This window comes from Amblyomma americanum, chromosome 3, assembly GCF_052857255.1.
Source record: "Amblyomma americanum isolate KBUSLIRL-KWMA chromosome 3, ASM5285725v1, whole genome shotgun sequence".
NCBI lineage: Eukaryota > Metazoa > Arthropoda > Arachnida > Ixodida > Ixodidae > Amblyomma > Amblyomma americanum.
The window spans coordinates 74,197,457-74,269,545 of record NC_135499.1 but is presented as its reverse complement, the minus strand read 5'-3'; the positions used below and the strand labels follow the sequence as shown (position 1 = coordinate 74,269,545).

At 44.0% G+C, this 72,089-nt stretch overlaps 2 long non-coding RNA genes and 1 pseudogene across 2 annotated transcripts; all 3 read left to right on the top strand.

Moving 5' to 3' along the window:
* Positions 1-32,522: 32,522 nt before the first annotated feature.
* On the top strand, positions 32,523-35,773 carry LOC144124672 (uncharacterized). Its single transcript, XR_013313249.1, has 2 exons — positions 32,523-32,653; positions 35,655-35,773. It is a non-coding gene; the product is annotated as an uncharacterized LOC144124672 (long non-coding RNA).
* LOC144124671 (uncharacterized) lies at positions 32,660-34,885 on the top strand (annotated as a pseudogene).
* An 8,648-nt stretch (positions 35,774-44,421) lies between the features above and the next one.
* On the top strand, positions 44,422-52,986 carry LOC144123068 (uncharacterized). The gene is made up of 3 exons (XR_013312995.1): positions 44,422-44,513; positions 50,740-50,799; positions 52,945-52,986. It is a non-coding gene; the product is annotated as an uncharacterized LOC144123068 (long non-coding RNA).
* Positions 52,987-72,089: the final 19,103 nt, after the last annotated feature.

Genomic DNA, 72,089 nt, shown 5'->3' with positions numbered 1-72,089 from the left:
TTTTTACTCATACTTTTGTTTTCGATTGCCAGAAGCGGTTTGTGGCACGAAATCGTTCTCAAGCGGAAACACCAGGGCATTGGCGCATCGCTTATATATATACATACATACATATATATATATATATATATATATATATATATATATATATATATATATATTATATATATATATATTTATGAAGGGGGCCAACAGTCACCGAAACCAAGGTGCATAGGGGAACGTTAATTTTTTTTTTTTTTAATGTGTTATGCTTATCAGTGGGATAATAATACTTAGATTAATAAATCGCTTAAAAAAATTACTTATAAAGCAGCAGAAAAGACAACCATGCCGCCGGTGGGATCCGAACCCACGACCTCCGAATATCGCGTCCGGTGCTCTTACCAACTGAGCTACGGCGACGGCTGTCCAATCTGCTGCTCTCGTGGGTATTTATGTTTACTGGGTGTAAGCGAGCCTTGGATGGATGGATGGATGGATGGATGGATGGATGGATACGGCTGAACCCTTTACATCGGGCGGTGGCTCAAGCCACCTAGCCATGTCTTGTGAAATTTTACTCCTGTCTTGCTTTTAGCCACCAATCAGATAACCTTCGCTTGGTTACTTCTAACCTCTTAAAATCCACTTTCCCTTCACTATCCCTAAACCCCAATGCCTTGGGTAAGTCAGCCCCGCTGCCTTCCACTGTAGGGTGAAGCCCTTTACAGAAAAGTATCAAGTGTTCAGCCGTTTCCTCCTCCTCTCCGCACGCAATGCACAAAGTGTCAATCCCCTGGTACCTGACTCTATACTTCTTAGTCCGCAAAACTCCAGTCCTGGCCTCAAACAACAAAGAACTTCCCCTACAATTATCATAGATATTTTCTTTGACAATTTCCTGTTTAAAGGTCCGGTATGTTTCTAGTGCCGATTTCGTCAGCATCCCTGTTTTCCACAAAGCTCTCTCTGTTCCTTTAACCTTTTTCTTAACCGATAATTGCTGATTTGCCCCCTTACTGCTGTCCAGATATTTGCTTGTCAATTTTCTAGTTCGCTTTCTCCATTTCGTGTCAACATTCTTTATATACAGGTATCTGAAAACTTTCCTAGCCCACCGCTTTTCCTCCATCCTTCTCAATCGTTCCTCAAATGCTATCTAACTGCTAGCCTCTCTGCTCTCGAAAGACGCCCATCCCATATCACCCTGTACCCCCTGATTTGGTGTATTGCCATGTGCTCCCAAAGCTAACCTCCCTACTCCCCGTTGCCTAATTTCCAGCCTTGCTTGAACATCTGGCCTCATACACAGGACCGCATTCCCGAAGGTCAGGCTAGGGACCATCACCCCTTTCCAGATCCCTCTTACCACCTCATACCTATTGTAATTCCACAGTGCCCTATTTTTCATGACAGCTGCATTCCTACTAGCTTTATTCATTACCTATTTTTCATGCTCTGTCAGATACTCAACACTGTTATTTATCCATACCCCATACTTGACAGTTCACCAGCGCCACCCTCGACCATAGCGGCGGACGTAGCACGTCCTGTAATACCGCGAGCGTGACGTAGAACGTCATCTAACGGCGAGGGCGGAAACTGTACGAGAGCCCTCTTATGCTACCTATGACATCAAGACTGCCAGAACCGAGACGCTCGTTAAACTATTAGCAGACAAGTTAGAGGAATAGAGGGGCCCGCTTGACAAATTTATGACGGGAGCCAACAGTCACCGAAACAAAGGTGCATAGGGGAACGTTAACTTTTTTTTTAATGTGTTAAAAACGCAGCCGCCGTGGTCGGGTTCGAACCCGGGAACTCCGAATCAGTAGTCGAGCGCCCTAACCAAGGAGCCAACGCGGCGGGTGACACTGTAATTATCACACATATTTCGGTGGACCCCTGAACCTGCCGTAATAGAGGGAATAAAGAAGGGTGTGAAAGAAGAAAGGTAGAAAGATGGTGGCGGTGTGCTCCGGAATAATTCCGAGCTCCTGGAGACCTTTAACGTGCGCTGACATCGTACAGCACACGGGTGCTTTACGGTTTCTCCTCTATCGACACGCGGCCGCCGCGGTCTTGTTCGAACACGGGAACTCCGGATCGGTAGTTGAACGCTCTAACCACTGAGCCACCGCGGCGGGAACGTTAAAGATCCGCAGGTGGGGGAAATTAAACGGAGCCCTCCACTAAGGCACCTTTTTTCTTCCTAAATTTCTTCTCTCAGTTCCTTCTATCATAATAATAGACTTAAATACCCATCCCATCATAATAATACCGTAATAGCAGACCTAAATACCCCCAACCCCAATAAGTCTTTGACCAAACCTCAGCATGTCGCCTGGAGACAACTCCAGACAAACACTTTCTCAACCCATATAAAAACTCCATTATGTATAAGGGAGTATTCTCGCCCCAGAGCAAGCGTTGTGGTCAAGATAGGGCCGACTTAGCTCAAATACTGCATGAATGTCTACGGGACACACTGCCGATGGACCTGCATGTTTCGAACCGCGAAGAGTGGGAGGCTGCGGTGCTCAGCTCCGACCCGAAGACCCAATTCCGGACCGTGAGCCGAGCTTTGGGAGTCGCTGAGCGCCAAGGGCTCCTGCCCACATTACGCGATCAGCAGTGAAGCAGGGAAAGAAAAAAGCGCAATGGAGGCCCCACTCGATCTACGAAAGAGCACCTTGCAATGAATTTTGATGAAAATAAAGTTGTTACCACCACCACCACCTGTCCCTTCTATATCCCTTCCCTTACGGCGTTCATTTGTACGCCGAATTTTGAGACATACTGCGCCATTTCCCTTCCCTAACAACCACTTATTATTTTTGTTAAGAAGCGAAATGGCACCGTAACTGCTTCACGTATCTCGGTGGACACCCGAACCACAATGTAAGGAAGGAATGAATGATGAAGTCAAAGAAGGAAGGAAGAAAGAGGTGTCGTAGTGGAGGACTCCGGCAATTCATTTTGAGCATCTGACGGTCTTTAATATGAGCATATATAGGACACCACACGGGTATCTGGTGGACCCGTCACGGTGGCTCCGCGACTATTAACGCGACAGCTTTAAGGAGGTCGTTTCACAAAAAAGCAGGTGTCGTCGGCTTCGACCGTGGACGAAAAATCCCTCCTCTTAATAATAATATTAATAATAATAATTGGTTTTTGGGGAAATGATTTGGCGCAGTATCTGTCTCGTATATCGTTGGACACCTGAACCGCGCCGTAAGGGAAGGGATAAAGGAGGGAGTGAAAGAAGAAAGGAAGAAAGAGGTGCCGTAGTGGAGGGCTCCGCAATAATCTCGACCACCTGGGGTTCTTTAACATGCACTGACATCACACAGCACACGGGCGCCTTAGTGTTTTTCCTCCATAAAAACGCAGCCTCCGTGGTCGGGTTCGAGTCCGGGAATTCCGGATCAGTAGCCGAGTGCCCTGACTACTGAGGCACCGCGGCGGGTACCCTCCTCCCAGTGAGCGGTAAATCCCTCCTCCTCCTCCTCCTCCTCCTCGGAGTGTACGCCAGTGCCCCAAAAAATAGCGCGCGACGGCAGCGGAAGGAAATAATGTTAATAATAATCGACCAAAATGCGACCATAAGGCGACCAAAACAATGAGAAAGCCATGGATATCACGCGAACTGTATACGCGTATTAAAGAAAAGCACAAACTATATCAGCTATTTATTCACATCAAAGATCTCCTTATTCTTGACCGCTTCAAGAAGTATAGAAATAAATTAAACTCTGACATACGAGTGGCAAAATTGAAGTATTACGAGAACTACTTCGCAGATACAGCTAATCGCCCTGATAAACTCTGGCATAAAATCCGCCCACATGACTCTGACGTTTCACAGGCTGGTAATCGCGATAAAATTACTAACAACGGCATAGAATACACAGGTAACCGTCTCGCAGAAGAGTTTAATAAGCATTTTACTCCTGCGTTGAACCCCTCTGCTGGTATATCTCACATATCCATTGACAGGCGCCCACCTTCTTTGTACCTTGAACCTGTCCCTACCAGAGAAATTTTGTCAACTTTTAGTGACCTAAAGAACAGTACCTCATGTGATGCGGATAATATTCAGATTCGTCCAGTTAAATAAGTCATCGACATCATCGCTGCGCCATTGGAGTACATATACAACCTATGCATAGAAACTTCCACCTTCCCTGCAAGAATGCAGATTGCTAGAGTAGCAGTCATATACAAAAAGAAAACAAAAACAGCTTTGGAAACTATCGACCAATTAGTATTTTGCCCGTCTTCTCTAAAGCGTTCGAGAAACTGATTCTTAAACGAGTGTAAAGCTTTTTAAATAAACACGCCATAATTACCGACTGCCAGTATGGCTTCAGAAAAAACCGGTCAACCGAACTTGCTCTTCTGCACCAGAAGGAATATATATTGAGGAATTTTGAAAATAGGAACCTGGTCTTGGGAATTTTCTTAGATTACAGCAAAGCATTTGACTGCATAAACCATAGCATTTTGTAGAAAAAACTTGAATGGTATGGAATTAGAGGAACAGCGTTACTCTTACTTAATTCCTCTAAAATGAACTAATCACGCGCACAACCTGGACACATTTCTTATTGTGTAAATAGTTTCTACATATTACTTCTCCCCCTGTCCTCTATTCCTGTCCCCTCACGTCTTTCATTTCATTTCTCCATTCTGCCTGCTGTCCTTTATTTCCGCTGCCCCAGCTCAGGTGCTTCAGTATCGATGGCAGATGCCGGGGCTAGCAAAAATCTTTTCCTTCCTTTTTACTATTATTTTAATAAAACCACTACCACCACCACCAATAGAAAACAGTATGTCCAAATAAATGAAAACAAGTCAACTCTTCGAACAGTCACCTGCGGAGTGCCCCAAGGAAGTATTCTTGGACCATTGCTTTTCAACCTGTATATTAACGACATCATTAGTGTGGATGACAACGCTCGCTTTATAATTTATGCTGATGACACCAGTTTATTTTTTTCCGATGGCTCTGGTAGTAAGTTACTTGAAAATGCAAATATACTCCTGGAAAAAATAGACATGGTTAGATAACAATCTTCTTTCAGTTAATGCAACAAACTCTAAGGCAATACTTTTATATCCAAAAAACAAAAAGTGAAGCGAATTCGGTGAAGTACGTTACAACCGAGACCAGATTGAGTTAGTAAAGTCATTTAAATCGCTTAGCGTAATATTCACTGAAGGTATGCTATGGGACGATCACATAAATCATATAGCATTAAAGACATCTCGAGCCATAGGATTTATGACGCGTTTTAAATGTTGTCTCCCACAAAAGGTAAAACTTCTATTGTATCGTGCATTATTTCGCTCACATCTAAACTACTGTTCATTAGTATGGGGCACTGCTACACGAACGAGTCTAAAAAACTTGCTGTTCTTGAAAACAGGGCCCTCAGAATTGTTCACAACCTGCCACATAGATGCTCAAATAAAAACTTATTTTCCAGGCACAAGATCAATAATGTTTTCAACTTGTATGCTTATAAACTATTGCGCACCTATAAAATAGAACAAAGAAGATGCATAACAAATATATCTGACTTAGCCCCGATTCAATTATTTCAGTGCACATACCCACGCCGTCGCAAACCACACTGTGTAGTACCTGTAGTGAGAAAAAACTATGGACACCAAATGGTAACATTTCAACTTCCCTCACTTCTGAATAGATTAATCGCTGCAAATATTGATATAGAAAACATTAGCAGCTCTGACCTCCTCGACTAATTTATTTTTGAAGCCACATTTTCCTAGTATTCATACTCTTAACATTGCTCTTTTTACAATCTTTATAACAGCGCTCTTTGGTTCTTTTTTGTTGCTTTTATTGTTATTGCTTTAACCCTTATTGATTTTCTACACCCATTGGTGATTGTGTGAAGTGCCGTCTCATTGGTGATTGTGTGAAGTGCCGTCGCATGCCATTTCCCACTTGCTGTATGGGGGTGGGGACCTTGTCAGGCGTTAACCGCTTTTGTCCCCATCCCCTCCAACACTGCATGGTGATGGAAATAAACTATTATTATTATTATTATTATTATTATTATTATATTATTATTATTATTATTATTATTATTATTATTATTATTATTATTATTATTATTATTATTATTATTATTATTGGTTTTTGAGGAAAGGAAATGGCGCAGTATCTGTCTCATGTATCGACAGACACCCGAACCGCGCCGTAAGGGGAGGGATAAAGGAGGGAGGAAAAGAAGAAAGGAAGAAAGAGGAGCCGTAGTGGAGGGCTCCGGAATAATTTCGACTACCTGGGGATCTTTAACGTGCACTGACATCGCACAGCACACGGGTGCTTTAGCGTTTTGCCTCCTTAAAAACGCAGCCACCTCGGTCGGGTTCGAAAGAAAGGAAGGGACGCCTGTCACATATTTTGGTGGACACCCGGACGGCGCCGTAAGGGAAGGAAAATAAAATGAAAATTGATTTTTAGGAAAGGAAGACACGCGTCTGACATCTCTCTTTCGTTCGAGCCCGGTAGGGCCGTGCGGGCACGCGGCGAACAACGCAGCGGACATCCAAAGCGCGTTCACCACGAAGCTTGCGGCTTGCTGCCCGTCCGTGTGGCGCGGAAGCTATGCTGGCGTTCGTGGCACCGGGTTTGTCGAGAAGGGTGTGCCGTTGAACTGCGACTGCAACTTGAGTCCCGCACGTTTCGGCAAAGCGCCTGGCAGCGCTTCTACGTGGTTTGCCGCTCCTCGTGTCCGTTTCACCGTATGTGGCAGAGAGATTTTTCTAACGGGCAAGGCGTCGCGCCGAATGGGCGATGGCGTTCCGTGGACTCCCTGGCAGTGCTGCAACACGCTGTCGCGTTCCACTCTTAAAAGCGAAGCCTAAGCATCCTCCAATTTTTTCATTCGGCTTTGTTGTGCGACACCAAGATGGTCCACAAGGTTAGGTTTGACGGTTTAGCTGTGGTGCGGCTTATAGCCATGCATGACCTCTAACTCGGTGAAGGTCAAATTTAGTGTCCCGCGATGCGCGGCTGTACCTAGCGTAGCGAAACTGTCACTTCGAAAGGAAGAGAGAATGGTGGTGGTGGCGAAAACATTTATGCACACAGGCTTCTGGGCCCCCGCACGGTCTCACTACACTCAAGCGTTCATGTTGCTACAGTCCATGACGCCGGCAGCCCAGGCTGTGGCGGTCTTCTGCCGGACCGCGTCTCCAGGGCGTAGCAGGGTCTCCCAGTTGTTCCAGCTGATGAGGTCATCGAGACCCCGCAGGAGAGCATCCGCCGGGCATCGGAATAGAATGTGGGCAAGGGTGGCGTTTTTGGAGGTTGCAGAGGGTGCAAGAGGGGTTGGTGAGCGTTTGGTGGTAGCGTGCGCTCTTATAAGGGGATGCGAGGGTTCGCGTCTGGAGGCGGCGCCATAAGGTTTGGTGGTAATTGTCGAGTGGTGTGGTGGCGGGTAGAGCTGTGTCTCGGCTCTTAGAACCTGAGAAGGCTCCGGAATAATTTTTAATCTCAAAAGTACCCTACCATTGTCCAGCATTGCCGCCGTTGCCGAGTCACACACACTCAATGCCGCAAAAAGAAAAAACGCGTTCACTTACATCCAAAGCACGCAATGGCAACACCAGACACACACATTCCCATTCATTTCGGTCGTTTCTTTCATACCACCTTCTTCCCACCCAACTGCAACACTTTAGACGCCACCCAACCTACCCTCTACCGCTATCTCTTCGAATGCCCGCATCCTCGCCGCACTCTTTCCATTCACATCTCCACGCCATCATCCTCGGAGACGCTCTTCTTATTCGACCGCGGCGGCAGCGTTTCGATGGAGGCGGAGCGATTAGGCGCCCGTGCTGTGCGATGTCACTGTAGTACGTTGAAGATCACCAGGTGGTCGAAACTATTCCGGAGCCCTCCACTACGGCACCTCTTTATTCCTTTCCTCTTTCACTCCCTCCTTTTCCTCTTACGTCGTGGTTCAGGCGTGAGCCGATATGTGAGACACACACTGCGCCATTTAGTTTCCCCAAAAAACCCAAAACCAAAACCAAACGGAGAAACCGCCGACCACCCACAACTATAATAGAGCGGACAATTCCCTGAGGCGTGCCCAGAGGATTCTTGGACTAAGGCGCCCTCCAGGGAAAGGGTAAATCAATATCTTTTACAGTATCGCTGTTCAGAAATCATTAAAGTATAAATTAGGAAATTGCTGGAAAGGAATCCACTTTAGTGTGGGCTGACACTGATACTGTCGTCGGTGGACTGCGTTGTTACAGCACATACAGAATAGCAAAATAGCGCAACAGCACAAAGCGACAAGAAGAGCACACACGAGCGCCATTGTCCCTGTGCACTATTGCATTATTTTGTATATCTCTTGGTACCAACAAGCCCAAAGTGACATATTATTAGTTCCTAAAGTAGCAAACCTTCAAAATTGATGAACGACATACAGCTGATTGCGAACAAGAATAAATAGAAGTATTTTTATTGTGATTTTTCAAATCTTAATCATACGTCCTTACCTTCTTCCCTGCTATCATGGTCATGACGAGTCGCTCATCTGTATATAACCATGTGTTAAGTATATAAGCCTGGCCACGTAAGCGAAAGCGTTTAGTTGAACCCTGTCTTTCGCTGCCCTCGTATCTGTGCTGAAGGCGTTCGGTCTAGGCCTGGTTAGGCTTACCTGGAAAGGATACGATGAGCCAGCCCACCAGCACGGCTTCCTACGGCCAGCGTCGTGGCTCCCTCTGGTAAGTGCATTATACCTTCGTTCTGCCATTGCTAGGAACCATCTCGCTGCGCTCGCTTTTTCCATGTGCATTTTCGTCCTGTGTATTCTATACTGAGTGGCGTTTCTGCTGTCTTGGGCACAGCTAGCGCACGCGGCTGTTTTCGTGTCTCTCGAGCGAATGCTCACAGCGTCCTGCCCAAAGCTCAGATGTACTAGAGACATTACCGCAGGTTTTTTGTGTTGCGCTCGTCTGGCGTTTGTGGCATTGAGATGTTCGAGACTTCGCGGGAAGTGCAACGCGTTTCGAACGCCGCCTTGTTTTCACGCTCCCGCCCTTAACCCACTCGCTCCCTTAATGGAGGACAGTGCAGATTTAACACAGAAAGTTATTGCTGACACCGGGTTACATTAAGTTCATCAGACGAAACGAAACATGCCGCGCTCGGGAAATTGGGAATTCGTTTTTTTTAGGAAAGGACATGACGCTATAACTGTCTTTCATCTCTGTAAACACTAGGAGGTGGGAGTGAAATAAGAAAGGATGGAACGCTCGGGAACCGCAAAATCTGAAATCCACTCTTTGCGTGAATCCTCTGAGAGCATCGAAAGGAAATGCGGATAACTGGCCTGCTAGAGTCAGTGAAAACCTCAATTTGGCTGTGAGCTATGTGGTGGTAGTCATATGTTAGCTGGATGCTTTGGCGTTTCAACGTTGTGGCAGAAACGCGGCTCCGGAGCAATAGGCCACAGGCGTTCACTAGGATAAATGGCGTTGCAAAAGTTGTAGCCCCGGCTGATTTTTGCAGAGGACGCTGAAAAAAAAGGGCGTTTGGCTTCCGGTCTTGAGAGGGTCGTCTTTGTTGCGGCTGCGTTCGCTAGCGTCGGTCGAAGCTAGGCCTAGCGGCCAGCCCGACACACTAACACGGCCCTCTCCACATGTTGTCGTCAGAAAAGCTTGAATTCTGGGAGACTAAGTTCCTTCAAGCTACGCCAGTAAATGTGACGCTTCTCCAGATACCCCGCCGTTTTCGACTGAGACGCAACCTCGGTTCGCCGGTTTGGTAAGCCTTGCGCCACCGCCAGCGTTCGACTTCGATGACCCGGCTTACTGGTCGTCGTGGGTGGAACAATTTTAAAGATTTTTCCGTCGGCACGGGCGCGTCTTCGCAACGAATGAAATCAAGGTTCCAACGCTTCTCTATTGTATAGGAGTTCAAGAGCGCTGTATCCTCACTTCACTTGGGCTGTCCGAGTAGGAACGCGCATCGTTTGCGCAAGCAACGCTTCACAGCCTACTCCATCCATCCAGTGAGCGAATTTGAAGAAAGTTTTTGCTTTCATAAGCGCATGCAGCAAACATCAGGGAGCGTGGACGCGTTTTACTCCGCCTAGCGTTCGATGGTAAAGAAGTGCAACGACGGGTCTTAACCATCGAGCCTAGGCTGGTACGTGACCGCTTTGTTGATGGCTTCCTAGGCGCCAAGCTTTCAGAACAGCTTTGTCACACGCCAGATTTGACTCTGACAAGGCGCTTTGCATACTTTCATGCAAGAAGACGCGCAGAAGGAAAAGAAAGGCAAGGGCGAGAGACGGCGTTCTGCCTGTGCAAGTGGACAACGTGGGTCACGCCTATTCTGAGAGAGAGACGTGAAAAAGCTTCGAAGAAAGCTTAAAACTTCTGCGGACGCTCAAGTTCGTGATGCCTGCCCTGCGCGCAACGCGGTATGCAGGCTTTGCAAAAAGAAAGGACATTTCGAGAGCGTCTGTCTAGCCAAGCAACGCTTATCGCCAACACACTCGCATGCTATTTCTGTGGATCCCATGAAGGAGAGGACGGAGAACGCAAAGTTCGTGTGCATCGAGGTCAACGGAATTCTTCTCGAAGTTAAAGTGGACTCAGGTGCAGAAGTGACTTGTTCAGGACACCTTTCCAGGCGTTCCGTCGCTCCTGAACGCGCCTGAGGGACATTTCACCGGGACGTACCAGCCGAGGGTGGCTGGTCAATTTTCTGCTATTCTCGAATGGAAGGATCGCACTTCGCAAAAGAAAATTTACGTTCTACCGTCGCAGTCGATACGACTCCTGGGTTGCCCAGCCGTCACTGCTCGTGGAGTTCATTTTGTTGATGCACTGATCAGCTCTCCTCAAGTAAGTCAGGGTTCATATCCTTCTCACTTGCAAGCGCAATGAATTTTCGATGGCCTAGGGAGTTTTACTGAGGAAACACTATCAGACTCAAGCCGAATGCCAAGCCTTTCGCACTTAGTGTACCTCGTAGGATTCCCCTACGTCTCTATAATGCGGTCAAGGAAGAACTTGACATGCTTGAAAAACAAGGAGTTATTAAGCATATCGACAATTCTACAGAATGGCGCGCTGGTTTCTTCGTGGTTCTTAAAGCTTAGGGTGGATACCGCTTGTGTGTGGATCTGACCAAACTCAAGAAGGAAGTTCATAGGGAGAGGCATGTTCTGCCTACAGTAGAATTTGGTTTATGCCAACTCGGTGATACCAAGGTTTTCTCAAAGCTGGACGCCGCAGCTGGATTTCATCAAATCTGTATTTTGGAAGATTTTCAGGAATTTGCTACATTCATCACGCCTTTTGTTTGGTTATACTGCTGTCATCTAACGTTTAGAATAACATTTACCCCAGAGTTCGTTCAAAGAGAAATGGCTAGAATTTCGGAAGGCCAATCTAACGTTCTCAATATAATGATGACATTCTTCTTTTTGGAAAGATGAAAAGAATATGACCAGAAGTTAGCTGAACTTCTGGATCGTCTGGGCAAAGCGGGTGTAAAGTTTAATAAAAACATGTTGATTTAGACAACAGCAGGTAGAATTTCCAGGCGTAGTAGTGAGTGACAAAGCTATTTCTCCGAGTCCTGACAAGCTTGAAGCTATCCGTTTATTGCGAACTCCAACAATCATTACGAACCACATTAGTAGCTTCCTTCCAAATCTGCCGCAGGTTACAGCATCAATGAGCATAGCGACTGGTATTGGGGCCCTATGCAAGAATGAGCTTTCAACCAGGTCAAGTCAGTGCTCATCTCCCCACTGTATGTAGCTAAATGTCATCCAAGGTATAACACAACTTTGTCATGCCAGTTGTTTGGCATTAGCGCGGGTTTTTTGCAAGATCATTCCACATGGAAGCTTAAGTTCTGTAGCATTCGAACCTCGTTCCCTGTAAGAGACAGAAAAGCTGTACAGACTGAAAAAGAGGCTCTAGCAGTGACATGGGCTGTTCACCGGTTTGACCAATACATCCGTGGTATTGCATTTACAGTGAAAAGCGATCGTCAGCCTCTAGTAACTCTTCTGGAAAAAATGGATCTTGACACTATGCCTCTCAGGGTTCACAGATTCGGTATTAAACTGATGCGGTATCAGTTTCCGGTTGTTTGCTTCCGGAAATTAGCTTGCTACCGCAGACGCACTGTCTCGCACTCCAGTAGCTTCACCTCCCCACCAAATGATGTGGTCGAGAAATTCTTACAGCTGCATATTTCAGCTATCACTGAAACTCGTCTAATCATTCTTGATGTTGGCCGCCATCAACACCAGGATAGAGTGCACCCTCTTAGCTCAATACTGTACTAAAGGTTGAGCACAGAAGGAGAGACTTCCGCAGTATATGAAAATGTACTGGGAGTACAGAGGAGATTTTTCTGCCATAGAACCTATCCTCTTCAAGGACCATAGATTTGTAATCCCTGCTTCACTCCAACAGGCGACATTAGAACTTTTCTATGAGGGTCACCGAGGTATAAATAGAATGCGCCAATGGGCGGAAGAAGCTGTTTGGTGGTTCTGCATGCTTCAACAAATCCGTGACACGCTACTCAACTGCCGACAATCTGCATACAATAATAATCCCTTGTTAAGAGCCACTTATGGCTACATAAACTCCTTCGATGCGATGAGGGGAAGTTAGCACCGATCGACGATATTATCAATGCCATCAAACGTATCTTTGCTCGGTTTGGTATCCCGCAGCTTGCAAGAAGCGACAATGAACCTCAGCTCGCTTAAAAGTTTTTCTCTTTTGCATGTCACTACGGCTCTGAACATAAAACTCAAGCCCTAATTACCCGAAATCAAATGGTGAAGTGTAGCGAATGCTCCGCACCATCAAGGACATCTTCACAAAGTCTTCAATTCCTTTTCTTTGACTTTTGGCTTGTCGCAATACTCCGGGCATCACAGTGTATTGCTCGGCGCAGCTGTTGTTGGGTAGAAAATTTTGAGATTGATGTCAAGGTTGCCGATGGAAAAGTGCCAGCTGAAGCTCAAATGGCCATCATCTACCACTTCCTGTCGCAAGTATCGGCAGTCACGCCAGCTTCAGAAGAGGCACGTGCATTGACAGACATTCAGCCAGTCAATAGTCCGAATGATGGAAAAGCAGGGGAAGAAGCATAGGTCAGAGATATAACTCGTGCAGTGGTAACATGTCCCGCAGTCAGACGATGCACGCTCATATGGGGTGGAAACTCCCACGAAGGTTTCAGGGCGTAACAAGATACACCTGATTACTTTTGACGACACTTCTATTCTACAGTCCACAGAAGTAATGGGATTGGCAACGGCTTGATCTAGTCTTCTGAAACACCTTCAGCACCACGGTGTTCCTCGGACACAAGCTTAACTGCTACTGAGCCTGAGGGTTCCACCATGTTTGCCACTTCGGCAAGTGCGAGTGACAGCAGCCCTTCTTCAGCACCTTAAGTGTTAGGCGGTCCCTCACCTCGTTGAGAAACGCAGCAAGCCCGGCTTCAACAGTGTTGCCAGGGTCAGTAAGGGACACACTCCCCTCTTTTTCGTCATTTCGTCACCACCTGCGCTTATTACACTGAGCTTGTGCCGCCGCCGGACAGTGTGAGGTGGTATGCAATATTGTATGTCGAGTGATGGCACTGAAAAGTGTGTTTTGAAAGTTTGTGATTTAGAGTGCGCACCACCAAATGAACTGTTATCTCGAGAAGGGGAGATGGGGAATGCGCTGCCCTGCTCTATAAGAACGCTGTCCGAAAAACCGTTCACTGCTGATCCGGAGTTCCCGGGTTCGAACCCGACCGCGGCGGCTGTGTTTTTATGGAGGAAAAACGCTAAGGCGGCCGTGTGCTGTGCGATGTCAGTGCACGTTAAAGATCCCCAGGTGGTCGAAATTATTCCGGAGCCCTCCACTACGGCACCTATTCTTCCTTTCTTCTTTCACTCCCTCCTTTATCCCTTCCCTTACGGCGCGGTTCAGGTGTCCAAAGATATATGAGACAGATACTGCGCCATTTCCTTTCCCCAAAAAACCAATTATTATTATTGTTACTGTGGCGATCCGCATTGGTAGCATGCTAAACATTGACGCCTCTTCCACACTCCTCGCATATCTTTCCTTTATTTGGGACTTTCTGCAAAACTCTCTTCGCTTCACTTGGGACTCAGTTTTCGATTTTACATCAATAAACACTTGTTAAACTGGTTTGCTCTTTTTCAACCTCTTTTTTTCGTTTTATACTCTTTCGACAAACGGGGCTCTGTTCACGTCCTCGCACTACATCGACGTCCATGGTTTTGTTTGCTCTAATTATTCCACATCAACCAAAGCATGTTGTTTGATTAATTATCGTTCATTAATCAGGTTTTTGTTTGATCAATAATCGTTCATAATCACATTAGTCACATTTTACTCTGTTTCAAACCTTCACCTTCATCCGGCTTGGTTGTGTATTTCGAAAAATTTCAACGTCCATGACTGTTTTGACTTCCACCCACTATATTGACGTCCGGGACTATTTCGACGTCTAATCAACTTTTCCACCTCTGATTACTCCACATGAAGCAAATTTGGCGCGAATCGACATTTTCTCATCCTCGCACGACACAAGGGCTGCCGACACATTTTGCGTCCTTCTGCAACCGCGAAACCGCGAACATAGACAAGTAATGTTTTAACTTTATTAAATTGTCTTTGGCTTTCCAGTCTTAAGTTTTCTTTGCTGCAGCTCCGTCTGCTAGCCTCACTCGGGGCTAGGCTAAGCGGCAGGCCCGACTCTCCAACACGGCCATCTCCAGCATAACTGGCTTCCTGGGTCAGTGGACACCTCAGTCATGAGCTACGTGGCGGTATGGATGCGTTGGCGTTGACAACGTTGTGACAGGAACGCGGTACTGGCCGCCAGCGTTCATTGGGCTAATTGGCGTTGGCAACGTTGCAGACATCGATTTTTTAGCCCAGTTTTATTTGTCTTTCTCTCTCCTTGTCGTCCTCTGATGATTTAGAGGAGAGGAAAGGCGCATAACCGGCTCCCTGCGTCGGTGGATACCTCAATACCGCTTTGAGCTACGTGGCAGTAGTGAGAGATGTGAATTATATGCGTAGTTGACAGCACTGTGGCAGAAATGCGGCACTAGAGCCGCGTTTCCGCAGCCGGCGTTCATTTGGGTCATTGGCGGTGGCCATGTTAAAGAAAAAATGAAAATTGGTTTTTGGGGAAAGAAAATGGCGCAGTATCTGTATTACATATCAGCGCACACCTGAACAGCGCCGTAAGGGAAGGGATGAAGGAGGGCGTGAAAGAAGAAAAGAAGAGGTGCCGTAGTGGAGAGCTCTGGAATAATTTCGACCACCTGGAAATCTTTAACGTGCACTGACATCGCACAGCACACGGACGCCTTTTAGCGTTTCGCGTCCATCGAAACGCAGCAGCCGCGGTCGGGTTCGATCCCGACAACTCCGGATCAGTAGCCGAGCGCCCTATTCACAGAGCCACCGCGGCAGGCGGGGGGCCTGACCGGCGAGTCGTCCGAGCCCGGGCTTAGACCCCACCAGCCCTGTGCCGCCCGCGGCAAGTGTACTGGCACCAAAGAACGTTTCTTTCGCGCCTGTTTTCCCTTCGTCTTCCTCTTTCATTCTTTGGGCCGTGCCCCATTTTATTGTATACTGTGCGTTTGTTTTCCCGCCTCGAGGAATAAAATTCGACACAACACCTGGAGGGCCAACCTAGAGTACGCTGATTTTGAGGAAAGGAAAGGCGAATAATTGGCTTCGTGGGCAGTGGGCACGTTAGCCAGCGTTTGAGGTACATAGCCGTGGTGTTCACCTAAAAAAACCATGCTTTCGCAACGTATTTCGTGCTTAGCAATGTTAAACCACCATCAAAATTTTTTTTTACTCTGCAGGTGCGGTAAGCTCTATTGCAGGATGCGTCTCTCTTAGCCCTATTTTTTTACTCTGCTGGCGCGGTAAGCTCTATTGCAGGATGCGTCTCTCTTAGCCCTATTTTTTTACTCTGCAGGCGCGGTAAGCTCTATTGCAGGATGCGTCTCTCTTAGCTCCCATATCTGTTCTGTCTCATTGTGTAGTTAGTAGCCCGCACCCCAAGTCGTGTGTTCCTCGCAGTCGCGTCAGTCTCGGTTCATATGCAGTGAATCTATTCGGCACCCTGGAAAGTTATTCTAGGTGTATGCGATACGCTGCATGCAATTATACCCAAGAATTGAGGACTAAACATTTTTTCACTGGTAAACTGTTTATGAATGCATTTTTTTTCAAAAGTCAATATGTCCGCAGATATCACCGACGGCAGTCTAGCATTATTTTCTGTTTACGTTCTTTCAATCAAAAGCGTTTGCCCGTTGGTTTTCTATGCTTAACTGTTGCATGCGATAGATAGAAACACCTTAAAGAAATTAAGCTTTTGCTAGATATCGGAATGGACAGTTACATTAAAAAAATACAAGGTGGAACTTTGTTGACATTAAATGAGTTAAGGCGAAAGCATTTACCGCGGTGTTTATGCTTGTGTCGCTGATGTGTGGTGAAGGTGTTGATTGCAGACTACAAAGAGCGTTTAGGCGGCATCCTTCCAGATCGGCGTTCAGGAGGCGTCTGGAACTTTGGCCTGGGGAGCGCTCCTCTCGAACGATGCTGACGCCATTCAATGACGTCACAAGCTCATCAGCCACGCGGCTTTACATTTTCTTGCGATGCCACCAAACTTATCTCGATTGATCGCGGCTGCGCGCAACTGCTTCCATACTGGAATACGCTTAAGCTTAGTCTTTAAGTTCGGGACGTGACGGCGTATTTCAGCGTTGCCAAGTCCACGGGACGCCATCGCTCATGTTGTTTTAAGGCATGGCATGGTTTAATAATAATATTAATTGGTTTTGGGGGAAAGGAAATGGCGCATTATCTGTCTCATATATCGGCGGACACTTGAACCACGCCGTAAGGGAAGGGATAAAGGATGGAGTGAAAGAAGATAAGAAAGAGGTGCCGTGGTGGAGAGCTCCGGAATAACTTCGACCACCTGGGGATCTTTAACGCCCACTGACATCGCACAGCACCAGACGCCTTAGCGTTTTTTCCTCTATACAATCTCAGCCGCCGCGTTCGGGTTCGAAGCCGGGAACTCCGGATCAGTAGCCGAGCGCCCTAACCACTCAGCCACCACGGCGGGTTGCATTGTTTAACGTATGCCCTAAAATGCTCGGTCGTACGGGGCTGGAACGGTCGCCGCTCTGAGATCTGTGTCAACTACGGTGGTCATTCGGTGTTCGCTGTGAAAAAGTTACGGCGGGGAGTAGAGGTCCTTACGTGCTGTGAATGCGAAATCATCCTTTGACCGAAACTTTGCCTCAAAAGACCTGTCTAACATGGCTATCTCCAGTCTTTAGATCCTTTTGGACCGAAAGCTAGGCCTTTACCTTCAAGGCATTGCACCTAAAAGCCTTCATAGTACATACCTTACACCTAAGGGTCTCTATCCCAAAGACCCTAAATGGAAAAGCCTTTATCCTAAAGCCGTTTACGAGAAAGGCCTTTGACTCTCATTCCTATACCATAAAGGCCTTTATGATTGCCATTGTCATTAATGGCCCTCATCATTATTTAGTAGCGTTCTTTAACATTTCAAAACTATCACTATCACTATAAATATCACACACTGCCGCTGTCTCACGAAGTCTCTGCTTCATTGCCTATGATCACCCTTTACTAACTTGTGCTACGCTGCCTGGTGACGTGCTAATGACGTCCCGACGTTTTTGGGCGCCACTTTTTGGTGGACATTGAGTTTCGCTGCTAATGAGCCCTACAGTACAATGTTTTCGATTTAATAACAGCTCTACAGAAACATTGTCTTCATGTGCAGTGCTCACAGTGCCCAAAGAAGTCATCGAGTCTGGTGCACCCCGGCACCACCATGGTGCTTGCGTGGCGTTCCACGACAGCTACATGGGAGCAGAACAGAGTGGTGCCGATTTTGGAGCGTTCCCTGTAAGCACCACCTTCTGTCACTCCACGGCTACTGAGGCAACGTGTCGCGCTCGAAGAGAACATTAGATTGAATAAGAGAATGATTAAATCAGCTGCTCTTTCGTGATGGCCATGTTGTGTTTTTCCATGGAGGGCCCTTAACCTGCGCAAAGAAGGGAGTGAGCCCTTAAAGCGACCCCGGCAGCCAATTGAATTGCCCTGTTTCGATAGATTAACACATTTTGATAGCACCGAGTTTTATAAAGAACGAAAATTTAGTGCAGTTGTGTTTCGCGTGCACTACTTACAATTCAATGTCAATCGAATATTAGCCGAATTCAATTTTTTGAAACTTGAAAGTATTCGAAAATCGACACTTCTTATTTTTTAAGACCTTTAGGATTATACGGACAAATATGCTTCATGTCTTTGCAAGACGTGATTAGATGCCTTGCAAGGCTTGACTACATTTCGGTGTTCAGGGTGACAGAGGGCAAGCTCGAATCAAACACTAACTGCATTGCGCCACAGGAACTAGCGGCGTCGGTGGTAATAGGGTCCCACATGGGCAGCGGTGGACGATGCATGTCAAACATTCTTGGACAAAAGTTTGTTGAAGAATTGTAAGGTACTGTAATGAATATACGAAAGTTAATGGTATGTTATTCCGGTGTGTTGCAAAACATTTTAGCCTTTTTTCTAATCCATTGGACATTTAGGACTGCCATACAAAGCCTATGGGGAACGCTTTTGACGAACGCGAAAACGTTAATGGCAGAAAAAAAATGCAAGCCCGTTGACTTGAAGTCTGCGAATTGCTGTTATAGTGAGATCTGTCAATATATAGAAAAATTTAGTTCATTTACTCTTTCCCGTTCAAAAGTGATTTTATCCAGAATCTTTAGGTGTGCTGGGCATATATGCGATTAAAATTTTCCAGAAAACTATGCGCGAACAGGCGGCTTTATGAAATGGTCCGTTACGAGGTGGAGACACAGGCAGTGGTCGGATGCATACAATGCCTCCATATGCAGTGCTCGCTCCGTGAAGTGGCCCGGAGTAGTCATCGAGTCTGGTGCGCCCCCATGACGCCGGCGTTGACCTGATTGGCCACAGCTACATTCGACCACAGTGAGTGGCGCCGCTTTCGGAGCTTGCACAAATGGCTGGTCCGCCGATGTCTTCTTGTAAGCACGGCCTTCTATCGCTCAGTGACCGCTGAATCAACATCCCAACTCAGAAGTTCCTTAGGAGCCGCTGGTATGGAATTATGGGAATACGGAGCCCATGAAGGATGAGAAAAAATATATGGAAACCCAAATCTTCTCTGTATGGAATTCAAAAACATTCCATATATTTTTATAGTTTTTCATACTGTGTACTTGACGTCATATGGAATCCGTAAATTCCTATACGTGCTTCCATAGAGCCCATACCAGCTCTGTATGCATTATACTGACTCCATAAAATTTATCACGGAAAAGTCATATGGAACTCGTCATATTTAAATTTCCAATAGAAATGGTGTGCACGAAAGCATTTTCAGTAGAGAAACTGACGCAGTGGCGTATTGATAAAATCCCGATTGATCGAAAATGTCGTGATGCACAGCCTCACCATTGGCCGCGATGTAGCGCCAACGGTGAGGTCCAGTCGCTAGTGAGAGAGTGCCGGGGCCGCCTCCCACGGACGCTTGAAAGCCACGGCTACGTTAAAGAACAGTAGTATCCAATGCGTGAAGACAGAATTAATTCAAAACTAAGAATGGGTACGAAATGGATAGACGATCATTATCGAATACGGCCCCTGCTTCAACAGACCTACCGCATTATAACGACAAGGAGGCTAACCACTCCGCCACGCCAGCTCAATGGTTTGGAGTGAACAAGGTGCAGTCTAGTGAATACGCTTGAATACGGCGTTTTTCTTCCCCTTACGGCGGCGCCGGTCTCTGTCCAGTGAGAATTGAGACAGGCGTCATTTATTTTCCTTAAAACCAATATTCATTTCATTTTCCTTACCTTAGGTTGGGTGTCCACCAAGATATGTGAGACAGGCGTGGTTTCCTTAAATTGTCCAACTGGCCAGGCGTCTACAGGATTGCACTTAAGTCTGCTGAAGAGTGGAAATGCGAAAGTCTTTTTATTTCTCCTCTTGCACTCTTAATTTTTATTTTTATTTTATTTTTTTAAAACATTTTATTTTTCTTTCATTTATTATTTTTCAGCTTCTAACCTTATTTTATACCAAGTAAGCCTTTCCGCGCATTTTCATCGTCCTATATCAAATCAGCCACACACAACCTGCTTGAAAAACAGCATTCATTTTCATTACTCAATTCAAATAATCACAATTCATGAACCGAATTTTTCCCATTTCAAGATCTACTGATGTACTACATAACACAATCAAACTTATGCACTTTTATCTCCACATAATGACATATTCATGCGGAAAAATATTGCGGACACCTCTTGCTGATGCGCCATAACCATTTAATGCTTTCGCATTTAGAAAGAAGATTATTAATGGGAGTGCTATATTCCTCATGCAAAGGAGTATGTGTCACCGAAATTTTTCCGAAAAAAGTGTCCACAGAAAGTGGTACTTCTCGCGTGACCGTAACTCGTAGAAGAGACATTCGCAGGCTTTGGGGTTCGAACCCAGACCCTCTGCATGCCAGGCAGTAAGAACGCATATGCCAGGAAAGGTCGTTGGTTCAATCATGCTAGAGGGGCACAATGTGAAAGCCTGGCAGTGTACATAATGGTCACTTTCAAGGTCATGTGATAAGTGCCACCTTGAAAAAAGATGGTAATGTTCAAGTGTAAGTGCTTTGATGCTGTGTAGCGGGCTGGAGTCAGGCAGTCTAAAAGTTATCGTATTCTTGGCACTGAAATTCAGTGAGAGGTTTCTGAAATAAACCCTTCTCGAAATGAAGCCATTCGCCCTCCTGCATTAGCGTCATCAGTCAGTATGTTTTCTAGGAGCTAAGAAGCTGCAGTCAGTACTTTTCAGAAGACGCCTCTAACTGCCGACTCTTATCTAAATTATTGAGTGTGCTAGAAATGAAAAGAACTTTCCAGCCTTAGCTCGTAAGCTTTTCTTTGGCCAAAAGAAGGCCGTCTGTGTTCGCTATAAATTTTTCACACGTGCAGTTCGTGCGATATACATTGTTTAGTGCTACATTTCCTCCTTCTTTATCAATATTCCTGCCGTACTATAGGAAATCCTAAATGCAACATAGTAAAGAGATTTCACGCGCTGTGAAGTGGTTATGCATTTAGCTTGTACTCTGACCACATCTAGATTTTTTCGCTCTCCCTGGTGCTCATCAGTGCATCGCTAAGTTATTAAAGGTTCTGTTGAAAATATGATTAGGTTTTTAAAAATCACGGGTTCTACATTTCCGTAGGTGTATGTTCAAAAATGGCAGCTTCAAATAAGACACGACTGACGTCGTTGGGCTATAAAGGATACTATGGCTATGTGTTCACACTATCAAAAGATTTGGAGACATCCAGTCCCATAATGACCCTAGTATCAAGTCTTTTTATCGATTACTTGCCCCTTCATCTGTAGCATATCTTATGCCTATTGGTTTGATCTGAAGCCTATCATGGTATCAGGATATAAAGGTTTTTGATCTTCCGTAAATCTATTCAATCTAGTTTGAATTAGATGCTACATTTAATTTTCCAACGCAAGAAATGATGGAAATGCGTCTAAGATGCTCAAAGCTGAGTTTTTTTCTGGCTTCGGAATGAAGACCAGGTTCACTGCTTTCCCATGCTTGCGGTATTTCTACCTTGTCCCAGCATTCTTGAATATATGTTGTAATATTCCGAGTGAAACTGTCGTCAAGATCCTGGGTATCCTGTTATGGATTTTGCAAGTCCGGCAGTCGTTTTGGTTCTTTGGCGGTTGAGTAAAGCCATCACTTCACCGACAGTGATGGGAGACTGTCCAATTCCGGTTTTTCCGAGCCCGCGTATTCAGGGAGACTCCCAACTACAGAACAACTGAGGCAGCGCTCCCTAACCTCGGCTATAAGCTCTTTTGTCAGACCTTCATATCTATAGACCTGCTTTTGAAGCTGGCTGTCGAGCCTCCCATTTTGTTTTCTCTGGATCTAATAGATGTCGGAGTAGCTTCCACGTTGCGGCACTGCCAATATTCTTATCCATTTGTTTACTAATATTACCCCAATTTTGCTTGGTGGGTTCCAATGCATGCTCTTCAATGTTTTTGTTCAATGCAGCAAGTTGTTTTCTGAGATTCCTGTCACCTCTTCCTCTGGTTGATCTTCTGCTCTAAATCTTCCCGTGATGTCTATCAACGACTTCCGGATCACCTTCAAGTTCTATCTCTTCGGTAGCATCCTGAGCAGATTGAATAATTCCTTTGCTCCAACCGTTAATATTGCTTATCGGGTCCTGCCCCAAGCTGATCGATATTTGTAAAGGTATCCCAACAAAGTATTTACTAAGGTAATCGCCAATAGAGTCAGGGCAACGTTAGACTTTAATCAACCAAATGATCAGGCAGGCTTTCGTAAAGGATATTCCACAATAGATCATATTCACACTATCAATCAGGTGATGGAGAAATGCGCAGAATATAACCAACCTCTATATATAGCTTTCATTGATTACGAGAAAGCATTCGACTCAGTGGAAACCTCAGCAGTCATACAGGCATTGCGTAATCAGGGGGTAGAAGAGCCTTATGTCAAAATACTGGAAGATATATATAGCAACTGCACAGCTACTATAGTCCTCCATAAAGTCAGCATAAAATTCCAATAAGGAAGGGCGTCAGGCAAGGAGACACGATATCGCCAATGCTGTTCACCGCATGTTTGCAGGAGGTATTTCGAGGCCTGAATTGGGAACAGTTGGGAATAAGAATAAATGGAGAATACCTATATAATCTGAGATTTGCTGATGACATGCCTTGCTGAGTCACTCAGGAGGTGAACTGCAAATCATGATCAACGAGTTAGACAGGCAGAGCAGATCGATGGGTCTAAAAAATTAACATGCAGAAAACCAAGGTAATGTTCAACAGTCTAGCAAGGGAACAACAGATCACATTGGCAGCGAGAGCCTAGAAATTGTGCCGGAATACGTCTACTTAGGGCAGGTAGTGACAGCTGATCCGGATCATGAGAGGGAGATAACTAGAAGGATAAGATGGGGTGGAGCGCATATGGCAAATTCTCGCAGATCATGAGTGGCAGTTTACCAATTTCCCTCAAGAGGAAAGTGTACAACAGCATAATCTTACCGGTACTCACCTACGGGGCAGAAACGTGGAGGCTAACGAAAAGAGTTCAGCTTAAGTTAAGGACAACGCAGGCGAGCCATGGAAAGAAAAATGATAGGTGTAACGTTAAGAGATCGGAAGCGGGCAGAGTGTGTGAGGGAACAAACTACGGGTTAATGACATCCTAGTCGAAATCAAGAGAAAGAAATGGGCTTGGGCAGGGCATGTGATCCGAAGGCAAGATAACCGCTGGTCTTTAAGGGTAACGGAGTGGGTTTCAAGAGAAAGTAAGCGTAGCAGGGGGCGGCAGAAGGTTAGATGGGCGGATGAGATTAAGAAGTTTGCAGGCAAAGGGTGGATGCAGCTGGCAAAGGATAGGGTTAATTGGAGAGACATGGGAGAGGCCTTGCCCTGCAGTGGGTGTAGTAAGGCTGATGATGATGATGATGATGATGATGATGATGATGATCCTAATGTATATTCTCAACTCTCCTCTTACTGATGACCGGTGGGCCATTCTCAACAATGATTCATGAATTTATATCCCCATGTCGGATGGTGCGCATTAAAATCGCCCACTATCAAGAGTGGACTTCTTTTTGAAATAACCCTGGTTTCGCCAAAAGATCGCAAGAATCACATTTGCGATGCCTGGGTGAGCTATACACGTTTCAACATGAAAAAAAATTGTTTTTACGATTACGAGGGAAGAGTTCCACCAAAACATGATCGATATGCACATTCTTTGTTTCGTGTTGCAGCGTTGAAATGTTTCTTTGTACAAAGGTATGTCACTTGGGTAGCGTTACCTGACTACGCAAAAGATTTGTAACCCTCTAATGTAGCATTTTTCCAGAACTCCTGGACCGCAATAACCTCCGGTCAATCGCCAATGGTGAGAAAGGACTGCAGAACCGCACGTTTACGCGGGAAACCTCTACAGTTACATAGGCAAACTGTGTTATTACAGTGGTGCAGAGCCATCTTGTTTGAGTATTTGAGCCTCTTGGCAGAGCCATTGGAACTTCCTGTCCTTACTAGCAAATTCAACCTCCATTTGCTCAACAGCAGTGCCGACCTGTCTCAGCTGCTCAAGTACCGTTTGAAGTATTCCATACAACGACATTGTATAATCTTGTTAGTGTTTTCATTCCCATAAAACCGCTTGCCAAGACAAAAACATGTAAAGCACATCGTATCATGGACTTCACATGTGCTGATGACGCCTCAGTTATTGAGCATCTTGAAACATGCATTGTCGAATTTGATGGAACCGACGTCTGCGCACTTTGGAATCAGTTTAAGAAAATGTGTCACTATTGCCTTATAAATTTCATACCTCTAAAATACAAAAACATTCGCAAGCAGACGCCTTGGATGACACGCAGTATCATTCATCCAGACGCCGAATCAAAAGGCTAAAAAAGCATCGTGCACAGCAGAGCACAATCAACCATTTAAGAGGAGAAACCTCGCCTTGCTGTACGGCCGTTCAAAATATTATTATTTCAAAACAACTCTGCCGAACTTCATAAAAAAACGACCCGGGTAAATTCTGGCGCCACATTAGCGATAAAAAAAGCCCCGATATCAGAAATGACTATCAACGGTACAACGGTTACCAATCAGCCTGCCATTGCTCACCATTTTAACAATTACTTTCACAGTGTTTTTTCTAAACCAAAAACCGTACGATGCACCAAGCACAACTTCAGCACATCCATCTGAAGTTAACTTCATCTCGTATGATGGTGTCGTTTCAATGTTACTAAACCTGAAAACTAAATCATCCCCTGGGCCCGACGATATTCCTAACGGCTTTCTTCGGAGGTGTGCTGAATCTCTGGCCAGGTTTTTGGTTATTATATTTCGCGCGTCATTGTTAACCGGGTGTGTAACCTGTGGACTGGAAGATAGCCCGAGTCGTACCTGTATTTAAAAAAGGCGACCGCCTTCAGGTGACCAATTATCGACCCTATATCCTTACCGTCATCTTGCTGCAAATTAATGGAACATATTGTCGCAACTAGCATTATTGAATCCTTAGATCGCAACAACATTCGGACAGATTACCAGCATGGTTTTCGCAAAGGGTTTTCCACAGTAACTCAACTACTTTCAGTTATCCATCCATTTGCGGCATCACTTGACAATAACAGCCAGATTGACGCGATCTTTCTAGATTTTCAGTAAAGCGTTTGACAAAGTTTCCAACACCACAGCCTTATTCTAAAACTAAAAACTATTGGACTTCCGCCTATATTTATTTCCTGGATAAATGATTATTTAAACTAACCGGAGTCAACATGTTTCAATCGGTCGTCACCTAGTCTGGCTGTCTCCCAGTCACATCAGGTGTGCCACAGGGAAGCGTACTGGGGGCCACTACTCTATCTAATATACATTAACGAATCATCGTGAAGTTTGTACTGGCCGTACTTATTCGATTATATGCTGATGACTGTGTTTTATTTCGCGATGTTAGCAATGAAAACGATCAGAGTGACCTACAAAATACGCTTACTAATATTGTACAGTGGTGCAAGCGCTGGGACATAGCACTGAACGCAGATAAAAGTGTTTCTCTTCGCATAACTTACAAGATAAACGCTCTAACAATATGCATATAAATTAGAATCTTCACCATTGCAACAAGTAGCGTCCTAAAGTACTTGGGTGTAACACTTACTAATAACCCTTTCCTGGAACTCTCACATAGATATACATCTGTTTCCACTCCCATTCTGTAAGCTCTGTCTATATAAGGCATAAACTTCGAAACGCCCCCGCTAACGTTAAGCTCTTAGGTTACAATACTCTAATTAGACCCAAGCGTGAATATGCTTGCATAATTTGGGGACCCTCTATACTAAGTCTAACATAAGAAAGCTCGAGAACGTTCAAAGGAAAGCAATTAGATTCATATATTCAAAATATCTACCCACTGACTCCCCCTCAGACTTGATGCATTCTAACAGTATTGAAGAACTACAGGTAAGAAGACGAAATTTTCGTTTAGATTTTCTTTCATTACTTCTTAATAATAAACTCAGACTTGACCCTTCTGCTTATCTTTCCCCAATGCCAACACGGAATACACGACACTATCACAAAGCTCTTTTAAAACCATATTTTGCCCGGACTAACTCGTTCAAGTTTTCCTTTTTCCCACGCACCTTATCTGACTGGAACTCATTAACCGAACCAAATCAACCCTGAAAAACAGACGCGTTCCTCAGCCATCTTTGATATTGCGTATTATGTATTTTTTTCTGCTTTGTCTTGCATTGCTGTATTGTTGTTTTACTACATTATCTTTGCTGTATTGTTGTATTTTTGTTGCTATACTTTAGCTTTTTGTGCACCTGCCCTTCCTGCTTGGACCTAACCATGGTCTGCAGTATGCACATAAATAAATAAATAGAGCTACAATTCTTACTCCGTGATGATCCTTGACCTCTGTTTCCTCAGCCCTCTTCTTCTTTAAGGGTGGAAAATTACCTGGCTGGGATGTTTCCAGTTCCAGTTCAGGTTTATTGGCTAGTTGCTTCTTAATGTAATCAAGTTGTTTGCATAACGTCTATGCGAAACTTCATTGCGAACGGAAGCTGCTTGCATGCCTGTCACAGCGTGATCTCTGTCTGCGTGTGTCCTATGTGTGTGGCAGGAAAGACCTGTTTTTAAAACGTTAATATGCAGAAATCTAAAGATGGAAGTGTGTGCCGAGAGAAAAAGGTGAGCAGTTAGACATCATCTATGTAAATGCATTCAGATCAAGTCAAATCGTCGTCTATGCTTAATAACACTTAGGCACATCCTTTGTACTCTCATGTCCTCTGAGATCAGGCATCTTGTATTGAAAAGGTTTACAAAATGGTAGCGTGAACTGCATTTTTAGCAAGCTGCTGCCTTCACTGAGTGCTGGTGCATTGTTCATTACATGCGTACGCACTTCATGCAGGCCTCGTACCTGGTCAGCACGGATATGCGACCGAGTCTGTGGCAGCCAGCATGCACCCCCAAGCCAGTGGCTGTATTTTTTGCCAACAAGTAAGAAGCTACTGTTTAAGGGTGACTCACTCATCATCCTTATTGAGAGAGAATAACACCGTATTGAATTTTCAGCCTCTGTCTGGGGCTTCTCTGTACTGTGGCCATCTACTAGCCCTCGCCCAAAACCTTACGGAAATGTTGGACAAACTCGTGAGGAATAGAGATGCAGTGTTTGGTTTGGGCTGCGAGCAAGTTATTGAGGGAGGTAGGATGAAGGTTTGGGTGTATTGTGCGTAGCTTATTTGTGCGGGATTCACTGAATATGGGGCATTCTGGCGGAATGTGCGTGATAGATGGGATGGCCTCGCAGTAGGGAGATGTAGGGGAGTCTGGCGGCTTGCTTGATGAAGTGGTATATCGTAAACGGGTCCGAAAGTAATATGCCTATGCCCTATGCACTACTCAGTAATTTGGATGGAAGGATCAAATTCCTCAGAGGTGGAACTCTACATATTTTGTTGTCTGTGAGCTTTGTTAGCTTAGCTTGTCTTTCTCTAGCATGCGTTTTTTGTGCTGTTGTCGTGTCCTCGATGTCTGGCTGCCGAAATGGGGTTTCAAGTAATTGCACTGGCAGGTAAGAATATATGCTCTTTTGTTCCCCGGTACATTCTCGTGGCCAGGAATGATGATGGTTTAGTAGTTAAATACTAGTGCTTGCTGGAAGGCCTGCCATGCTTCTTGACTGCCCATCCTTGCGAGGACATTGTCGTGTTTTTGCAATAATAGAGTACCGGTTCAAACGATTGGCTGCTGTTTCACCATTTGTAGTAGACCGCACGTCTAGATGTACATTTTTAATGCGCCGGTTTTCGGGTAGTGTGGCCATGAGAGTGTAGTGTGGTTTTTTGGGTGGTGTGGCCATCTCTCCTCGGCAACCCGCATCCCTGTAACAAATGCAGGCGTCGGGGTAGGAAGTTTTCAGTTAGGCGCAGTAGTAAGCCTTTCTGCGGTTTAAAGACCGAGGGGTGCTGAGTGCAAGTCTCAATCATTCCTTTTTATGGCAATGCCTCGTGAAGTGTGGAGAAAGTCGCAATATGCACAACACCCGCAGCATATGCCTTTCCATAAGTCTCGATCGAGCTTACATGTCTTAGGAAAGTCTATTGCCACCTGGGGCATTAATGCGACGCACTTGCCTAGCGAATTACCCGAGCTTGCAAGAAAGGAATGCTCTAAATTATTAATATCGAGTGATATGAACTGGCAGTTGTCGCTTGTCGCACTCAAGCCAACACATAATACGTAACATAAGGGTTGTATTTAGTAACGAATGCAACCAGTTTGGGATAGATGGTTGAGTTTGTGTTGTGGATGCGGCACTGGTCAGAACAGAGGATTTCGTTTCAGGAACAAATGATTGTGTTTCAGGGATTAATGTCCATATCAACGAATCATGTTAATAGTGGGCGTTGCTGGTAACATAACACTTACCGTACTATGATAACACTTGATCCTGTAGCTTCAAAAATAGATACATAAAAATGCTTTTAGAAGTTCATGGCTACTATGACATCTGAAATCAACTGGTAAAAAAATCTTAGCTTTTGAAATTCACCACTACCGTATGACCGTACTGAGTTAAGTGTACAAGTAATGCCCTTTAGGAGTATCTCAAACATGCACAGCAGGAAAGCAAATAGTATTTGCAGACGAAAATGCAGTAACTTAGTGTGTCTTATCCTGGACCTCACTCCTGCAAAGTGCAAATGAAGTTTCGTTTTTTTTAATGAAGCATGCTTCCACCATGCAGTGACTCCACAGCGACTCTTCACTTGTGCTTTACTGGTCTTGCATAAAATTTGAACCTGATCTAGACGTGGGCGTTACTATTTTTTTTGCTCCGTTGACAGCGATGGCTCACACTCTCGTGCACGATCATTCACGCAGCTTCTAGTATCTCCTACGTACGTTTTTTCACAGGTTATTGGTATCTCGTGGACTCTCGAAGCCTTAATATAGATTAATATAGATTTGCTTAACATAGATTTGCCAGTATTCAACCACTCTGAATTCAAGACTTGTTTATAGTGTGCATGCCTCTAATATCTATTCCACTGATGTGACCTGCCTTCTTTGGTACAGGAATGGCGGTTGCATCAACGGGGCCGTCAAGGTACGTGCTCGACAATTCATAAGAACTTTGTACTTGCCTGCCCTCTAATTTAGTTTGTGTTACAACTTTAGCGATTCTGTCATCCCCACTGGTTTCACTTCAGCTTCAGCTTTTTGTAAAGCGTTGCAGCAGTGTTTCAACCACTGCCTCCACAATGGCACAACAGAAGCCGACACAGATGAGACTCCACAGAGATCTATTACCTCGTTACTCAGTGCACTCGAAAATCGTTAGACATGCAGTTGGCGCTCTGATCCTACTGTGTGCTCTCCTGAAGATGTGTTCACAAGATTGCAGGGAAGATATATTGCCCACGTGCGCTGGCTTGTCCCTTCCGGCTTCCCCTCAGTGGTCTTGGTGGCCGGGCTGAAACTGCAGTGATAGATAAGTCAGAGCGACAAAGGGATTAAACCAATGTGAGACCGGGGGTGATGACTTATGTGCATCAATTATAAAGGATAGCAGTGCTACGCCCTGCGCTAAAGGTTGTCTAGAGCTTTCAAATACTTCACGCTTTTTTATGTGTTCCTTCTTTGCTGCAACATTTGAACTGCCTTCTGCTAACACAAAATCTAAAAGCGGTACGCATTAGTACAGCTGTGTACGGTTAATAATGCCGTAAAATTATAGGAATATATATCTTTTGCCTGTTGATAAGGGGGCACACCGGTTAAAACAGGTGGCACCAGCATGGCGCAGTGCAAGTATCTTCCCCTTTTCAAGAAGAATATCGGTTATATTTTCTGCGTACGTTCTCAAGATGGCACGTTGCATGGAAGTAATGTTCTTATTACCACAGGTGCTGCCAAGTTTCCTAATTGTAATCATATCTTTTTATCACAGCTTGGCTTGACAGTGTAATCGAGTGGTTACATAGACATAATAGTGTTAAGGGCCTCCGCCGCAGAAAAGCCAGAGCCGTCGTCAGCGTAGTTGGATGTGAGCGAAAAATATATATAAAAAAAATCTCTAAGCAACCTAGGTGGGCAAAAAGGAGGCAGATAGGCCACCTAGGTCATGTGACCTTGCGAAATCGTCGCAACGAGCTGACAGGTTTGTGTGAAAACCGTCTATTGTGACCGGTTGGAGTAAATTACTGACGAAGAGGAGGCGTTGCTCGGAAGAAGCAACCTCCCAGACAACACCAAACATCCTGAGGACGTCCTCAAATGGTCCAAACGTCCTCGGGGCCTCTAAAACATCCTCAATATGTCCTCATAATGTCCCAGGTTGGATTGTCCTCAGAACGTTCGAAGAATGATGTTCTCAGGTCATACCAGCGGCTTCGTGGTCCTCAAAATGTCATTTTGAGGACATATGTTTGTGAACACGCATGCATGAAAATTATCAGAAAAATAATGCTTGTATATATATATATATATATATATATATATGTGTGTGTGTGTGTGTGTGTGTGTGTGTGTGTGTGTGTGTGTGTGTGTGTGTGTGTGTGTGTGTGTGTGTGTGTGTGTGTGTGTGTGTGTGTGTGTGTGTGTGTGTGTGTGTGTGTGTGTGTGTGTGTGTGTGTGTGTGTGTGTGTGTGTGTGTGTGTGTGTGTGTGTGTGTGTGTGTGTGTGTGTGTGTGTGTGTGTGTGTGTGTGTGTGTGTGTGTGTGTGTGTGTGTGTGTGTGTGTGTGTGTGTGTGTGTGTGTGTGTGTGTGTGTGTGTGTGTGTGTGTGTGTGTGTGTGTGTGTGTGTGTGTGTGTGTGTGTGTGTGTGTGTGTGTGTGTGTGTGTGTGTGTGTGTGTGTGTGTGTGTGTGTGTGTGTGTGTGTGTGTGTGTGTGTGTGTGTGTGTGTGTGTGTGTGTGTGTGTGTGTGTGTGTGTGTGTGTGTGTGTGTGTGTGTGTGTGTGTGTGTGTGTGTGTGTGTGTGTGTGTGTGTGTGTGTGTGTGTGTGTGTGTGTGTGTGTGTGTGTGTGTGTGTGTGTGTGTGTGTGTGTGTGTGTGTGTGTGTGTGTGTGTGTGTGTGTGTGTGTGTGTGTGTGTGTGTGTGTGTGTGTGTGTGTGTGTGTGTGTGTGTGTGTGTGTGTGTGTGTGTGTGTGTGTGTGTGTGTGTGTGTGTGTGTGTGTGTGTGTGTGTGTGTGTGTGTGTGTGTGTGTGTGTGTGTGTGTGTGTGTGTGTGTGTGTGTGTGTGTGTGTGTGTGTGTGTGTGTGTGTGTGTGTGTGTGTGTGTGTGTGTGTGTGTGTGTGTGTGTGTGTGTGTGTGTGTGTGTGTGTGTGTGTGTGTGTGTGTGTGTGTGTGTGTGTGTGTGTGTGTGTGTGTGTGTGTGTGTGTGTGTGTGTGTGTGTGTGTGTGTGTGTGTGTGTGTGTGTGTGTGTGTGTGTGTGTGTGTGTGTGTGTGTGTGTGTGTGTGTGTGTGTGTGTGTGTGTGTGTGTGTGTGTGTGTGTGTGTGTGTGTGTGTGTGTGTGAAATTTGATTTCTAAGCATTTACTTCCATTAAGTTTTATTTGTGATGCATTACTGCGACGGCGCTCTGAAGTTTTATCCCATTCACAGTATGCATGCAGTTTTTTTCAACGACAGCGCGCTTAGACCGCAAATTGCTGCACGCGGAAACGAGAGAAACCACCGCCTTTAGGTGACTACCGCGCATGCACGATTGTTCTAACTGCAGCCCAGAGAACGCTTGCTGCGTGCCAACGACAGAGAAAAAAGCTTGAGGTGCGGTTTCGGTAAGGCTCGTGCAACGCCGTATTCAATCATCCGCATCGCTGCTGGTTCATGTCCTGAGAAAATCGATGAGTTCTGGTCTACCGTAGTTGTGATTGCCGTTTTTTCATGTGACGACGCTATCGCGCACAATTAAAGCTTCTGCAAATCGTTTTCCTTCATGCAAGGCTACGTGTTGTACGCAATGCCGCTAGCTTTTCCTTTGGCGAAGGAGCACGATTTTAGCCCGATCACGGAAGGCGGGCTTGAATCCGGGGGCCCGTCTGTGTGTTGCTGGGTAGGCAAATTACAGTGTTTTTTATTTCAGTAAAAAATGTTCTTTTTCACAAAGTCAATCGTTCCGCAATATTTATTGCCTCTTAACATCGCATCGCACGATCAACATCATCATTACCGTGTGTTGCCGCTTCTCGTTTAAGCCAAGCCAAGCCTGCATCCGCAACGTCGTGATCGATCACCGTGACGGCGAAGCACGCACGCTACTCGCACGTGCGTGTTATTCCGCGATGGATGCCTCTCAGAAAAGTGAGTGACGCCTTTTAGATTTGCACGATGTCAACGGAAAGTCGTGCGCGAAAGTTTCGCCGCACTAGGAAAAGACGGGTTGACGTTAGCCTGCAGCTCCCCGCGTGTGCCGAAGCTGGTGCTGATCCATTGTCAGAACAGTGCAGCCAGCTTCAGCGTGATGTGTGTGTGACCGAACGTTTTGTGCCCGATACTGAGGATGTGCCGACCCCAGACCCCACAAGTCAAGATGCTGAAGCTGGGACCTCATCGGTTTTTGTAGATTTAAGCTCCGATCAGGACCTTTGTCCTCAGGTTGACGGCAGGTTTGATTACGAAGCCGATCATGAACGCGCTGACGAGGACGTAGCGACTTTCCGCCACCAGCTTCAAACTTGGGCAGTGGAGTCTGGGTCATCGCATGCTGCTGTCACGTCACTTTTGAAAGTGCTCCGCAGCCACAAGTGTTTTTCTTCTCTCCCATCATCGGCGAGAGCGCTGCTACAGACACCGAAAAAATCGAATGAACTTTCCGAAATTTCGGAAGGCCAGTACCGCCACTTCGGTGTAGAAGCAGGAATACGGGAAATCCTGGGACAGTGTCGAGACCTGCCGCCGGAACTGAATATGACTTTTCATATTGATGGCCTACCATTATCGAAAAGTTCTAGAGGCCAGTTTTGGACAATTCTCGGCCGCATAAGCAACCTCAAGCATGCGGCACCATTTGTGACGAGTGTTTCTTCGGTGACAGCAAGCCGAGAGATGCAAATGAGTTCCTATACAGCTTTGTTGAAGAGCTAAATGTTCTTTTATCTACAGGAATTGCTGTTGAAGCTTTCACAATACCTGTAAAGCTAAAAGCCATTGTGTGTGATGCGCCTGCAAAGGCATTTGTTTTGTGAGTCAAAAACCACACGGGCTATTACAGCTGCACGAAGTGCACTGTTAAGGGTGCGTACATTGAAGGAAGAGTCTGTTTTCCAAACATTAGCAGTGAGCTGAGAACTGACTGCAGTTTTAGGCAGAGGTCGCAGGAGCAGTATCATACTGGAAGCAGTATTGTAGAGCAGCTGCCAATAGACATTGTGAGGGATGTCCCGCTAGATTATATGCACCTCGTTTGCCTAGGCGTGGTGCACAAATTGCTTGTATTGTGGTTCCGTGGCCCGAAAAATATAAGGCTTGGCAGCAAAGTCCGCATTGAACTGTCAGTGAGAAATGTCAAGGCCGCACCGTTTGTTCCTTGTGAACTTAACCGAAAGCCTCGTAGCCTCACAGATCTGGATCGCTGGAAGGCCACAGAGTTTCGTTTCTTTTTGCTGTATGGGGGACCCGTGCTCCTGTCATCGCTTCTTCCATCACAGATGTATGAGAATTTTCTAGCTTTGCATGTTGCTATTACCATTCTTTCAATGCCTAATGGCACAAAAAGTGAAGTGCGGTATGCAGGGCAGCTTCTGAACCATTTTGTTAAAGGCTTTACGAAGATATATGGCAAGGAGCATGCTTCGCACAATGTGCATTGACTATGCCATCTGGCATCCGATGTTGAGCACCTGGGGCCATTGGATTCATGGAGTGCGTTCCCATTTGAGAACCACATGTTTGCTCTGAAAAGACTGCTCCGAAAACCAGAGCGACCACTTGAGCAGCTCTCTAACAGACTATCACAGCAAGGAGCTGTACTGAAGGAGGCTCAGCAGATGCCAAACTTCCCACTGCTCACTGGACAACATGAGTCTGGGCCCCTTATTGCTCCATGTCAAGGGCCTCAGTTCAAAAAAGTGAAGCTGCCAGGCAGTGTAGTCCTTGCCCCTGGCAAGAGGACAGCTGCTGCATTCTGCAAGATGGATCTATAATTGTCATCGAGAACTTTGCACATCTGCCAACTGGAGCACCTTGCGTTGTAGGAAGAAAGTTCATTCAGCTCGAGGACCTGTACTCCTCTCCATGCCGATCATCAATGCTTGGCATATATAGAGCATCACAACTGTCTAGTCTGCGTGCCTGGCCACTAGAGAATGTTTCACGCAAAGCTTTGAAACTCTTTTTTAAACGCGATGCCATTATTCTTCCCCTCTTTCATTCAGAAATATCAGCATAACTGACTGTATAAACCATGAGTTTATGCCACAGTGGCAGAAGCTGAAGGCTTTTTCTATGGCGGGTGGCATGTTATCTTTTTCCAACTCCAAATGGATGCTTTCAAGCAGTATCTCTCATCATTGCATTTCAACTTGGCCAGTACTATTTATGTGTGCTACAGAATTATCGGCGGGATTTTATTAAATTTTACTGAGGCTTTTCTCAGTTTTCTGGTTCATGTCAGTGGGGCATTTGTACACAAAAGACGAGAAATTCTCTATTTACTTTAGGAAATGTGTGAAAGAGAAATGTAATGCTTGCTGAGGGGCTAGTTGGTGCATATTTTTGTTAAAGGACCTAGTGCCAAAACAGACAGCATGCAGTAAGAGAGAAGGAACAAGCGCTTGTCTTGTATTGTTTGCTGCCTGTTTTGGTGCGGAGTCCTTTTATGAAAACATAAATGTAAAGAGGAAGGAAGGGAGTGAATAGCTTAACGAAATGATCGACTGACCAGTTCACCTATGGCTGTTTTTTTTCCTTTCCTGCGCCTGCGCATTTGTCATTTTTTCCAAGTATTTATTTCGCTCTCGCACTAAATACACTCAGTTGTTAGTCAGCGCTCGAGTTTGTCTGTCTTTCTGGTCCTGTGTGTTTTCTTTTACACTGTTTTCCCTCTGAATATCTCACCAGCTTGCCCAACAACACACCTTGATATGGCTGGATGTTTGTGTGCCTTTTCTTCCCAAATATACACTTTACTTATGTGCAAGTATTTATTATTTGCATGAATTATTTCCTTTTTGGATGCACAACATGCAAAATAATAACATGATTTGCCTGTGCTCCGGTGTTCTACTATGTTTTTTTGGTTTTGTAAATGTGTGTCCTCATAAATGCATATTCCATCTCTGATTTTCCATCTCTATTTCTGTAGGCACCACAGAAGACAGTCGCAGCTCAGAAGAGCAGTAAAGGAGCCCGTGAAGCACACCGGGATAACACCAAATGGCAGCAAGCAGCTGAGGAATTTAATGAATAAATTATTTGCACAAATTTTTCGCGTTTTTTATGCAGCTTGACCAGTTATAACCTCCTCAGAATGTACTCAAAACATCAGAAATTGTCCTTTTGAGGCTATTCTGAGGATGTCCTGAGGCCGGACATGAGGACCTTTCTAGTACATTTTGAGGACCATTTGAGGATGTCCTGAGGATAAAGAATGTCCTCAAAAAAACATCCTCAGTATGTCCTCAGGATATTTCAGTGTTGTCTGGGGGGTCTCACAAGCCACATCGATGGCTGTACTTGAAGGAAAAGGAGGCACCTGCCGGGACGTATGGCTTCACCGCTTTCATCATCATCATCATAATCATCAGCCTTACTACACCCACAGCAGGGCAAAGGCCTCTCCCATGTCTCTCCAATTAACCCTATTTCACCGCTTTACCAATGCGCTTTGATAGGTATGAGGACTCGGCGATCTGTGAATAGATAGTGATACATTCTGCACATATAGGGATTACCGCAAAAGGGGTATAGCATGACGCTGTTGGGGTGGAAAATATCCCCTGCGGCTTTTCACGAAAAGTAGCCAGCGGTCGTTCTTCCGCGGTAACGTTTGGTTCCTCACACTTAACTTTGTGTCAGCAGGTTCACTATGATGTCATTCAATAAGTTAGTACAATCTTGTTGATAGCGCGCAGATAATCCGAAAACTGCTTTAAACCTTAAGCAAGCAGTATAAATGGCAACAATGGTTGGTTTAATTGTCCGAGGCAAAATATGGGCTGGGAGGGACGCCGTATATAGGGCTCTGGACTCATACCTGAGGCTTTGGCGCCCCTAAATAACAATCTGGGCCATGTGCTGGCATCTCGCAGTGCATGCATGTTTCTCTTCTGGCAGGTGCAGCGGGTAGAGCTACGCATGTCTCTGGTCAGCACTCTGGAGGAGCTTATACGTAAGATGGTAATGAGCTGGCACAGAGAAATTTTCGATATGCAAAATTGAGGTCAGTGTGGTAATTATCTAGCTAGACAGACTCTATTGTCGATGCTACATAGCGAGACAGGATGAATCAGTTGCATTTGTGGACTGCTAACTGAATTAGAACAACGATAAAACTTCGAAGAAAGTGACGCTGTTTGATAGACTCATAGCTATTGAATCTGCCTCCTCATGATTCATTTTGTTGGAGCCGCTTTGAAAGTATAGTTCGTGGAAATAGCATAAGCTGCTAATGAATGCAAAGCAAGTTACATAGACAACCCTGACGGTTAGAATCAAGCGCAAAAAAAACCCCTTTTTTTAGAATTGTATGGCAATTGTTTCCGCCCTCTAGCTTTGCTTATCAAGTTCGGGGAACATTAGTGAGCCTACTCAATGATCAGAAGGCTGACTATGCCATTTGATATCATAAATGCTCATCTCGCAAGCACATAATCAGAGAACTGGAAAAAAATATCAGGTCCCCCCAAAACGGCGCCCCTCGCCGCGCATATGCCTATTTATGACTTACACGTGTATAATATGCTTGTGCCTTTTTTTACGATACTCGGCACCTGTGGTAAGCGGAGAAGTTATTCTCACTGCTGTATATAGTTCATACCCATTCCTGATGACGTAATTCGTTAAGGGCAATCTGGAGGACAAAAGTGAACCAGGATCGTATGCTGCATACTAAGGCAAGTCTGAGCGTTCGAAAGCATTCCCGTTTCCGCTCGTATCACGCAGCATTGGTTGAAGTGAGACTGCTTTGATCCCGCGGGTGGATACATCCTGCATAACAAGCCTGTATGCAATGGAGCCAAAGATATCAACCTCTCGTAACGTATGTCCGTGGCCAGTAAGAGTTCAGTGGGCGTGGCCGCAATTTTGTGCACCAGGAGCAGCAAAAATGCATCCCTTTTCCGCGCTTGCTCTGCTTGTGCACAGAGTATTGCGTACCTACCCCCAAGCATTCACTGATCTCCGCTAAGAAAATTTGGAGTCTGGCCTCCGCCCGCAGCACCGCTGCGTTTGCTGCCACGCTTGTGGCATTCTTAGGAGCTTCCATTTATTTTCACCTAATAATAAACGAAAATTTTTCTTAAATGGTGCATGTTTAAGTGAATTTAAAACGAGGCCTTATACTAATAACTTCCTTTCTTGCAGGCCAGACGTCCGGTAGCAGCGCGCGGCCGACTATGGCCGGTACGTCAAAACTTATTTCCCTGCCTTGTGAATTCACTGATGTCGCGCTAAAATACACTTCTTTTAATGGTGCAAAAGGGGACTGACCTGCAAAATTAGCTCAGGTACAGGCGGGAAATTTAGAGTGCATGTGGTCTGTCAGCTGTGGTGTTTAATTTTTTTGTGTTCACGGTTGCGGGGAGTGTTGCATTAGCTAACTCTAGAAAGATGCTAGCGCTAATGGGGAAAAAATTTCGTTTAAAACTCTGTGACAAAGGTTGTCCTAACGTACCCCGTTGCCTTTTGGCTTTGAATTATTGATGTGTTCGAAACCTACACATTAGGAACTGAAACCGTTCCCAAGCCTGCGATAGATTGATCTGTTGTGTTTTCTAGATGCTAACAAGTGGCGTTCTCAAAGCTACCTGATTAGCACCAAAATTATTAAAGGCGTACTTTTTGCAGTATTTGCTCCTAACCCTCGGATGCAGTCTTAAAGGAAAGCGGCGGAGTCGATAATTATTGACTGGTCCACAAACAAAAGTAACCTTGCGACTCGTGTCAAATAAGCATGAGCATATTGGATGGAGGTGTGAGACTTTCTTCGCCTAAACGATGGGCGCCTGTGTTTGATGCTCGCAGTCCAGGAAATATGTGTACTGCGTTTTCTGTGCTTTTTCACCAATTTATAGGAATCTCCAAGTTAAACGTATTTATTGAAGTAACGGTGGCATTGCTTTGTAAAGCAGTGGAGCGAGAATTTCTCTTTTTTGAGCATATGCAGCTTTCTTCGCTACATCCTGTGCTTATCATTGCTTCGTTTAATTATTAGGTTTTGTGGAAAATAGGATTACGTGTTTATGATGGCTTCTACAAATCAGTATGCATAAGTACAAAACTATTTCACTAAAGGAACCGGACTGACGTCAGTGGCCTATAACACACTAAAATACTAACAACGGCATTCATGTAGCCAGAATGCTTGGCAATCTCCACAGAAGACTACGGCAGAGGTCGAAAGCTTTTAGGCGTGATTTATCATCTGGTTCGCAGAATATCTTTTCTATCATTAACTACAGGCCTCAAGAACGCCAGTCTGATTAGAAATTTCAATATTCAATACTGGTATTCTCTAAATTACCATGCTAGGAGCCATCAAATTTTTTTTTAGAAGAAAATCTGCCTCTACAATTTCGAAGAAGGTGAGATTAGTACCGGGGACAAACTTCGTCAACAAAATGGTGGAGGATGTGCTGCAATGATGTTTTGAAAAATATCTGCTGCGTTTGCTAGTCTCCAAAAAAAACTACCTATTTCCAAAACATCGTTGTTAGCTTAGATGGGGCACACCCGAGAGAAAGCCACCCATTAGTAATGTATGGTTGTGTACCAAGGTCCTGAAAGGATCGATGTGCATGTTGGCTCCAAGCCATGTGAGCATTTCAGTGGCTTCTTATACTGCCCTATAATGACTAAAGTAATCTTGGCAGTCTTTTAAAGCTTTACCTGTTTGAGCCGTGTAGTCATTACTCACTGCTTGCTCTTCACAGCAAGTTTGACCGATGAGTGCAACCATAGGGGTCATGCAGGTTACACAAATTTGCGTTAGGACAAGAAGTCGTGACAACGCAGTTAGATGCTGTGGTGAATGTAAATAGAAAAACCTTCCTCTAGCTTTCTTTCCATCACATTCGGCTGGTTAGGGCAGGGGTGTTTCAGAATATTTGCTGTAACTTTTTCGAGTTATGATAGGGCAAAAAGAGTACCGTACACCGCTTAATGGCGTGGCTTTGGTTGTGGATTTCCTTTTCATCTTATTTTCAAAATAGGCTCGCATTTTCTAAATTCTGACTTTGAAATTGATTAATAAGAACAAATCGTTATAAGACTGCTTAACTTAACTTTGCAGGCCCAACCACTGGGCTTGTGCGAACATCTAATCTCATCCTCCCATCAAACTTTATGCCACCCCTGCTACGCTCGCCTTCTCATGAAATAATTTTCTACTCTAAAGAGCAACCGGTTGTTTTCCTACGCTGAGAGATTATTGTAGTTACTACTCGTGTGGTAATTGGATGCTAAACAAAACTTTATTTGAAATCTTACGTGTTGTGTTAAAAGGAAACACGTCGAATTTCGAATCAAGAGTTGTGTAGAAACGCTCATAAAGGGTGCATGTTGACTACTAGAAAATGGGCGAATTGATTACCTGATTGAGTTGTGTATAATGATGAAATAAAACTCGGGGAACTTTTAAACCTCTTTATTGCCAGCTGCGTATTTTACTGTCACCGGCTGCTAGGTAGAACAAGTTCAAACGATGTCTGCAGGCGAGGGGACTTCAAATAAAGCTCAATTCGCCGTCTGATACTCTGGGCAGAGGGCAAAATGGATGGAATGGAATCCTCCTAGTGAACTGAGGCGTCATGGCGAAAGGATGACAATGCACAACTGAAACGTGGCTCCACGGGAAGAAGTTAGTGGCTGGCTACTGTGGCAGGAGGGCGTTACGACGGACCAGTGCACAACCTAGGTGTGGACCTAGGACAGAATTGAAAAGTACTTGGCGAAACCAAAGCTACTGGAGCTTTAGCAGTTATACGTAACATTCTCTAGACATGAATTTCCATTAAATGTCATTGATGAACACCACGCAAAAAATAGATACCTTTTAAATGGCCCCTAAGTTTCCTTACCCTGCTCTGCTCAGTGGCCTTCTCGTAATATGATAATAAAGGGTTTAACCTTTTAGGGTTAAGTATGAAACCAATAAGATGCTTCATGACATGGGTGATACTGAATGGAAATCATAGAAGCTATAAGGAACGAATACCAATATGAGAGGTATAAATAGCAAAGCGATTTTCATATAGTCTATAATATGAATTGAATATTCGTATTACTGTATACGAGTGGGTCATATAACCGGCTTCTGTGGAGACATCTTAGTTTTTGGCACATAATACACGTCGTTAATTCCTATGAAATAGAACGATTTCTCATCAGGAACAGTAAATGGCAGAATGCGGTGAATACAAAAGAAAATAGCCTTTTTGGTTACCTTTTGACTTCAGATGAGGAGGAGACGTAAGTAAAATATGTACAGTAAGTTATTTCTTGCATTAACCCCGGCATCAAAGCAGCCTTGTAACTAAGCATCGCTTTACTGGCGCTGTTCACAGTGCTGTTACGTATGGTGCGATTCAAAACTTGTTATTGTAGGGCGTAAATGGCTTTGATTTTAAGTGGAGGTACCGAAAGCTGTGGCTCAGTGCTACCAAATATAATCCCAGCCACCTATTTAGTATTGTGGCCCTCCGAGGCAACACGAGTGAACAATCTCAAGCATGGCTGCTGTGGATACATATGGCAGGTAGTTTTGTCGTAAGAGGAAAGGTTCTGAAAATTCTGTACAATGTGTACACCGCAACGTTTGAGATTTACATTGTAAACAGCTATATAACTTCTCGTAATAACTTTAGTGTGTATCTCCAGCATTTCTGCTGTTTTGGCATAATTTTTACCCATTGTTTCACTCATTTGGGAATTAGCAATGAGAACGTGCGAATATGAATAAATTTTTAAATTAGACGTCGAAACTGGTACTAGATATCGAAACTCATAAGTACATACACTGCATTTAGTGACCTCAGCTTGTATGTGAGACTTAGTCCCTTAATTTAGCTGCCGAAGTAAGGGTAGTATTCTGCAAAAAAATTTTTGGTGTTTCGTTAGAGACAGAATGCTGGACGAAAAAGAATTTTTGTTGAGTACCTTATGGATGCTATAAGCTGGGAAAAGTAAAACGGCGATAAATCAAACTAGTGCGTAGATAAATTAGGAAGTCTTCTGGTAAAGGCTGGCTGAAGCTGGCATAGGACTGTGCCAGAAGTGGCCTAACAGTTGAGATGTGGCACGCCCATGTCCAACATTCTTAGAGAAAAATGTTGAAGAAAATTGTAAGACACCGTTAAGCAAATATTGAAGATAATGGTCCATTTGTCGTCAAGACAGAAAACTCTTTTAAAGTGTTTCCATCGATAGGATCGAACAATTGACTTCCCTCGGGTGATCTGCAAATATATTGATTGTTAGAATGAAATCTTCCAAAAGTTGCGTTCATAAACGGTTTTACGTTCAGGAATGATTTTATGCAGATTTGCTGGTTATGTTTAACTCTCAAAACAACTCATTAGTAGGTGCATATGCAATTGTGTTGTGGTGAGCATTGCGAGGCCGAGGTTATTGCCTGACTGGTCGGGGGCGCTGACTGGGCTTTCAAATGTCCAGTGCCAGTCGGTGCTTATGCATATTTTTGCGCGCGCAGGAAAAACACCTTGCAAAGCGATTACAGCAGCGCCTGTTTGATCGGTTGCAATGCAGGGAAAAGAAGACGCTGAAGTGGCTTCTTCGATTTATTTGCATCCTCCTCCTTCTCCTCCTAATCTGCGTTATCCTGATATTCTGTCGTAAGTAGCTGCAAATATTCTTTAAAGTGTTGTGTGTAAGAACACAGATTGGAAAGAGCTGCAGTTGGAGTGATCATTTTGAAGCGACAGCTTTACTACGAGACCTCGTGCTTTGATCGCCACGTGCTTTGATCTTGCATTGTAAGGTAGTCACGTGAGGTGTCAGTATCCCCGGTGGTTATCATAACATCGCTGAATTACTAGTGGCTCTGTTTTAAGCGTGATTGAGATTTTTAAAGTGGAATATACAAGTTTGTGTGCGTATATTCAAAATTGACAATTTCACAAAAGGGAGACGACTGACATCGCTTGACTATGCACGACACCAAAATGCTAACAAATGACATTCATCGAGTTGTTGTGCTTTCCAATCTTCAAAGAAGAGACTACAAGGGAGTTAGAATGCTTACCGGTACCACTTACGTAATGCTTACTGGTACTACTGAGGCAGATTAGAAGCTTAGAAGTTGTCGTGTGAATTTGAAGGTGCACACGCCACTCGCAATTCGAAAAATTTGTACCTTGTAGATTTTTGTGCCCGAAATTGCGGTGGGCGTACATCAATGCTGTTTTGAATAATATTTGATGCATTTGCTAGCTGGCAAAAAAATTTGCCTATTTCCAAAATAATCGGTGTTATGCTACATGGGGTGCACTCAAGAAAATGCTGCTCTTTTGGAATATACACTTGTGTATAAATGGCCTTAGAAGTTCAATGTGCATGTTAGCTCGGAGTGGTATGTGCACTTTAGTAGCTTCATAGAATGCTTTGTATTGAAGAAAAGTAGCGACGGGCATGTTTGCATCTTTCTATTTTGAGCTGTATACATGACACTCACTGGTTGCGCTTCAGAACAATTGCGACCAATGTGTGCAGGCGCGGCCGTGGTGGTACACCTAACTGAACTTGAACAGTTAGGCCAACGCAATTGAATGTTAAGGTAAATCTGTAAAAACTGTACTATAGCTCTGTTTCCAGCACATTGGGCCGCTTAGGACAGTGATGTTTTTAAAAAAATATTTGATCTGACCTTTACGAGTTGTTTGGTGGGAGTGGTTTATGTGCCTTTGGTTGGAGCATCTTTCTTTGTATTTTCAGCAACTAACAAGCGCATATTTTTTCTTAAACTCTAGTTTTACCCTCATTATTAAGCATCATTATAAACATTAAAACCATTATAACATTATAACCATCATTATCATTATTATTATAAACCATCATTATTAACAAAAAACCTTTACTATATTGGTTAACTTATTTCCTTGAAGGCTGAAACGCCGCTCTGGTGGACTTTTCTGAAGCTGAGCGTGCTTTGTCATGTGGGTCAAAGTTATGGCCCTGTCTGGCGAGTGATTTGCAGCAACCCTTTCTAGTTACTGCCGCGGTTAATGCTACTGAAAAGCAAGACGAGCTCCGCCATAGGCGGCTTATAGTGCAACGTGGTCGCTTTGGCAGGTATTGTTGCATTAGTTGTCTGTGCATGAATATCAGGTTGTAAAAATAGTCCAAATAATTTTCGCAATAAAAATTTTTTGCTCAAAATATCTGTCCTTTAAGCCATATGTTAGCCATTGTTTTTTACTCGTTGCATGTGTTTCAGGTAATCTTTTAAGTTACCGCTGTTTTTGGAATGAAATTCAATGAGGGTTCTTTGCAAAACTTCACTGCGTACGGAAGCTGCTTGCATGCCTTTCACAGCGCGATTTCTGTCTGCGTGCGTACAATGCGTGCGGCAGGAAATACCTGTTTTTAAAACATTATTCTGCGGAAATGTAAAGACAGTAGTGCGTGCCAAGAGAAAAAGGTGAGCGCTAAGACATCATCAGTGTAAACGTCCTCGTCCGTTCTTTACACTTAGGCACCTCCTTTGCACTCCCATGTCCTCCGAGAACAGGCATCTTTTGTTGGAAAGGTTTATAAAATGGTAGCTATAACTGCGTCTGAAGCACAGTTCTGCCTTTATTCAGAGCTGGTGCATTTGTCATCCAATGCATACGCATTTAATTGCGCATTACGTACGCATTTTATTACACATTTGACTGCATTTCATGCAGTGTTCGCACCTGCAGTGAGCCCGGATATGTGATCGAGTCTGTGCCAGCTTACGTGCACCTGAAGTGAGCAAAGGCATTCCTTCCCATCAAGCAAGAAGGTACGGTTTTAAAGTGACTCGCTCACAATGCTTGTTGAGAGACCGAATAAAATGTGTTGAATTTTCAGCCTCTGTCTGGGGCTTCTCTGTACTGTGGCCATCTAGTAGGCCTTGCCAAAAACCTTACGGACGTGTTGGACGAACACCTGAAGAGTAGGAATGCAGGGTTTGGTTTGGGCAGCGAGCCAGTTATTGAGGGAGGTAGGATGAATGGTTGGGTGTATTGTGCAGGCTTATTTGTGTGGGATTCATTGAATATGTGGAATTCTGTCTGAATATGCGTGAAAGATGGGATGGCCTCGTAGTATGGGAAATTTAAGAAAAACTCGAGGGTGCAAAAAAGCGATAATAATGTTTAGTGCCCGTGAACTTTTAATCGTGCAATTAAATTGACGCCCACTGCAATTTTACTGGATGCATCGCATCCCAAAATCGAAGCGAGCTTTGGGGAATGCTTACCCAGAAATTCTGTATAAGCGCACTTTTCAATGTGAGGTGGATTATGAACGCAATTTTTAGACTAACGATCAATATATCTGCACATGTTTCCCATCGGAGTAGTTTTAACTACTCGATACAATTGATGGACAAGGATTAAAATAGATTTTGCCAGCATCCGAAGTATGTACCATTACCTTAAAAATTTGTGCAACAAAAACGAGGACACTATTTCACTCTAGCCTATCAATTAAAAATGTCTAAGGATCCCGGACTTCAGAAAATGGAGCGGAATCCTGCACGTCATATTTTCAGTACTGCGAAGCTCAAGTAACCTTACCTCCTGGATAAGGCGTAATTGATCAGGTGTTGCAATTAGTCATTAACATTTTACCTTTTAGAATAATTTAAGCCTGCCATTGTGAACAATGTGTTTTATCAGCGGTCCACAGGTGTGTCAACACAATAGGCTGCGACTTTTGGCATGGACGCACGCAAATTTTATTCCTTGCTCTAAAGCTTTATTCTTATTATCCAGGTATAGTATATGATGGACAGAAAATACCAAAGAAAATGGGTAGGAAACGATAGAGATGCGAACAGCGCTGTTGTGATAAAACATTCTGGGGCTCTTGTAGGAGACCGCAACAATTAATGGTGACCAGATATGAAATGGGACTAGATATGGAATGCAAGGCCTTCATAATAATTCCTGCGAACCTCGGCACCACAGTCATCCGATGGTCATGAACAACGCCTTGTACATCATTGTTATAATGAGCAAGCAAACTCTTTCGCTCTGGCTTGAAATCACAGTAAAAAAATCTCCTCTTCACGTGCTGTTCGTCGTACCAAGGCGCATGTCCATTAACAGGGCTGAGAGAAGCACTGACAACTACAGCACTAAAACAGAATAAAACAGAGAAATCGGGTAGGCCGATGACCGGATATAGATTCGCCATGTATTGGGCCATGAAACAAAATGGTCACGGGTTCGCTGTGGGTTCAGTTTTTGTTATTCGAATAGGCTCGTTAAGGTTGTCGAGGTGTGGATGCAGTCATTGTGGCATAAATTTATTTTATGAGCCGTAATAATTTGATTTAGGAATGGCACAATATTATGAGCTGTACGGTCTCGTTTTGGCCAGTGTGTAGAGGCAAAACGTGAGATTTCAAACATTAAGATTTGCTATGTGCTTGTCTTCTCGTATTTGTGAGCATTATACTAGCATTCTGGGAAACAATTTAGCCTTTTTGGTAGTTGTGAATAATGAAATGAAGGTGTCAATTTGTAAACTTGTGCCACTTTTTGCCCCACCCCAATGTTTCCATCATACTGCAATTGGAGTGGTGCAGCTTTTGTCCCTTCTTAAAAAAAACAAACCTGTACCCTGCGAGTAGCAGGGCTATTTTTATGGTGGGTGGCTTAAATAATACTCCACATTGAGAAGCAAAGGGTATGAGTGGGAACGGGTGCGTCATTTTTATTTTGAAGCGTATGGTTTACATAAGATGCATATATAATCCACAATGCAGTGCTTTCAAATGTCTTTATGAACATGAATAACCGAACATGAATAATCCAATCTATGTGGCTCTTCGTGGCATTGCACAAGACCTGCACTTTACTGTCGTCCACTCTGCTACCCTCTGCCATCGTTAGAATTTTTAATTTTTCCGGAAAGCTTGTCGTATGAGTTTTATCAGGAATAATTGCTCTTAAATTTCATCGTCAGGGAGCAATTGATAGTATGAGCTCTTGTCAAGCTAATAATAGCTGGTGTGGCGAGCAGAGTGTTGTATGTGCATGTTGGTCATGCTTCGAAGTTAAATGCAATGAACAATTTGTCTGTCCCTTTTCTATCTGTCTACCATCATTTCCCTGCCATGCTATATTGAGTCTTAGTGAACCTTGCAAGAACGCTCGCGGTGAACCTGTACAGTAGTCTCTCACGGTCCCCCCACTGCAAACTGGCATTGGCAGAGCTACAGCGGAGATATCTGCCGCGCGGCACTGTGCGCCCACTGAATGCATCGTTGAACCGCACAAGCAAGAACCGGAGAATGTGTTTAGCTGGCGGCTCTCTGAGGGCAACACGCGTGCCTATATTTTTTGGCTATCTCCTCTAGTAGTGCACATGGAATCGAATAATACATGTCTTCAATAGTAAGGAAACACATTCGCACAGGGAGCTCTTCGCTCTAACAGGTACAGTGACAGTTAACATGCATCGCCGCTGTTTTCTGGCACGATGACACACGAGCAACAATGGAGTCCAGGATAGTTCTACGAAGCTTGGTTGATTCCTTCCTGTGCGCTGTTTAGCGGTCTAAAACGTCAGCTTGCGGGATCCGTGCATGAGCGAAGGCGCAAGTTGATGGGCTGAAATTTTATGCCGACGGGAGCCATATGTGACACCAGCCGGCTGGAAAACACATACTCCCTGTTTTTTAAGAAGCCTGACACTATGCGTATTCAGCAGGGTCGTATGATCATGAGTTCAGTTCTTTGGTTTACAGATTTGTCTTGTAAGAAGCGTCGACATTCCATTCCCGTGCAGTTCAATCATGTAGGCGTATAGGTAGGAGGAAAATTGTAGCCTTTCTTTGTCAATAACAATAGCTCTCGCTTCCATGCGCGATCTTTGACGCAATGTCAAGTCTTCGCTACGTACGCTTGCTCACAGGTTGTATCTCGTAGAATCCGGCAGCCCATTCCACAAAGGGTCCGGCGAGCTTTTTCTTACGACCGGTTCTCTTGTGTTTTCCTTGCACGATACGGGGGCACAGTTCATCCCGTTTGAACAGCTCTCGAGACACCGTAAACTTTGTAATTGCCCGTGAACCTGTCGGGTTGTGCGATACCTTTTATGTTATGGATACAGCATCACCGCCAGCTTTTCGTTAGTTTCAGCCCTTAGTCGTGCTTCGCAGCAGTGTTTCGACCACTGCCTCCATGATCTCACAGGAGAAGCCGACATATATGACACTGCACTGAGTAGTCTTGCATCACTATTCAGTGCACTCGAAAATAGTTAAACGTGGTATTAGCACTCTCAGCCTTTGGTGTGCTGTCCTGATTTGTCTTCAAGATTACAGACATTTGGGATCGTGATGGCGGAGGCTGAAACAGCAACGATAAGTAAAAAGAGCGACAAAGAAATTAAACGAAAATGAAACTGGTTGTTAATGCCCTATGTGCATAAATTGTCACATAACTGGAAGATTGGTAAATACTTAGAGGAATTCCTCAAAGATGACTAGATTTGTAAAAAAGGTGTGGGCCCGCCTACTTTTTACGAAGAAAGAAGCTGAGTGCTGCATTAGCAATGCTTGTTTTTGTGGTTTGCATGCGTGAGGGAGGAAGCAATACCATGTGTGCAAAATGGAACCTGTTTTTTTTGCCGCACGTGCCCTTTAATTTTTTCCTCAAATTTTCATAATGAAGTTACCTGAAATCAAATTGTCCTGTTTCGTGTCTTTTGTACTTCTGCTGTCCTCAAATAGGACCCAAACTGACTTCCAAACTTCGAAAGCAATCGCCACCATAAAAAAAACCAACAGTACTGAATAGAGGTATTGCTCGTCGTAAAGTATGAAGACACAAGCAGGGCACTTGAGCGTGCATCGTCACCACATTGGAAAGTAATTCCTGTTGCAAGAGTGCTTTGTAATCTTACCTCTGAAGTCACTTGCGTGGTTGGAACTTAGCATTGAAACGACGGAAGTGCCCACTTCCCCACACCATATTCTCGAACTTCAAATTGCTGCTTACCAATCAGACCATTGTCAGAAAGCTATGGATGTCACTACATCAAGTAACTACAATATACACTAACCTGCCCAGTCCTGACAGAGGATTTTTCAAGCGTATCCTGATATTCAAGCTACCCAGTTGATAACTCTAGAAATAATGCATCTGAAAGTGCAGGACATAGCTTCTGTTCGGAAGACAGAGGACGACGTTCCATCACTTCTTTAATTCAAGCTTAAATAAACTCAAAGGAATCTGGCCAGTCCCACCATACAGCGCCTAATTTGTAGTTACTGAAATCATCTTGTCCCCAGTGCTTGCAGTCAGTCACCTAAGTCGTTTTCTGTTTCTTCTCGAAACATTCTTTCAGTGGGTACTTAAGCTCTTATGAGCCCATCTGTTTATAGTTTGTTACTTAGTGTTCATCAGATCGCCATTTAGGAATTGTAGTTTTCTTATAGTTCCTTATTTAATCCATCCAGAAGCTATTCCATTCTGAACGAAGGAAATGTGTATAAGAGCTAGCAGTTCATTTCGTGTTGCGAATATAGGCTGTAGCTAAGGCCACTTCATGGGGCTATACCCCACACCAACTGCTACTTTTGTCGTCAGAAATGAAGTTTGTCCTCCTCCTCTTATTGCGAATGTAGGCTGTAGTTCCCAACAAAATAAAAAAAATCGTAAGCTCAGTCAACGTGCTCATTTCTGACTAGAACAGTAGACTGCGCTATTTCTGCGCTCATGTTTTCGCTCTGTGACCTTCTTCGGCTATACTGTCTACATCAATGCCAAGGGCAGTTGTCTGCTGTAGGAAAGTTTTATCGTCTGTCGATTACAGTCAGAGTTCTCTGCCAGTGTAGCCGCCGTTAGAGGAAGCTTGTCTTCAAACCAAACCCCAGCCAGTTTTACTGTTTTTAAGTTTCTCCCACTGATGAGATATTTTGGTTCTAGCGAACTGAATCCTGCTGATGGCTGGATGACTGTGGAGGCGTCTTTATCACAGCTGCTGATTTCTTCCTGTGAATTCGAACCTTGAGCATCGCTACTAACCCGCTGAGTTATCGCTGTCAGACAATTTTGCATCAATCTGCTACAAAGAACCTCTATTTGTCGATCGACAAACTGTTGTCGGAAACATAACGAAGGCACAGCTGAGTTCCCAAGAACCCAAAGCATACCTGTAGATTAAAGCAGCGTCATAGTGGTTTCACAAGTATTTTTCAAAGTAGAAGTTACTTTCCCTAGATTATGTTACAAAACTCTTAATAAAGCTGCTAAGTTGTGAAGAGGTTCTAATGGGCAAAATAAAAAAAGCTTGTGGAAGAGAACGTGCACGGTAGGTGAACATCACCATATTTACCTGCACACTACGCTGAAACGATAAGCCTGCAGTGTCGTCTAAGGTATAGGGATAACAATAGTGTTTTGAACAGGACAATTCGGCTTAATGCTAGTGGGTATTCGAAGCGATGAACCATGAAAGGAATATACCCGGAGTACACATGGAACGAGAAGGTGACAGCCCCACCCCCCTCCACTTCGACCCTCGACAATAAGCAGTAAGAGGAATGCCGGAGCTAAGACAACAGAGACCGTCATGCTATCACCTATAGCCCAGGTGGTCGATATTTTCGATGCATTTCACTGTGGTGTCCCTCACAGCCTGGCCAGAGTCCTTCTGGGGCGTTAAAATCGCCATAAACAAAACGCAAACCAAACGATCGTCCGCTCTTTTGAAAAATGTCTGTGAAGCGCTAACCGCATGGTTGAAGCCTGCCATAAATATAAAATGTGTAATCAGCCTCAATAAACATAAACCTAGTCCAAAATAAGTGCTGCCTAAGCAGCACAGGTAGCCGGCCAAGTATTAGGAATGTATTGGGAAATGCTGGTCCTACGAAGGAGCAATGTGAAGTCATTCCTTTCCAATATTAGGCCAATAATTACCTATGCTGTTCGGGTACGTGCTCCGTTAAAACTGTCTAGCGCTTTCAAATTGTTCTGATCAGGAAATTTTCGTTCACCCTTTTCCAGGTGTTCCTTCCACCCTGCCGACCACTGGACAGCCTTCTACAACTTCACATCCCGCGAGCGGTATGTATTTGTACCACTATGTATGGTTAATGAAGCTGTAAAATTATCAGAATATATATATATCTTTCGTCTTCTGAGAAGGTTGCACACCTGTTAAAGCAGGTGGCACTGGCATGGAGTAACGAGAGCATTTTTTTATGTTCTGCATCCATAACCGTTCGATCTCCTGCGCAGGTTATGAAGATAACACGTTGCATGAAACTGATGATATAATCGCCAAATGTTGCCAAGTTTCGTAATCATAAGTTTTTCACTGCGCGGTATGACAGTGGCTTTGAGAGGTTGCATTGACATATCATCATTAAAGGCTTCCCATCACTGAACAGCCGGCGTCGTACTCAGCGTGGTTGGTTGAGAGTGAAAAATTTACAAGAAAATCTTTATAATCAATCTAGGACACATAGGACACACAAGACACACAGGAGTAGGGCCACAAACGTCACGTGACCTTGTGACGTCTTCACAACCTGCTTACAGGAATGTGTGCAAATCGCCTATTGTCACCACTGGCAGTTTACTGACTGGAAAACGAAAGCAACCTGACAGCTTTTCACTGAAACCGAAACCTGGGAGCTTTTCACTGAAAGTAGCTGTCTGTTGATGCTCCGCATACTCCATGTAATGTAATAAGCTTCACTATTATGCAATTCAATAAGATAAACGTGCTTATAGCGCGCAGAGAATACAAAAACTGAGTTTTAAAACTACAGGAAGCAGGATAAATTGCAGAAATTCGTGGTTTAATGTCCCAAAGTAACATTTGGGCTGTGAGGGACGTCATATAGAGGGCTCCGGACTCATACCTGAGGCTTTGAGGCCCCGTAAGAAACAACCTGTGCCATGTGCTGACATCGCGCAATGGACGCATGATTCTTTCTCTTCTGGCAGCTGCAGCGGTTAGAGCTACTCATTGATCTAGTTACGACAATCCCGAGGAGCATATGCGTAAGATTTTAGTGCGCTAGCGCCGAGAAATTATCTAGCTACTAGCTAGATGTTATGCACAAGATGGTAGTGAGCTGGCGCCAAGAAAGCTAGCTAGACGTATGCACTACTGTCGATGCTTCTTTGCGAGACCAGACGAACATTTTGCATTTGTGGACTTGTGCCTGAATTACTACAATGAGAACAACCTCGAAGCAAATAACTCTTTGAAGAGGCTGATAGATTTTGAATCTGCAACCTCGTAATTCATCTTGTTAGAGCCAATTTGAAAGTATAGTTTGCAGCAATAGAATAAACTGCTAAATAATGCAAAGCAAGTTACGTAGACAATCCTGACGGTTAGAATCAAGTGCAAAACCCCCTTTTTAGAATCGTATGGCAATTTTTTACGCTCTCGAGCTTTGGTTATCAAGATGGGCGAACATTAGTGAGCCTACTCCATGATCAGAAGGCTGACTTTGCCATTTGATATCTCGAAATGCTCAGCTCACAAGTACGCGATCAGTGAAATGAAAAAAAAAATAATCAGGTGCCCCCAAAACGGCGCCCCACACAGCACATATGTCTCTTTACGAGGTAGACGCGTATGATTGTGCCTTGCGATACGGGCGAGTTATGGTAAGCAGAGAAAAGTCAGTTTCTCACTGCTGTATAAAGTACATACCCATAACTCTTTAGGAAATAGCCAAATGTAATATGGCCTAATTAGACTTTCTGCAGCACATATGCGAACCAGGATGGTATGCTGCATACTAAGGCAAGTCGAGCGCTCAAAAACATTCACATTTCCGCTCGTATCTTGATTGAAGTGTGACTGCTTTCATTCCCTGTGTAGATACACCCTGCATAACCAGCCTGTATGCAATGGAGCCACAGATAGCAAGCTCTCGTAATGTTTGTCCGTGGCCAGTAAGTGCTCAGTGGGCGTGGCCTCAATTTTGTGCGCCAAGAGCAGCAAAATGCATCCCGGTTTGTGTCAACATTCACTCCAGACTTGCTCTGTTTGTGCCCAGAGTTGTTGTGTACCTGTTTAACAAGCCACATTCCAAGCATTCACTGATCTCTGCTAAGAGAGTCTGCAGTCTGGCCCCACCCGCAGCACCACCCACGCCTGTGGAATTGGTAGTGCGTTCAGTTTATTCTAGTTAATTGTAAAAGCTGGTTTAGAACAAGGCCTTATACAATTAACTTCCTTTTCAGAAGGCAAGGCCTCCCTTCCAAGTGGGCGGCCAACATCGGCCGGTACAGAAAAGCTTATTTCCCTGCCTGGTCAACGCACTGTAGTCAAGCTAAAATACACTTACGTTTAAGGCCGCGATAGGGGACTGACCAGCAAAATTAGCTCAGGCACAAGCTGGCACTTCAGAGTGCATGTGATATGTCAGCCGTGTAGTTCATTGTGTTTAATGTTTTCGCGTTGACGGGGAATGTTGCATTTGTTAACTCTAGAGAGATGTTAGCGGTAATAGGGGAAAAAATTCGTTTAAATCTCTGTGACAAAGGGTCTCGTAACTTACGCCGCTCAGAGTATTGCTGTTTTTCTTTCCTTCTGCAAAGGTTATTTTTAGGAGCCAGTTTCAGGAATTCTTCAAAGTTGTCATCTTTTGTTTGGCTTTAAGTTCAATGATGTTTCCCAAATGTACACGCTGGGAACGGAAGCCGTTCGCATGCCTGACGTAGCTCGATCTCTCATGTTCCCTAGGTGCTAACAAGGGGCATTCGCAAAGCTGTTTTAATTATCACCAAAAGGATTAAAGGCTTACTTTTTGGCCGTGAACGCTCCTCACCCCTGGCTGCAACCTAAAAGGAAAGCGGCCGAGTCAATAAATATTGACTGTGCCAGAAATGGAACGAACCTTGCGACTCGAGTCAAAGAAGCATGAGCATAATGTTCGGAGGTGTGCGACTTTCCCGCAGACGATGGGCACTGCTGTTTGATGCTCATAATCTGCGCAATATAGTGTACGGCGTTTTCATTGCCTTTTCACCAATATACAGGAAACCCTAAATTAAACACATTTTAGTAATGGTGGAATTGCTTTGTAAAGCAGTAGGTTGAGAAGTTCGCTTTTCTGAGCATATCCCGCTTTCTTCGCATTGTCCTGTGCTTATAATTGCATCGCTAAATTATTAGGCTTTGTGGAAAATAGGATTGCGTGTTTATGCTCGGTTCTACAGATCAGTATACATATGTACAAAATTGAGTATATTACAAAAAGGAATGCATTGACATCGGTTTGTTATAATGCACTCAAATACTAACGATGGCATTCATGTAGCCGGAATGCTTAACAACCTCTACAGAGGACTATGTTAGAGGACGATTGCTATTGCCTACCCAAAATTCTAATTGGCGAGTGCCTAGGCAGGCATCTGGGCCTAACTGTTTTAGGCTCTATTCATCATCTGGTTTGAAGAATATCTTTTATGTTATTAAATATATGCCTCAAGAACGCCAGTCAGATCAAAAATTTCAATATTTATACACTAGTATTCCCAAAATTATCATGCTAGGTACAATTTCAACATACTACATGCTACAATTTGAGAAAAAGAGAGATTAGTGCCGGGGACAAGCTTCGTCAAAGAAATGGCGGATGTGCTGCATTGATGTTTTGAAAAATATCTGCTGCATTCTCTAGTTGCCAAAAATGCTGCCTATATTCAAAATTATGGTTGTTAGCTTAGGTGGGGCACACTCGAGATAAAAACGCAAGTTCGTAATGTATGCTTGATTACCGAGGTCCTCAGAGGATCGATGTGAATTTTGGCTCCAAGACGTGTGTGCATTTTAGTGGCTTCTTAGACTGCCGTGTATTGAAGAAATTAATCTTGGGGGTCTTTTAAAGCTTTACTACTTTGAGCTGTGTAGTCAATACTCACTGCTTGCTACTCAGAGCAAGTTTCACAGATGAGTGCAACCATAGGGGTTGTGCAATGTACACAATTTTGTGCTAGGACAAGTCGTGGCAACGCAGTTGGATGCGGTGGTGAATGTAAATAAAAATCGCTTCCTATAGCTCTGTTGCCATCACTTTCGGTTGCTTAGGGCAAGGATGTTTTAAGATATTAGCTGGAAATTTTCTGAGTTGTGATGGGGAAAAAAAAGTACTGTACTCCGGTTAATGGCGTGGCGTCTGTTGTAGATTTCTTTTTCATCGTTTTAAAAATAGGCACGTATTTTTTAAAATTCTGAATTGAAACTTGATTAATAAGAGCAAATTGTTATATGACTGCTTAACTCACTTCCTTGCAGTTGCTAGGGAGGCCGCCAGCAACACCACTTGAGAAAATGCGCCGCCCTAAAATATGTGACCCCACGTCAACCATTCTTTTCGCCGTCTGCTAGCCCAGCAGTGGCGTAAGCGGAGGCAGCAGGACTACTCTGCTTGTCGTCTGCCTTTGCATTACTGGGTCGTTTGGTTGGCTATGTTTGTCGATAATGGGATGTAACATTAGAATCAATAGTTGAAAACAGGAAAGGATTCGCCGGGCAGTTTTCACTGTCGTGCACCTCGCTACATTTGACAAAAAACCAGAGCAGATGAATGTGAAAGCACCCCCTAGAGTTGTTTGGTATGGCAGTGTTTTTGCTTTTATAGTCACTTGTCTAAGGTTTGGGTTTTCAGTATGAGTGAGGAAAAAAAGTAGTAACCATCAACCCAATCAAAAGATCAGCGTTGAAACTATGTTCTGTCAGTCCTGTGTTCATGCAATACTCTATAATCTGCTGGAACACACCACGAAAACCGCACTGAAAAAAGCGGTGTGAATTATGCCTCAGCGGGGGCTCTAACGGGGTGGCACCACTAACAAAGGAAGGTCGCGTATCATTTGAGTAATGGAGGCTTCACAAGAGCAGTTAAGTTATGTAGGTTGCTCTAGCAGAAATGTGCAACAAGTCGATATTTTGTACCGCGGCCGGCCATTGTCTTTTTATATTCACGTGTCTAAGGTTTGGGTTTTCAGTATGAGTGAGGAAAAAGCAGTAACCATCAACCCAATCACAATATCAGCGTGGAAACTACGTTCTGTCACAGTCCTGTGTTCATGCAATGCTCTATAATCTGCTGGAACACACCACGAGAACCGCACTGAAAAAAGCGGTGCGAATTATGCCCCCACGGGGGCTCTAACGGGGTGGCACCACTAACAAAGGAAGGGCGGACATCATTTGAGTAATGGAGGCTTCAAAATAGCAGTTATGTAGCTTGCTCTAGCAGAAATCTGCGACAAGTCGATATCTTGAACCATGGCCGGCCATTGTCTTTTTGGCTTTGCAATGCAGTGAGTTTGTTTCGAAATAAACGTGCTGTGAACTGGAGCAGATTGCTCCCTTCCCAGAGCGTGATCCATAAACATGTCTTCTGGGTACTAACAGGTGATGTTCAGAAAGTCGTAATTCTTGACTGAGAGCTCATCTAACCCCCGGCTCTAATCTAAAAGTAAGCGGCGCAGTCAAAAATTATTCGCGTGGAGGAAATGACTTTCCTGCCTCAGCTTGTGTGCCCTGCATGCGACATGTCCATCTGTGCAGTATACACTTTGTAGTACATTTCCTGTGCCATCTCTCTATTCCTGTCGTACTATAGGAGTATACAAAGTATACAACAGCTCTATTTTAACGGCCCTCACCTGTGGGACAGAGCTGTTGAGGCTAACGAATAGGGTTCAGCTTAGGTTACGGGCAACTAATGCGGGTTACTGATGAATCCTAGTTGAAATAAAGAGTAAGAAATTGGTTTTTAACGTGAAGCCGAGATTGCCGCTGGTTCTTAAGGGTAACGGAGCAGATTCCAAGGAAAGGGAAGTGTAGCAGGTGGCAGCAGAAAGTTACGTGGTTGGTTGAGATTGAGCGGGGATACAGTGGCTGCAGCTGGCAACTGACAGACTTTATTGAAGTCAGGTTGACGATGACGGTGATGGCTATAGAAGAGCCTAAATGCAAAATATTCCAAATTTCTTGGTTGTAAGGTTGTGGTGCAAGTATTTCGTTATACTCAGTTGTCCTGGTGCTTATCATGACATCGCTGAATAATCAGTGGTTCTGCTTTAAGTATGATTGGTTTTTTAAGCTGGGCTTTACAAATGTCTGTGGGTAGATTCAAAGTTGACAATTAAAAAAAGAGAGACGACTGACATCGCTCGACTGTAAACGACCCCAAAATGGTAACAAGTGATATTCGAGGTGTGCTTTTCAATCTCCAAAGAAGAGACTACAAGAGAGTTAGAATACTGATTGGTACCCCTTACTTAATGCTTACTTCAGAATGCTTACTGGTACCACTGAGACAAATTAGAAACTGCAGTGTTCAGATACTAATATGTCTGAAATTAACACGAACGTGGTCGTCAAATTTTTTTCGAAGGTGCACAGGCTAGTAGCAATTCGAGAAATTGTACCTTCTACATCTTTGTCCACGATTTTGCGGATGAGGTACTTCAATGCTGTCTTGAAGAATATTTGGTGCGTTTGCTAGCTCGCAAAAAATTGCTTATTTCCACAATCACGGTTGTTATGCTACATGGGGCGCACTTGAGAAAAAGCTGCTCTTTCGGAAAATACACTTGTGTACAAATAAGGATATTGACTCTGAGCAGTATGTGCGCTTTTGTGGCTTCATAGAATGCTTTGTATTGAAGAAGCTGAGGGCCCGTTTTCACCTTTGTTTTTTGCCCGGGTTTTTTCGAGTTTGGTGAAAAAATGGTGTGTGTGGCCTTGGTTGGAGCATCCCTTCTTCATATTTTCAGCAACTAACAAATGCATATTTTTTCCTAAATTCTAGGTTTACCCTCATTAATAACAACAAATAATTATTAAATTGATTAACTTATTTCCTTGCATGCCCAAGCACTGCACTAGTGGACTCTCCTGAAGCTGAACGCGGTTTGTAAATTTAGTAAAAGTTATGGCCCGGTCTGGTTCGGGATTTGCAGCACCTCTTTCTAGTTACTGCCATGGTGAATGTGGCTGAAAATCAAAATGAGCTCCGGAACAGGCAGCTACTTTGCAGTGCAACGTTGTCGCTTTGACAGGCAGTGCTGCATTAGTTGTGTGTGTGTGGATATCAGCTTGAAAAAACAATAAAATAATTTTCGGACTCAAACTTTCTTGCTCAAAATATCTCAGTCCTCTAAATCATAGGTTAGCTATGGTTTTTTGCCCGTTCTCTATGTTACAGGCAATCTTTCCAGTTAACAGTTAACCACTGTTTTTGGTAAATAAATTCAATTAGGGCTCTTCTATGACAAACTTCATCGTGAACGGAAGCCGCTTGCATGCCTTTCACAGCGTGATTTCTGTCTGCGTATGTCCAACGTATGCGGCAGCAATGACCTGTTGTTAAAACATGAATATGCGGAACTGTAAAGGCGGAAGTGCGTGCCAAGAGGAAAAGGTGAGCACTTGGACATTATCTAGGTCCAAGGATTCAGATCAGGTCAGTGTCCTCATCAATGCTTAATAACAGTTAGGCACATCCTTTGCACTCTCATGTCCTGTTGAAAAGGTTAATAGAACGGTAGCGCTAACTGCGTCTTTAGCGCAGTTGTTCCTTCATTCAGTGTTGGTGCATTGGTCATTCAATGCTTACGCATTTCTTGCAGTGCCCGAAATCTGGAGTCAGCCCGGATATGTCACCGAGTCTGCGGCAGCCCGCATAATCCTCAAGCATGCGACGGTATCCCTTGCCCGCAAATAAGAAACTACTGTTTAAAGGTGACTCGCTCATCATTTTTATTGAGAGAGGGAATAAAACTGTAATTAACTCTAAGCCCTTGTCTGGGATTTCTCACTAGGCCTCGCCCAAAACCTTGCGGACCTGTTAGACGAACACCTTGTTGGGCAGCGAGCCAGTTGTTGAGAGAGGTAGGATGAAGGGTTCGGTCTATTGTGCGTAGCTTATTTGTGCGGGATTCTTTGAATTGAATATGGGGCATTCTGGCGGAATCTTCATGAAAGATGGGATAGCCTCGCAGTGGGGACAGGTAGGGGAGTCTGGGGGCTTGCTTGACGAAGTGGTATACATCGTGAACGGGTCAATAAGTAATAGGCTTGTGCTCTCCTCAGTAATTAGGATTCGTGGGTGAAATCTCGGAGAGGTCTAGATATTTTGCTATCTTTGAGCTTTGGTTGTTTAGCTCGGATTAAGCATGCATTTTTTGTGCCGTCCTCGTGTCCTCGAGTCTGGCTGTTGGAATGGGGTTTGCAGTAATTGCACTGGTGGGTGAGAATGTTCGCTCTGTCGGTACCCGGTACGTCTATGTGGCCAGGCATCTACGGAAGGAGGATGCGGTGATGTTGGCTTAATTGTTTACTACTAGCGCTTGCTGGAAGGACTGCAGTGCTCTTTGACTGTCCGGCTGGGCCAGGACATTGTTGTTTTTGTGAAATGATACAATACCGGCTCAAACAATTAGCTGCCATTTCGCCATCTGTAGTAGAGCGCACGTCCTGTTTTAAATATGTGGTGCGCCATGCATTTTACGGTTAGTGTTGCCATGAGAGTAAATTTCTCTTCTGTGACTGCCTTGCCTGTTCTAGATACAGGCGTCGGGTAGAGATTTTCAGTTTGCCGCAGTAGTAAGACTTTTAAAGTTTAGAGTAGTAGTAAGCGGATTTATTAAAATGAGAATAAAAAGCAAATAAAAGGTTTTTGCTAGCCCCGGCATCTGCCATACATACTGAAGCACCTCAGCTGGGGCAGCGGAAATAAAGGATAGTAGGCAGAATAGAGAAATGAAATGAAAGAGATCAGGGGACAAAAGAAATGATAGGGGGAGAGGTAATACGGTTTAGAGACCGAAGGGGGTTCTAGGGGAAACTGGAGCACAAGTCGAGGCGTGCCCAAACTCGACATTTTGCTTAGTGTCGCTGAACTTTTAATCATGAAATTGTATGAACTTGACGACCACTGCAATGTTACTGCAGGTGCACTGGATGGAACTTATTGAATGAGAGAAAGAAATCGAAGTGAGCATTGAAAAATGCTTGCCAAGAAATTCTGCATAACCACATTTTTCAACACGAAGTGTATTATGAACGCATTTTCTCGACTAACAATCAATGTATCTCCTCATCAGCCTCATCGGTTCTTAACGGCAGTCTTAACTACTCAATACAAATGGTGGACAAGGATAAAAAAAATTTTGTTACGCATCCGAAGTATGAACCATTACCTTAAAAGAAATTAGGAAAATATTGCACTCTAGCGTAACAACGAAAAATATTTAAGAGTCCCGGACTTGAGAAAATGACGCGAAATTCTGCACGTCACATTTTCATTACTGCAAAGCTCTAGCCACCTCGCGTCTTAGATTAGGCGTAATTGTTCAGGTATGCAATTAGCCATTGATCTTTTATCTTTCAGAATAATTTCAGCTTCTCGTTGTGAAGAAATTATTTTAGCAGGGAGCTACAGGTGTGACAAAACACTATCCGGTGACTTTCTGCATGGACGCATAAAAAATTTATTCCGTGCTCTAAAGCTTTATTCTTATTTTCCAAATCTATAGGATAGACTGAAAGTACAAAAAAAATAGGAAGGAAACTCTGTAGAGACGCAAACAGCGCCGGTTTGATAAAACATTCGGCGGAAAGTGTAGGAACCCAGAACAATTAAAAGTGACCAGATATGAAATGCGACCAGATATGAAGTGCAAGACGTGCATAAAAATTCGTGCGAACCTTGGCACCACAGTCATTCAATGGTCATGAACTGCTTGTACAGCATTGTTATAATGAGCAAGCAAACTCTGTTCGCTCTGGCCTGAAATCACATTTAAAATGTCCTCTTCACGTGCTGTGCGTCATACCAATGCGCATGTCCAATAGCAGGGCTGAGGGAAACACCAGCAACTGTTGCAATAAACAGAATCAAACAAATATCGTGTAGGCTGGTGGCGAGATATAGATTTGCCATTTATTGGGGCCATAGAACAAAATGGTTGCAGGTTCGCTGGGGGTTCAGTCTCTTGTATTCGAATAGGGTATTTAAGGTGGTCTATGTGCAGATGGAGCCCGCATCGCATAAATCTATTTTGAGGAGCCATAATATTTTGATTTTGGAATGGCATCTCATTATGAGCCATGCACTTTCATTTTGCCTTGCATGTAGAGGAAAAACGCGAGATTTTGAACATTTTTAAGATTTGCTGTGTGCTTGTGTTCTCGCATTTGGTGAGCGTTATACTAGCATTGTGGTAAAAACTTTAGCTTCTTTCCTAGTTGTGAGTAATGAAATTAAGTGGTCAAGTTGCAAACCTGTGTCACATTTTGCCCCACTCTTCGAATATTTCCTTCAGACTGCAGTTAGACTGGTTCTACTTTTGTCCTTCCTTGAAAAAAAAAGAACCTGTACTTGTGGGAAGTGGGCCTGTTTTTATCGTTTGTGGCTCAAATACTGCTCTAGAGTGAGAAGCAAACTGTACGAGTCGGAACGGCCATAATGTTTTTACTCTTAAAAGAAGCGTACGATATGGTTTGCATAGATGCCATACAATGCATTATACAGTAATTTAAGATGTGTTTTTTGAACATCAGTAATCCAATCTCACTGTTTCCGGAAATCTTCTCCCATGAGTTTCATCGGGAATAATTGCTCTTCAATTTCATCGTCAGGGACGTCAGATAGCAGTTGTATTAGCTGAAATGTCAAGCTAATAGAAGCTGGCACGGCGAGCAGAGTTCTGTATGTGCATGTTGGTCCTGCTTTGAAGTTGAATATAATTGACGACTTGTCAGTCCCTTTTCCATTTGTCTGTCATCCTTTCCTTGCCATGCTGCAATCACTTTTAGTGAGCTTCGCTAACACGCTCGTAGTGAACCTGTACAGTTGTCTATCATGGTCCTCCTTTTGCCAGTTGGTATTGGCAGAGCTACAGCCGAGACATCTGTGGCGTGGCATTTTGCGCCCGCTGCATGAATCGATGAACAGCACAAGCAAGAACCGGAAAAGGTGTTTAGCCGGTGCACCTTTCAGAGCAACACGCGATCCTATATTTTTACGGGGATGTCCTGTAGTAGTGCATGTGGAATATAATACATGTCTAAGGAAACATCCTGTATAAGGAAACATCCTTGCACAAAGAGCTAACAGGTACAGTGGCCGTAGACATGCGTAGCTGCTGTTTTCAGACACGATGCACTTGAGAGACAGTGGTGTCCACGACACTTCTATAAAGGTTGGTTGATTCCTTCCTGTGCGTTGTCTAGCAGACTAAACTGTTAGCTTGCGGGATCCGTGCATGAGCGAAGACGCAAGTTTATGCGCTGAAATTTTATGCCGATGGGAGCCATATTTATGACACCAGCCTGCTGGAAAAAACACTCGCTCTTTTTGAAGAAGCCTGACAGAATGCGCGCTCAGCAGGGCCGCATGATCATGAGGTCAATTCCTTGCTTTACCGATTTGTCTAGCAGGAAGCGTCGACATTTCGTTCCCCGCACAGTTCATTCATGTAGGCGTATACGTAGGTGGAAAATTGTAGTCTTTCTTCGTCGATAATGATAGCTCGCGATCCCGGCAGCTCATTTCACAAAAGGTCTGGAGAGCTATTTCTCACTACCGCTATTCTTGTGTTTTTCTTGCGTGATACGGGGGCACAGGTCATCCCGTTTGAACAGCACTCGAGACACCGTAAACTTTGTACTTGCCCGTGAACTTCGCAGGTTGTGCGACACCTATTATGAATACGGCATCAGCACCTGCTTTACTTTAGTTTCAGCCCTTTGTTGGTCTTTGCAGCAGTGTTTCAACCACTGCCTCCACGATAGTGCAAGAGAAGCCGACATATATGAGACTGCACTGTGAAGTAATACATCACTATTCAGTGCACTCAAAAGAAGGTAAACACAATATCAGGACTCTGAGCCTTCAATTTGCTGTCCTGACGATTTGTCTTCAAGATTATAGACCTTTGGGATCGTGGTGGTGGGGGCCGTAGCATCAGCGATAGGTAAAAGTGAAAGAGAGACAAAGTAAATGAAAATAAAGCCGGTCGTGATGCCTTCTTTTGCATAAATTGTCAATTAACTGGAAGAAAGGTAAATATTTAGGGCAATTCCCCAAGGGGGAGTAGATTTGTTATAAGGGTAGCGGGCCCGCCTACTTGTCGGTCATGTCTGCAGAAAGCGTACCTTTACGAAGAAACAAGGTGACTGCGGCATTAGCAATGTTTTTTGTTGATTTGCTAGTGCGAGTGAGCAATTGCTGCCTTGTGTGCAATGTGGAACCTGTTGCTTTGCCGCGAGTGCCTTTATTCTCTTCCCTCAAATTTTCATAACGAACTTTCCTGAAATGAAATTGTCCTGCATCCTGCCTTTTGTACTTTTGCTCTCTTAAAATAGGACGCAAACTGACTTCAAAACTTAGAAAGCAATCGCCACAGTAGAAAAAAACACCAGCAGTAATAAATGGAGGTACTGCTTGTCGTAAAGTATGAGGACACAAGCAGGGCACTTGCGCGTGCATCGTCACCACTTTGGAAAATAATTCCTGTGGCAAGAGTGCTTTGTTATCTTACCATGAAACCACTTGCATGGCTGGAACGTATCATCGCAAATGATGGAAGCTCCCACTTCATCAGTTATTCTCGAACTTCAACATGCTGCTTACCAATCAGACTATTGTCAGAAAGCTATGGATGTCGCTACATCAAGTCACTACAATTTCCATTTACCTGCCCAGTCCCGACAGAGGATTTTTCAAGCGAATCGTGATATTCATGCCACCCAGTTGGTAACTGTAGGAATTAATGCATTTGAAAGTGCAGGACACTGCTTCTGTTTGGAAGACATAGAAGACGACGTTCCAGCACTTCTTTAATTCAAGCTTAACTCAACTCAAAGGAATCTGTCCAACCCCGCCATACAGCGCCTTATTTGTAGTTGTCCTCAGTGCTTGCAGTCTGTCACCTATGTCGTTTTCTGTTTCATCTCAAGAATTTTCAGTGAGTTATTATGCCTTTATGAGCCCATTTGTTGTAGTTTAATACTTAGTGTTCATCAAATCGCTTTTAAGGAATAGTAGTTTTCTTATAGTCCCTTTCTTAATCTATCCAGAAGATACTGCATTCTGAACAAAGGAAATGTGTATAAGTGCTAGCAGTTCATTTCCTGTTGCGAATATAGGCTTTAGCTGAGGCCACTTGATGGGGCTATACCCCACACCAACTGCTACTTTTGTCGGAAATGAAGCTTATCCTCCTCCTCTTATTGCGAATGTAGGCTGTAGTTCCTGCTCATTTCTCTGACCAGAACACCAGACTGCACTAGTTCTGTGACCTTCTTCAGCTTTTACAGTCTACATCAATGCCGAAGGCAGTTGGCAGGTGTAGAACTGTCTTATTGTCTGTCGATTTCACTCGACGAAGCTTGCCCTGACTCTGGTTTAAAACGAGAGTTACTGCACTTCACTGATCTGATATTCAGCATTCATACTGGGTAACATTTGGACTTTTCTGCCAGTGTAGCCGACGTTAGAGGAAGCTTGTCTTCAACCCAAACCCCAGCCAGTTTTACTGTTTTTAAGACTGTCCCACTGATGAGAAATTTTGGTTCTAGCAAACTGAATCTTGCTGACGGCTGGATGATGGTGGAGGAGTCTTTATCACAGCTGCTGAGTTGTTCCTCTCAATTCAAACCTTGAGCATTGGTAATAACCTGCCGAGATATCGCTGTCAGACAAATTTTATCAATCTACTACAAATTACCTCTATTTGTTGATCGATCAAATGTTGTCGGAAACATAATGAAGGCACAGCTCAGTTCCCAAGAACCCAATGCGTACCTGTAAATTAAAGCAGCGTCATCGTCAGTGGATTCGCCAGTGTTGTTCAATGTTGGAGTTTGTTTTCCTAGATTATGTTACAAAACTCTTAAGAAAGCTGCTAAGTTGCGAAGAGGTCCGACGGGCAAAATAAAAATGCTTATGGAAGAGAACGTGCACGGTAGGTGAACATCACCATCTTTACCTGCACACTCCACTGAAACAATTAGGCTGAAAGTGTCGTCTAATGTACAGGGATAACAATAGTGTATTGAACCGTATAACTCGGCTCAATGCTAGTGGGTATTGGAAGCGATGAACCATGGAAGGAATATACCCGGAGTACACATGGATCGAGTAGGTGACAGCCCCACCCACCTCTCCTTCCAGCCTCGATAATAAGCAGTAAGATCAATGCCGGAGCTTAGACAAAAGGCTTCATGCAATCACCCACAACCCAGGTGGTCGATATTTTCGGTGCCCTTCACTGCGGCTTTCCTCACAGCCTCAGTCCCTTTGAAATGTTAAAAGCACCCAAGCAGCGCAGGTAGCCGGCCAAATATTGGAAAAGTATTAGAATATGCTGGTCCTAAGAAGGAGCAATGTGAAACCATTCCTTTCCATTATTGGGCCAATAATTGTCTGTGCTATTCGCATACGTGCTCCGTTAAAACTGTCTTGCGCTTTCAAATTGTTCTTATTAGAAAATTTTCACTCGCCTTTTTCCAGGCGTTCCTTCCACCCTGTCGACCACTGGACCGCCGTCTGCGAGCGTTCAACCTGCTAGCGGTACGTGTTAATACCACTGTGTATGGTGTTTCAAGCTGTAAAGTTAAATATACATATTTTTCACCTACTGGGAAGGTTGCACACCTGTTAAAACAAAGGGCACTGGCATGGAGCCACGCGAGTAGTGGCTGCATTCATATCCTGTTCTGCATCCATATCGTTTGATCTCCTGCGCAGGTTCTGAAGATAACACGTTGCATGAAACTGACTTACATATAACCGCCACATGTTGCCAAGTTTCCTAATCATAATGATAACAATTGTTGACTCCGCGGAATGACAGTGGCTTCGAGAGGTTGCATTGACATAACATCGTTAAGGGATTCCCGTCACTGAAAAGCCTGCATCGTACTCGGCGTGGTTGGATGTGAGCGAAAAATGTACAAAAAAATCCTGATAAGCAATCTAGTTTGGACACAAGAGAAGGCCAAGCTACGTCACGTGACTTTGTGACGTCATCACGACCTGCTTACAGGAGTGTGCGCAAACCGCCTACAGTGACCAGTGGCAGTGAAAATAGACTGGGAAACGAAAGAAACTGGGGTCTCACAAGCCCAACCTTAGCCTGTGCTTGAAGCAGCACCTGCCGGGCAGAGGCACATGGCTTAACCACTTTACCACTGCGGTAGGATAGGTATGAGGACTACGCGATCTATGAATGCAAAGTAGATAGTGATATATCCTGCACATATGGGGATTACCGCAATAACCGTATTGCATCATGCTGCTGAGGCTGTAAGAATCCTCTGGAACTTTTCACCGAAAGTAGCTAGCGGTTGTTGCTCTGCATACTTTATGTAGTGTAAGCAGCTTCACTATTATGCCATTCGATAAAGTAATCTTGCTAATAGCACGAAGAGAACGAAGAAACTGAGTTTTAAAGCTAGAGGGCTCCGGACTCCTACCTGAAGCTTTGAGGCCCGTAAGGAACAACCTGGGCCATGTGCTGATATCTCGCAGTGGACACGTTTCTTTCTCTTCTGGCGGCTGCAGCGGGTAGAGCTACGCATTTATCTAATCTCGACAATCCTGAGGAGCTTATGCGTAAGATGGTAGTGCGCTGGCGCCGAGAAATTATCTAGCTCGACGTTATGCGTAAGGTTGTAGTGAGCTAGTGCCGAGAAATCTAGCTAGACGCACGCACTATAGTCGATGCTACCGTGTGAGACCAGACGCACATTTTGCATTTGTGGACTTCTGCCTGAATTAGCACAATGAGAAAAACTTCGAAGGAAATAAGTCTTTGAATAGGCTGTCAGATTTTGAATCTACAACCTTGTAATTCATCTTGTTAGAGCCACTTTGAAAGTGTAGTTTTAGGAATAAAATAAACAACTAATTAATGCAAAGAAAGTTACATAGACAATCCTGACGGTAAGAATCAAGTGCAAAACACCCTTTTTTACAATCGTATGATAATTTTTGCTCCCTCAAGCTTTGGTTATCAAGTTGGGTGAATGTTAGTGAGCCTAATCTATGATCAGGAGGTTAACTGCCATTTGATATCATGAAAAAATTCCGCGATCAGTGAAATAAAAAAATAATCGGGTGGCCCCAATGCGGCGCCCCTCAAAGGATATATGTCTCTATATGAGGTAGACGCATATAATGTGATCGTGCATTGCGATACTGGACACTTATGGTAAGCAGAGAAAAGTCACTTTCTCAGTGCTGTAGGTAGTACATACCCATACCTCTTTAGCAAATAGGCAAATGTGGCATGACCTAATTAGTTAAGAACTCTCTGCAGCACATATGCAAACCAGGATGGTATGCTGCATACTAAGGCAATTCTCAGTGCTCCAAAACATTCCCATTTCTGCTCATATCACGCAGCACTGGTTGAAGTGCGACTGCTTTCATCCCGTGGGTGCATAACCAGCCTGCATGCAACGGAGCCAATGATAGCAACCTCTCGTAATGTGTGTCCGTGGCCAGTGATAGAGTAGTTGCGTATCTATTTATCAAGCCACATACCGAGCATTTACTGATCTCCGCTAAGGAAGTCTGCAGTCTGGCTTCGCCCACTGCACCACCGCTTTCGCTCCCACACCTGTGACATTGGTAGGGCTTTCAGCTTATTGTTAGTTATTTTCGCTTAATAATAGGCAAAAAAATTTATTGACTGCTCGGTGTTGAAGCGGGTTTAAAACGAGGCCTTATACTAACTTCCTTTCTTGCAGGCAAGGCATCCGTGACGAGCGGGCGGCCAACTATGGCCGGTACGTAAAAGCTTATTTCCCTGCCTGGTCAATTCATTGATGTCGGGCTAAAATACACTTTTTTTACTGCCGTGGTAGGGGACTGACCAGCAAAATTAGCTCAGGCACAGGCGAGAACTTTAGAGTGCATACGGTCTGTCAGCTGTGGTGTTTAATTTCAATGTGTTCGTGTTGACGGGGAATGTTGCATTTGCTAACTCTAGAGCAATGTTAGCTGTAATAAGGAAAAAAATGCATTTCAAATTCTGTGCAAAAGGTTCTCGTAACTTACGCCGCTCAGAATATTGCTGCTTTCCTTTCCTTCTCTAAAGGTTATTTTAGGAGCCTGTTTCAGGCATTTTTCAAAGTTATCATCTTTTGGCTGTAAGTTCAATGATGTTTTCGAATTATACACATCGGCATCGGAAACCATTCGCATGGCTCCCATAGCTTGATCTGTCATGTTTTCTAGTTGCTAACAAGTGGTGTTCGAAAAGCTGTTAATTAGCAGTGAAATAATTAAAAGCCATACTTTTTGCCAGTTTGCACTTCTAAACCCCTGCTGCGATCTAAAAGGAAAGTTGCAGAGTCAATAAATATTGACTGTGCCAGAAATTGAAAGCAACCTTGCGACTCGAGTCAAATAAGCATGAGCATAATGTTTGAAGGTGTGCGACTTTCTCTGCCCAAACGATGGGCGCCGGTGTTTTATGCTCGTAATCCACGCAATATAGTGTACTGCATTTTCTGTGCTTTTTCACGGATTTACAGGAAACTCTATGTTAAACACATCTTATTTTGTAAAGTAATGGTGGTATTGCTTTGTAATGCAGCGGGTCGAGGAGTTCGTTTTCTGAGCATATGCAGCTTTCTTCGCTATGTCCTGTGCTTATCATTGCATTGCTAAATTATTAGGTCTAGTGGAAAATAGGATTGCAGGTTTATGCTCAGTTCTACAAATCAGTATGCAAATGTACAATATTGAGCATATTACAAAAAAGCGCCATAACACACTCAAATACTAATGATGGCATTCATGTAGCCGGAATGCTTGACAATCTCTACGGAAGACTACGGCAGAGGTCGAATGCTATTGCAGACCCCAAAACTCTTAATTGGCCAGTGCCTAGGCAGGCATCTGGGCCTAACTGTTTTAGGCACCATTTGTTATATGGTTTGAAGAATATATTGTCTATTATTAAATACAGGCCTGAGGAATGCCAGTCAGATTAGAAATTTCAATATTCAATACAAGTATTCCCGAAATTACCATGCTAGCTACAATTTCAACACTTTCATGCTACATGCTACAATATCAGAAAAAGAGAGATTGGTACCGGGGACAAACTTCGTCAAAGAAATGGCGCATGATGTGCTGCAACGATGTATTGAAAAGTATCTGCTCCATTTGCTAGTTGCCAAAAAAACTGCCTTTTTCCAAAATTATGGTTGTTAGCTTAGGTGGGGCACACTCGAAAAAAAAGCCGCAAATTCGTAATGTAGGCTTGTTTAACGAGGTCCTCAGAGGATCGATGTGCATGTTGGCTCCAAGCCGTATGTACATTTTAGTGGCTTCTTAGACTGCCGTGTACTTTGAGCTGTGTAGTCAATACTCACTGCTTGCTCCTCAGAGGAAGTTTCTCAGATGAGTGCAACCATAGAGGTTGTGCAGAATACGCAAATTTGCATTAGGACAAGTAGTCGTGACAACACTGTTAGAGTCTGTGGTGAATATGAATAAAACCTTCTTCTGATAGCTCTGTTGCCATCACATTCGGCTGCTTAGGGCAGGGATGTTTTAAAATATTTGCTGGAACTTTATCGATTTGTGATGGGGCAAGAAGTGTACCGTACTCCGCTTAATGGTGTGAATTTGATTGTGGAATTCCTTTTCGTCATACATTCAAAATAGTCACGAATTTTTTTAATTCTGGCATTGAAATTGATTAGTAAGAACAAATCATTATACGACTACTTAACCTATTTTCTTGCGGGCCCAAGCGCTGGGCTTGTGGAAACATCTAATCTCATCCTCCCATAACTTTCGGCCACCCCCTGCTACGCTTGCCTTCTCTTGAATAATTTCCTACTCTTAAGAGCCATCGGTTATTTTTCTCTGCATTACATGTCCTGCCCAAGCATAATTATTTCTCCTGATTTCGACTCGTATGTAATTAACCTATGTTTGTTCCTTGACCAACTCTACCATCATCCTGTCTCTTAACATTACACCTGTCATTTTTCTTTCCCTAGCTCGCTGCATTGTCATTAAGTTTGGCATCCACGTTTATGCCCCATAGGTATGGGCATCGCATACTAGTTAAGTAGAAAAAAATGCTATCTTTTCGGATTTTAAAGATAAGAGTTATAAGTAGACTAAGTGTGGAGTGTGTCGGAACTAGTTTGGAGTGCATAAGCAAGCAGAACGATGCTGTACACCTGGTACTATGGGTACATATAAATATTAAAAATTAGCTCTGATCGATAAAACAATCTTGTAATGCTGAATTTCTGAGTAATATTTATGCAATTATCTTACTTTGTTTTTGTATCAGCGTCCACCACCCCAGCCGTGACCATGGCAAGCGGTACGTGCAAAACATTTGCTTCAACGTGGAACAAAAAAAAAGACCGCGTAGAGCACTGCTGAAGTTTTCGTGAAAGGTAACCAGGTTAGCGAGACCACCGAAGATAAGCGCTGTTTGCTGAGTGGTGCGCTGCCCTTGTGTTCTCCCAATACATGAAACGCTGTGAGGAAAGCCTGGCTACGAGTGGGAAAGATGGTAGCTAGAATGGACCTTATCGGTAAACAGGCAGGCCTATCTCTGCCTTTTTTTGACACGCCTGCCTGGGCTCGGGCATGGTAGTGTTCGAAACTAGGGCTTTAATTTGCCATCCGCGTGACATCCACCTGTCTTTTTGCTATCTTTCTCTAGAAAGTGGTTTACTACTTAGCGTGAGATGCTGCAAGAGTACAGCCCCGAGCTCGTCGCTGTTTTCCGCGAGATGCAAGAACTACAGAACATGTGCAATATAAAACTTGTGCAGTCTTCAGTGCATGCGAATAGTGGTATTGAATTTAAGTGTATTGTGGTATTGCACATGAGACAGGTAAAAAAACTACAAAAATAACTCCATTGATCTCGTCGAAGTCTAAACTTTCATTATTCGAAACTCGGTTTTGTTCGGAAGTTATGTGTGTGAAGATGTTCCCCTAATACGAATCTGCATGCATCGAAAAATATTTGGCACCTGTGGGTTATGAACGCAATAACAAAATATTAGCAAAAAATTTGAAAGGCAGTGTCTGCAGATAGCGTGCATCTAAAGTACCACATCTTGCGGTAGGTGAAGCATGACCGTTGGCATTTTCTCTTGTATTCTCAGCAGTGACTGGTGTAAACTGTGGAGATGGGAAGAGTGCGTAAGTAGGGCTGCCTACCTCATCTTTGTAAAAGGGCAGGACTGGCACCACGTGCACTACGCGCATGAGTGAAACAACTCTTCCCTCCGCGGCCACACTGGTGTTATCTTTTGTCAGTGATGTTATAGTCATGTTATTCGGGTAACATCACCACATGTCTCTGCTCTTCTCGATTTCAGGAGCCGCAAAAAGGAGTAAGTCATCTTTGTACTCTCGATGCTAGTAAAAATTTATTTCGCTGTTTTTTGCGAGACTTTACCCTGTACAATGGTGAGAATGGATTCGAATCTTCAGCGCCGTACACGTCCAATATTCTTGGACAAGAATTTTGCATATTTGAAAACTCTAAGGTACTGGTTTTGAGATAATGTAATCACATGAATTGAATATTCCTATTCCTCTATATGAGTGGGTCTTATGAAGCGCTTCAGTGGGGATATCCATTTTTTCGGCACCTTATTGACTTTGTTATTTCCCATAAAATTCAACGATTTCCCATCAGGAACAGTAAATGGCAGTATGCAGTGAGCACAAAAGAAAATAGCCCTTTTGGTTACCTTTTTACTACAGATGATGAGGAGATGTAAGTACAATATGTACAGAAAGCAACTGTGTAACTAAGCATCGCTTTACTGGCGCATTACGCAGTGCTGTTACGTATGGTGCGATTCAAAGCTTGGTAGGGCGAGAATGGTTTTACGTTTTTAAGTGGAGGTTATCAAAGCTCCGGTTCAGTGCTATCAAATATAATTTAGTATTGTGGCCTTCTGAAGCAACACGAGTGAAAAATCTCAAGCAGTGGGGCTGTGGATATATATGAAGCATATGTCGTAAGAGGAAAGGTTCCTTACTGTATGAAATTTATATTTTAAACAAATTGATAACTTCTCGTATTGATTTTAATGTGTATGTCCAGCATTTCTGCTGTTTCGGTATAATTTTTGACACATTGTTTCACTAATTTGCGAACTAGCAATGAGAACATATGAATAAGAAGAAACCTTTAAGCTAGATGTCGAAACTGGGAATAGATATCGAAACTCAGCTTAGACTTGACACAGAGCCCATTAATTTAGCCGCCAAAGTGTGGGTGTAATTCTCTAAAAAAATTGTTGCTGCCTCGCTAGAGGCAGAATTTTGGACGACAAAGAAAAGTTGTTGAGT